The following is a 72,089-nucleotide window of genomic DNA, read 5'->3' on the forward strand; positions in this document are numbered from 1 at the left end:
GGACTACAACAGCAGCTGAAGAGAGGATTTGAGTGTTTATGATTTTAATGCAATTGTAAATTGTATATCCTCTGTTATCTAGAATATTTTTTATTTTACAAAATTTTAGTTTAATGTCCATTTATAAATGACAGAGTGTTAGAGTTATAAATTTATACACGTCTAAAAAAAAAATGGTGTCCTGATAAGGCCATGTGCAAAAGTGCAACAGTGCGTTTCTTAAAACATGCTATTATCTAATAAAAAAAAAATATTGTCACACTAACACACAACATGCCATCACTCTAACACACAACACACCATCACTTTAACACACAACACACCATCACACTAACACAAAACACGCCATCACACTAACACACAACACACCATCACTCTAACACACAACACACCATCACTCTAACACACATCACGCAAACATACAATACACCGTCACGCTAACACACAACACACCGTCACGCTAACACCCAACACACCGTCACGCTAACACCCAACACACCATCACTCTAACACACATCACTCTAACACACAACACGCCATCATACTAACACACAACACACCGTCACTCTAACAGACAACACGCCATCACGCTAACACACAACACATCATCACTCTAACACACAACACGCCGTCACGCTAACACACAATACGCCATTTCGTTAACACTTAACACGCCGTCACGCTAACACACAACACACCGTCACGCTAACACACAACACCCAACACGCTAACACACAACATTTCGTCACGCTAACACACAACACGCCGTTAATATATGCTAACATACAACACGCTATCACTCTAATGCAATCTGGTTGTTCCTTCGTGTCGTTGGTCATTTTAGAACAAAAATCATCTTAAATTACTTATACTTATGAACAGTTATTTGAAGTTAGGTCTAATTATTCAAAAAATAACTTTAGAGAGTACAAAGGATAAATTATCTTTAAACTCAATATTCTCAAATACCTGATACTGACATCGCGCATGGTGCATGCGTTACTTTGACATGCATAAGACAATCCCCCACAAAGTTTACACAGACATAGATTAGGTCTTACATATGTTGTCTTCAAATTCTTATCTCTAAATCAGTTAAAGAAAGGCTCAAATCCTATAGATTGGTCTATTTCTATAAAAAAAAAATCGACCCGTTTCTAATGTCAAGGATGGACCAATCCAGCTGAAATGCAAACTGAACTTGTATTCCTCTGAGAGGACACTTGTGACTAAATTTCAGGGCAATATCTGTATCTGTTATGAAAAAAGTCTGGAAAACTATTTTACCTACTGTTACCCCAAAAGTAGGTCAAGGACGGACCAATCCAGCTGAAATGCAAACTGAACTTGTATTCTTCTGAGAGGAAGCTTGTGACTATATTTCAGGGCAATATCTGTTATGAAAAAAGTCTGGAAAACTGTTTGATCTACTTTTAGTCCTAAAGTACGTCAAGGACGAACCAATTTAGCTGAAATGAAACTGAACTTGTATTCTTCTGAGAGGAAGCTTGTGACTATATTTCAGGGCAATATCTGTTATGAAAAAAAGTCTGGAAAACTGTTTGATCTACTTTTAATCCTAAAGTAGGTCAAGGACGAACCAATTAAGCTGAAATGAAAACTGAACTTGTACTTCTCCAAGAAGAAACCTGGAACTAAATTTCAAAGCAATATCTGTATCTAAAATGAAACAAAAGACCCATGGGCCACATCACTCATGTGGCCGTGCCATTATTCACCTGTTGTGATTTTTAAAAGATTTTTATTAATCAATCTTTATTCCTATGAAATAGTATAACCCCATATTGTGGCATCAACCTAGCGCCAGAGGATCAACACATATAACTGAAAATAAATTCACATAACACCGAGATGCATCAACACTAACATTATCTTGCTGTTCTGGATAAGACCAAGGTCATATATCATAGTATGATATGAAGACCTTACCTTAAGAAATGTACTTACAGAATATGAAAGCTCCACCTGAAATAGTTCAGGAGATAAAGTTCTCAAGATATTTAACAGGAAACATTTTCTTATAAGGAAGTCAAATTTGAAGGTCACAAGATCAAAGGTCATAGTATGAAATAAAAGGTCTCGCCATGAAAAATCAATATACAAAATATGAAAGATCTAACTTGAATAGTTCAAGTGATATTTAATAAGTAGGTCCAGCTCTAAGGTCAAAATTCACCAAATAATTAGGTCTTCCCATGAAGAACCTAGTATATACAAGAGATGAAATACCTACCTTAAATAATTCAGGAGAAATTGATTACGTCAGGGTTTTTGTTTTGAAGAAGTTCAAACTCTAAGCTAGGTCAAAAACACCATTATGTATAAAGCCTTGCCATAAAGAATCTATATACAAAATTACCACTTAAAGCAGTTCCAGATATATTGAATATGTTGTTTTCTTAAAAGTAGGTCAAACTCCAAGTTCAAGGTCCCAAGTTCAAACAGCATGATATGAAATAAAAGGTTTTGCCATAAGAAATATATATACAAGATATGAAAGATCTGCCTTAATTAGTTCGGGCCACATTGTATTGGTCATGTTTTTAATAAAAGTAGGTTAAATTTCCAGCTCAAGGTCAGAAGATCACACAACATTGCATCACATGAAAGGTATTTCCATAAAGAATGTATATACAAACAAGAGGCCCACATGCCTTATCGGTCACCTGATTACTAGTGAAAAAGTATCACTACTTTCATGGGCTATGAAATCTAGAAAAAAATTCCTGTTCTGAATATCTAAGCTAAATTCTAATGTTCAGCAACAGTATAAAACAAGATGTGTTCTAAAAACTTCACTGCCCTCAAAAGTGCATACACTGATGAAAGACTTTAAATAATAGGTGTATTAAAGTTAAAACATCAAAAGATATGACTAATTTGGACTCATCTTAAAGTCATAACCATGGGTTGTGAAATTCACCATTTTTGTACATCCTTTTCTGCTATTCCTAAGTATGCATTTAGATTTTATACAGTACGTATCAGCAAACTTACACATAAATACTATATACTAAGTTTGGCCCCAACCTGGGGTCAAAACGTCAAAACCCTTACTCTGGGGAAAATCAAATTTACAATTTTTGTAAAAGACTACCTGTTCTATCCATTTAGTTTCAATTTAGTATAAAAAGCACTAAAGAAAATGCTATTTAAGCGTTTTACACATGAACACTATATAACAAGTTTGGCCCCGCCCTGAGGTCAGAACCCCTACCCCGGGGATCATGAAATTTACAATCTTGGTAGAGGCCTTCCTGCTCTACATCATTATGCATCAAGTTTTCCTTACATGTGTGTGGTTCTGGAGAAGATTTTTGAAAATTGGTCAATTTTCGGTAGTTTTTGCCATGCCCCTGAGGCCCCAGGAGTTCAGGAATCCTGAAATTTACAATTTATGTTCCCTTTGTTCCAAATATGTTTCATACCAAATTTGAAAAGAATTAGATTGATAGTTATCAAGAAGAAGTTGAAAATGTCTATTGTTCACACATTTAACAACTGAACATTTTGGCTCCACCCTGATACCAAAACCCCTACCCCTGGGATCATCAAATTTACAATTTTGGTAAAGGACTATCTGTTCTTTCTAAATATCTATTTACTTTCAATTTAGTATCAATAGCATTAAAGAAGATGTAATTTAAGTGTTTTACACATAAACACTATATAACAAGTTTAGCCCCGCCCTGGGGTCAGAACCCCTACCCTGGGGATCATGAAATTTGCAATTTTGGTAGAAGCCTTCCTCCTCTACATCACTATGCATTTAGTTGTTTTGTTTTTTTTTGCATATGTGTGGTTCTTGAGAAGAAGTTGTTTGAAAATGTCAATTTTGGGCAGTTTTTGCCCCACCCCAAGGGCCCCAGGAGTGCTCGAGTCCTGAAATTTACAATTTATGCCCCCCTTGTCCCAATGATGCTTCATACCAAATTTGAAAAGAATTGGACTGGTATAGTTATTAAGAAGTTCTGAAGTTAAAAATGTTCAATTGTTAACGTATTGTCCTATATATCAGTATATAACACTGATTCCCTACTGTGACCCCAACCTAACCATGGCGACCACGAATTGCACAAACTTGGATCTACTCTAAGTCAGGAAGGTTTCATGTAAATTTAAACTTTTTTGGACCAGTGGTTCTTGAAAAGATTTTCCCCTGCATCCTGACGCATGTAAAACTTTAATTCCCTATTGTGTCCCGAAAATAAAATGAAAATTTCAGGAAAAAAACTCCGACAGTTTAAATCCGAATCAAATGAAACTTTGATATATTGTTGGGAACCAGGTAATGAAGACCCCTATTGATATTGGAGAAAAAAGGTCAAAGGTCAAGGTCAGAGTGACCAAAAATAGAATGAAAATTTCAGAAAAATTTGGTTTTCGGATGATAAATCCGATAGTTTAAATCCGAATCAAATGAAACTTTGATATATTGTTGGGTACCAGGTAAGAAAGACCCCTATTGATTTTGGAGAAAATAGGTCAAAGGTCAAGTTCACAGTGACCGAATTTAGAATGAAAATTTCAGAAATATTTGGTTTCCGGATGATAACTCAGAAAGTTTAAATATGAATCAAATGATACTTACAGATATTGTTATGTACAAGATAAGGAAGACCCCTATTGATTTTGGAGAAAATAGATCAAAGGTCAAGGTCACAGTGACCGAATATAGAATGAAATTTCAGAAATATTTGCTTTCAGGATGATAACTCAGAATTAAAGTTTAAATCCGAATCAAATAATACTTGGATATATTGTTGGATACCAGCAAAGCAAGGCCCCTATTGATTTTTGAGAACAATGGTCAAAGTCACAGTGACCGAATATAGATTGAAAACTTCAGACAAATATGGTTTCTGGACAGTAACTCGAAAAGTTTAAAACTGAAATTAGTTCTTCACAATTATAAATATGCCACATCATTCCTGACTTTACAATGTATCCCATGCAACTCGGCTCATGCACCCCTGGGTGCATATACTGATTTTTAACATCTTAAAAATCTGCACTATGTCAGGAAGAATTTGCGTAAGATTGAACTTTTCTGGCCAAAAGTCTTGAGAAGGTTTTTAAAGATTTCCGAATATACTTGCATCTGAAATTTTGATCTCCAGTTGTGGCCTCATCTTACTCCTGGGGACCATGCTTTGAATAAACTTGAATCTGCACTGTCAGGAAGCTTTCATGTAAATTTCAACTTTCCTAACCCAGTGGTTCTTTAGATGGAGATTTTTAAATGACCACGCCCTATTTTTGCATTTTCGTGATTATCTCCCCTTGGGGAAGGGCATTGCCCTTTGTTTGAATACACTTGAATCCCCTTCACATAAGAAAGCTTTTTGCCAAGTTTGGTTGAAATTGACCCAGTGGTTGTGGAGAAGGTGTAAAAAGTAAAATGTTTACAGATAAATGGACGGACACAGGTGATCAGAAAAGCTCACTTGAGCTTTCAGCTCAGGTGAGCTAAAACTGAAAGATGTATCACTTTGGCTGTGGTTTTGGTGAAGAAGTCGAAAATGCAGATTGACGGACATTGGACACACAGTGATCAGAAAAGCTGAAGTGTCGAGCCATTATTTTCTTCAAAACTAAAACAATACTGATATTTAAGTTTTGTTTTGATCTGTAATGGACTCATCTGGAAACCATTTCTTGCTATATATTAGCAGATGTTTCACCTCAAGAACAATATTATGCATCATCCTGAAGTCATGAAAACTCCATATTTGATTAATTGATTGATTGTTTGCCGTTTTCCTCTCAACAATTTTTCAGTTATCTGGTGGCACCCAGTTTTTATTGGTGGAAGAGAGAACCCAGATACAATGTACCTGGGAAGAGACCGCCGACCTTCCTAAAGTAAACTGGGAAACTTTCTCATTTACCAGCGCGAGCGGGATTCAAACCTGAGCCGACCAAAGGTAAGACGCCGTGTGATTTTGAGCGTGATGCTCTAACCACTCGGCCACGGAGGCCCATCTCTACACTTGAATTTTCACTAGTACTCAAACTCAAAGGGTACTTTTGATATAGCATCTGGACACCAATACGTTACAGACAAAATGACAGACCCAAATCAATACCCCAATATCCTACTTTCACAACAGTGCTAAACAAGAATTCACAAATTAAGGTACACGACTTATGTTTCCAACAGGTTTTACTTAGTCAAATTATATTTAAAATGGGTATTGATTCTAGTAATATTACATTTCAAAAGAGTACCGGTATTCACTTCATTATTATAATAATGACATCATTGATTATGTTGGGGGAAAATCAAAATTGAACAAAACAAAGAAAGACATTGGCTTTTAGCACACACCGACAAACACACACACAAAATAAACGCTGTTTTACAGTAGATCTACATTTCTGAAATAGACAGATGCAATCACACAGACCAGGCCCTGGGATCGTGTTACAAATTCAGATTTATCGAAATCTCAAACAGATCAGGCCCTGGGATCGTGTAACAAAACTCTCAATCACCTGAAAGACGTTCATTACTTTTGAACTGAAACTTTAATTTGCAGACACTAGAAATTTGATGAATCAATATTGAAAAACAATTTTATTTTGGAATTATTGACTCCTCAATCATTTCATCAAAAATTTTAGATTTTGACTAAAGCTTTAGATGTTTCATGATCCAGGTGCTTGTTAAGAACAAAATAAATAGGTTCAGTTTGTATATCTATCAACATGCAACGCTGGACATCCCCTCATTAACATGGTCTATCTCCAAAAATGTTCTCTAATGACTTTCTCTCTTGATCAATAAGAACTCAGATTTTTGTCAAGATAGCATAATTATCATTCCTTCATGTGTCATTGAAATGTTATTCCAAATACAACTCAAAACCTCTCAAAAATATTTTTATCTAGTGAGCAAACTTTAACCTTTTGCATTTGAAAACCAATTGGAACCCATGTCATTATGCAAGGCACCTGGAATTTGAGATTTTTTTTTCCAATCGCTCAACCATGTAGTATACATCTGAAATTTGGAATTTCCTTTCCTATCAAGTGAACCATGTACATTTGAATTTGAAAACCTATAGGAACATAAAACCATCAAACATAAGAACAAATGCATTATCAGCATGTTACTATATCTCAGTGAGAGACAGACATCCATATCAGATTTTTCTGTCACATCACTCATTATGATATCATAAACTATTCTGGATTGTATGTTAAAAAGTGAAACAAATATTTTGTATCGATGTCATCAAAAATCAATTTGTTGAAGCTTTTTCAAGGACAGTATTAGGATATTTAGATTACACATAAGTATGCTCATTTGCTGTCTAATTACTTGACATTTGATTTCAAAACAAAGATTCTCGTAAATTTTGATGTTTTCTCAGTTTTCAAAACAGTCCATGAAACTGCAAAAAATATGTTAAAAATAATCCTTCATTTGCTTTCGTGGGGAAGCAAACTTCCACCTCAAGAGCAAAATTCTATGTCTATGAAGAATTCTATTGATCCAAATGCACCTCTTCTACAAAGGGATAATAAAAGTTGTCCTTAATTTTCCTCTGCTACATTGATAGCTGTTATGATTTGGGTGATGTATAAAGATGTGGTGATCGTGATATACTTCTGCAGACTCTATGCTAAATCTTTCCTTACTTACATACATACACATTCAAAAGTAAAGGCGATTTAATAACAATGGCGATAACATAATAGTTCTAGCAAGGTTTCATACAAAGTAAATGTATATTTGCCATTCCACTATCTAGAGGTCAGCAAAACCTATAGAACTGAAACTCGCAATAAATCAATGCACAAGACTTACAAAAGTACTGGTTACGAAACAATGGGGACCAGTATTGCCATTAGTAGCCAGTGCAAATTGAGGTGGTACAACTGACAATTTACAATGAAATTCTTAGAAGTCTTCATACAATAATCATTATTAATCTTAGACAGAACAAGTGATTATAATTCTTAATACAATTGAAATCATGCAATGCAATTCTTGTATGGAACAATAAAAGTGTGCAATTATATTTTTATGTCTATACTGTATATGTAATTACACGTAAATTAAACCGTCAATAATTCATATCCTTGTTATTGAATTCCCACTACGCAAGCCCAGAGCCACAAACAACAAACCAGGTGAAGACATACAAAAACCTGGTTCATTTCTCCCAAAGTCTACAGATGATTTATGACCTAGTATAAAATGATTCTCCAAAAACGAAAGTTTGTAGTTAAAATTTGGTGTGAACTGTGTTCCTAGGGTATTTTAACTTCCTAACCTCAGAACATTAAGAATATGTCATCATGAAAATCATCTTTTGGTCATATTTTTGTTTATCATACATGTACTTTGAACACATGGCAACATTCAAACAGTGACATAACCAAACTGAACATCAGATAATGCAAGTACATGTACTTTTGAAAGGAATTCTTTGTATGGCTGGAGTGTGGCCAAGCTAAATTGTCTAAAAACAGTTACAAACATTGCAGATTTTACATTATTGCAATGATGTAATTTTAAACTAACAAGCTTGAGAAAATAGCTAAGAACAATTGTTTTATTGTGAGCAATTTCCTTTGCTACATGTATATGTATAGACACATTAAGCATTAGAATAACATAGAAACTTTCAAATGTAAGTCAAGCTTGTCTAGAAATTATTGAGACATCTGATTCCGTTTTACTTAAATCTGTATGTTAAAGGGACGGATTCATGATTTCTACCTAAATTTTGTTTTTCACTTTTAATGATGAAAATATACTGTCTAATCCGTTTTTATAAAAGGTTTCACAAAAAATCTAAGGTTATACATTACGACAGAAGCTCAGTGTAGAGAGTTTATCATGTGTTTTGTAAACAAAGATTGTTTATGAAGTTTTCAAAATAAATGGATATTGATCCAAGTTCTATATTTATAACATTTTAAGTATTTTTTAGGTAAAATGTGTCATTTAAAAGTTAAATTTTTGACTGCGGAAAATTAAGACGCTTTAACTTACAAAATTAACCTTATGCAGGTTTGTACCGGTAAATATGAAAATACTTGAGTCTTTGTTTACAAAATACACACGAGTTAAGGCTATAATATTGCTCTTATCCTTGCATTCAGAGGGTCCAAAGTTTGGTTGTCATACATTAAATGAGTTATATTTTTAATGTTTAACATCAAAGATTAAATATATTTTTATTAAAAAAGCGTGAACCAATCCCTTTAATGGAGACAATACTTTAAAATTATTAACATTTCTTTTTACTATAGTACATGTAACTATAAAGAACATGCATAATCATTGCTCTCTCTCTCTCTCTCTCTCTCTCTCTCTCTCTCTCATTCTCTCTCTCTCATTCTCTCTCTCTCTCTCTCTCTCTCTCTCTCTCAGGTGTAATATTTTACAAAATCATCATAAACATCTCAGTAGACCAGTCACACAATTGATACTGGTAGATTGATCTGGGCACAACACAGAACAATTTTGAACATAAAATTATAAATATAGCTGGAAATGTTTTTAATTAATCAAACGCACATCAATAATCAGATTAAGAAATGTAAAACACAACATATACTATAATAGAAATAAATATCATAACCCAAATACAGATGTGCCATTTAACTACATGTCATATCATTTGAAATTGCAGTCACATGATTTAACTTGATGCCATCTAGTCATGTGACTTGCATCTGTTCAGTGAAGAACTGGATACCGCCTAGTCGCATGCCTTGAAATGAAGAAGTCATATGACTATGATGTATTTAATCATGTGACTTAGGAACGTACCATCTGATAGAAGCCTATCTTGAGTTTATAAATCATGAATGAAGCTGTGTGATTCTACAATAATCTGATCAACTGATACATACAAACAAGACACGTGGCAAAACATTTCAATTCTATCATACAACTCTGGTGAAGAAGTCAACAATCAAACTAAACTGATGTAGCTAGAACTGAACATCATCTAAACACATTGTAATTGACAAACTATACATAAAGAGGATTATCAAAACTCCTCGTCGTCCGGCGACTCCTCCCCAGTAAACCAGATGTCCAGCAACACATTATCCAGCTCCGCCTCCAGCTCTAACAGGAACAGCTGATCCAGGCGATTGTCATACTCCTCCAGGAAATCCCAGAGATTGACCCGACCCATCACGTCAATATCACCATCCGCATTCTGCCGTCTTCTTCTGACTCGTGGCTTGGGTTCTGCTATTGTTCCATCAGGGAAAGCATGAAGATAGAAGCACTTGTCGTTAAAGGGGCAGTCTCCCGAACCATTTTTCAAGTATTTGCAAGTTTTATTACTAAGGGAAAAAGGGTAAAATTAATTTTTCAATTACATGCAAGGTGAAGATAACGAACAGTGATCAATCTCATAACTCCTACAAGCAATACAAAATAGATAGTTGGGCAAACACGGACCCCTGGACACACCAGAGGTGGGATCAGGTGCCTAGGAGGAGTAAGCATCCCCTGTTGACCGATCACACCCGCCGTGAGCCCCATATCCTGATCAGGTAAACGGAGTTATCCGCAGTCAAAATCAGTGTGCCAAGAACGGCTTTACAATCGGTATGAAACACGTCAGACAGCATTTGACCCAATGCGAGGTTGTATTGACGAACTAGATCGTTATAACGATCATAGAATTTGCGAAATGCTGACTTCAATCGAGACTGTTGAAATTCCTGTACCATCAACTTGTTTGTCAGTAGCTTACCTCGATTTAAAAACTGACAATACCTAGAACAAGCTCTTGCATATCGAATCAGTTGAGATATATAAACACCATATGCAGGTGAGAATGGAATATTGCTACATAAATGTGGGAAGTTGACGATGGAGAAGCTTAAATCATCCCGTTTGTCATACAGTTGAGTTGTCAGTTTGCAGTTAATGTCTTGTATTTCAATAAATTTGATAAAGTCCATCTCCATCTATGTGGGCTTACTGTAAAGCAACTTTTATTGAAAGGCGTTTGCAACAAGAAACCTTTGCGACTGATCCACAGACTAAATGAGAGATCCATAGTGGCTAATCTTCGCAAGAACGTGGCATTTACAAAATCTCGCAGATTTTTCGTTCACACAAAAATAAGTTCATTTACAGGATAATCAGAAGAATACCAAAGAAATTATCAGACTTAATACATATTAAGAATCTAGGCAAAATTAGAGATTTTACAAGCAACAAAATGTGCTGTTGAAGTTGGCCTCATGAGCAATTATATGAGCATTAAGATCATTGAAATATATGCAATTCTTCTGCATGGTCATATGTCATGCAAAAAAAAAAAAATCAACCACAGTAAATCCAATAAAGATTTATACAAGAGTGTTTTCAAAAATTTTCAAGGTATCGAAAATATTCTGATTATTTTATTGTACATATAGATAAAATCACCATTGTATCAATACAGTAAACACAGTTTATAAAGAATTCAAGCTTACAGTAAAACATGGTTACAGTGAACACATTTATAAAGAATTCACGCTTACAGTAAAACATGGTTACAGTAAACACATTTATAATGAATTCACGCTTACAGTAAAACACGGTTACAGTAAACACACTTATAATGAATTCACACTTATAGTGAAACACAGTTACAGTGAACACATTTATAATGAATTCACGCTTACAGTAAAACACAGTTACAGTAAACACATTTATAATGAATTCACACTTACAGTAAAACACAGTTACAGTAAACACATTTATAATGAATTCACACTTATAGTGAAACACAGTTACAGTGAACACATTTATAATGAATCCACACTTACAGTAAAACACGGTTACAGTAAACACATTTATAATGAATTCACACTTACAGTAAAACACGGTCACAGTCAACACATTTATAAAGAATTCAAGCTTACAGTAAAACATGGTTACAGTAAAAACACTTATAATGAATTCGTGCCTACAGTAAATCACGGTTACAGTAAATACACTTATAAAGAATTCACGCTTACAGTAAAACATGGTTACAGTCAACACACTTATAAAGAATTCACGCTTACAGTAAAACACGGTTACAGTAAACACACTTATAAAGAATTCACACTTACAGTAAAACACGGTTACAGTGAACACACTTATAAAGAATTCACACTTACAGTAAAACATGGTTACAGTAAACACACTTATAAAGAATTCACACTTACAATAAAACACGGTTACAGTGAACACACTTATAAAGAATTCACGCTTAGAGTAAATAATGGTAACAGTACATACACTCATTAAAAAATTCACGCTTACAATACAGTAAAACACCGTAAACACACTTATAGATAATATGATATTTTAAAAAAGAGTTTCTATGCGAGATTTGTTGATTTGATTTAAATTAAAACACTGAGGTTTAATATTCTATCAAAATACACCCAAATACCATTCAAAAATACAAGGAGGGGGAATGGGACGTGACGTCCTTTACACAAGCACCTGTGCGTTTAATTGATCAAGATATATTAAGACTCGCGGTGGTAAAAAGTAAAGTAATGTAAATTTTATTTAAAGTCGGCACTATATACATTCAACATGTCAAACACAAACTCTGTAGAGCTTTTTAACCGACTATCACATTCAAGTATATCAAGGACAAAGACACATAGCATGCATGTACACATATACACAGACATATCACAGATTAACAAAAGAATACAAAATAAAAGAAAACTTTCATGCAAGAATATACAAGAATATACAGATACGATGGTTTTGACTGATCGCCCGACAGGGGATGCTTATTCCTCTTATGCGACTGATCCAACCTATGAATGTACCCCCACCCCCATGCTTGAAGTTATGAACATTGACATGATGTATGAAATTACCTCTGCCCCCCCCCCCCCCCACCCCCCCCCCCGCCCCCCTCCCCCGATTAGATAAAAAGCGGGGGAAAATCTTAGTTACTTACAACTTATTTCGTGCTTATTAACTGATCTTAATTTATTTGTAGATGATGTCAGGTTTGCTAGTTAGACTCCAGAGTGATGATAGCGCAGAGGAAAGTTGTTAGGGTATGGTTAGAAGATAGGGTTACATCATATTAATGGTGGTGCAACAGGGATAAGTCATTATGATCACTGTTTAACTTAAAGAGATATTTATTTAAGTTAAAGTGACATTTTATTTTTTTTAAAGAGATATCTCTTTTGGTTATTCAAGAGATATCTCACTAGCGTAAAAAGATATCTCTCTCACTTACATAGATATCTCTACAAACAATAGAGATATATCTGTAGTGTAAAGAGATAGCTCTCTTATTTAAAGAGATATCTTATTTTACGAATAATTAGTAAAAGGGCTTGCCATACACAAGTTCTAGTTTGGGCGCTCGGCGTCTTACTTCGAGAACACTCGTATTGTCGGGTTCGTTATGCGTATATTTTATAAGCGAAAATCTTTATTCATTGGCCGCTAGCTACTATTGTCTGCTAGATTGACTTAGGGCAGTTAGACGCGCAGAAAAATCGAGACGACAATCCATTCAACATACAGAGAAGTGTAATGCTAAAGGTAACGTTATGATAAATCATAGGAATAACATCTCTTCATCAAAATGTCGGTCTTATCTAAACATCGGATTACTTAGGAGTAATAAAAAAGCTAAGTCAATTTAAAACGAAAGTTGAGGGGTGGGAATTCCAAGAAATTTGATAATTTGCTGACTAGGCGTATAGGCCAGATGCCGATTGTTTTTTTATTATGCCTAGGGGATAGAATTTTCCCTGAAATACGTGGGTAGGTGGTATACATCATAGTCAGATTATGACAGGCCAATGAAAAATCATTTTTTCTCTTTTCAATACACGTATTAACACTTCACGAAAGTTACGTCCCTTGTCCGCCATCTCCCGGATAAAAATCGTATTTCCATACGGACACAGACTACCAATTATTTTGCTATACATTCCTTTATAACATAAAAATTAATATAAAAAATTCCACCGCCTCAAATTACCTGAAATTTGGTACAGACTTAGAGCAATTGAAGTCCAAAAATATTTGTGAATCTCAGGAAAACCCACCGCACACAAGTCCTGTTATGACACCGCAAGTAACCCCTACCCTGTATATTTCCCTTTGAGAAGCAGGTAAACAATGACCCCTCCTACTACACACTTAAGAGCAGAATTTCCCATTATTATATATTTTTTTTAAATTTTCAGACCCTCTTCTTTCCATCTATATGCCCTATAATAACACAAATCCACCCCACATACATTCCCAAGAATTTTTAAGAAAAAACCTCTATTTATAAACAGGCACTACTTGCATGGTCAATGAAATAGGGGTACAATTAGTAGTCTGTAACCATACGTTAGCCTTTGTAATTTTATCATCTGTAGCTTTGACATTTGTTATTTTTCCATCAATTGCAGTCAACTACAATTGTGCCCTAGATTGGGGCAACCCATTAAGGCCAACGATAAAAATTGTTGAGTTTCCGCTAACGTTCCAGAAAAAAATAGGGTAGGTAGGTAGGAAATAGATTTTTTTTTTTTTTTAATTTTATTTTTTCAAAGTATGCAAAAACATTGTAAACTCTAACAAGTGTAGTATAGGAAGGAGGAGAAAATCTTTAGCTGGACTGGGAATCGAACCCGGGACCCCTGCATTACTAGGCAGGTGCTCTAACCACTGAGCTATCCAGACCGGTATCCAGTCCGTATAGCCCTAATTACTACATTCCTCCCTCCTTAAGATCAATTATAATTGTCTTTCAATATCAACCCAGGTTCTTTTCGCCCCTGACAGGGCCAACCTGCACCACCAGGGGTGGTCAACGGCACCAAATGTAGTATGGGAAGGAGAAAATCTTTGGCTGGATCCCTGCATTTCTAGTCAGGTGCTCTAACCACTGAGCTATCCAGGCCGATATCCATGGTCCGTATAGGCCTAATTACTGCACAAGTTAAATGTTCTATTGAATTTTATACTTTCAAAATAAAATTTTGCTTAAATTGCATTGCAAGGAAACTTTCAATCATAACATTTCACCCGTTATTGGCTGAGGATTATTTCCAGATGTTTTATAAGAAACTATATTTTTCAATGAAACATATCTAGCATAAAACACAAAAGTTAACTCCTCTATGCCACTATGCTCTACAAGTACCAGATATATTGTTTCTACATTTAGATTGGTTGTCATAGGAATACTTCTATTGGATATGTTTGACAGGAAAATAATGTGATGGTTTTGAAAAAATATATTGAATCATCACCGAAATATCAACATCATTAACATATTTTAAGTTTATTAATACATTTCTGAATGTATTTTCACAATCTAAATGGAACAAGGGTAGGAAGACAGTCTGGGCAGATCCCACTTATCCTAATGGGATCCAACTCTCTTCCAGCTAAAACTTTTTACCGGACATAAATTTTTATTTTAAAAACAATCTGCACATCTTTTTTTCCTCTCGGCTCTCACCAGCCATCAACAACTCGGATGCGCTCACTGCTTTATTTGCGGCCTTTTTCATAGTGTTTTCAGTTAGAACTGCAGCAGAAACCAAGGATGTGCATACAAATTTGACAGACTGGACATCCATGTCTGTCACTCTGCATCATGACCTCCATATAAAACTAGGGTCCCCGTGTATACACAGTAATACCCGCTGAAACGATAGCATACGACAGTGCATGGCTATAAATAGCCACCGTCTAAAAACAACATAGGAGTTGGCAATTTTAACAAAAGAAAGTCTTCTATGAAAACATGACACTTGGCAGAGTCTCTCGACCGTCTGTTAACTTCAATTGTTAAATCATCATTGCGTGAGCACGCATGGAGGTAGCCACTGGGTCAACCATCATCCATGCTGTTAGTTAGAAACATCATCAATGTTGTTTAAACGCTTGACACAATACCATGCAATTTTGTATATCATTAAAGCGTTTGAATGACTTCATCTCAATGTCTAACTAAAACGAAAACCAAGAACCGGGAATATATTATTTCCGGGTTAATGACGATTTTTTTTTTAAATATCGAAAAAAAAATTCTAGGGTCGGGGCTATAATTTAGGGTCGGTCGGGTTAGCGGAAACACAACACATTTTATCAGTGGCCTAACTTGTATGAAAACTTGGTAATTGGCTTAAATTCAAAGTAATAACATCTTACATTTGGTAAGGTAAAGAAGGAAAACTTGGTTTTTCACCGATTGTATCAATACTTGATAGAGAATCTATGACTCAAAGGTCCATGCAATGTCTACAGGTATACTGGTGACACAGGTTGTGAACAGGACTGCCGCCCCAACAATTTTACAAAAAATAAATTAAAAACAAAATGCAAAAGACGGTAATGTGTACTCATTAGAGCAGCGAGTATAATGACGATCTGTGGTCAATGGAGCGACAAGTGTGAAAGCTGTTGTTTACACATGACGTAAAATGGGATGTACATGTATGTCTGTATACCTGTACCCGGCAGGTGTAAATAATAAAAGGGGCTTCGTTGCTGTAAGAGTGGGTTTGTTACAAATTGTTCATTGACTTGTCTAATTAATTGTCCGATCGATGATTGGAAGCTATAATGATTCTAAGTTGTAAGTCATTAAAGAATTATCGAAAAATATTAGAATTTATGAGGATATAAATCAAAGGAAAATACTGAAAATTACTTAAAATTCAATGTTTAAATCAACTTGATGAAATTTTTTTTTTTACCTTTGTCACACATCTTCCTGCATTTCAATTTATTTTTAAATGGAGGGATTAACAAGTATTAATAAACATGTTTATCTTAATTTCCTAACCGTTGTTTCGGCAAGAATCCAGAATTGCGTTCTTTCAACCCCTCTTGGTTTAAACGTTCCATACGTATGGTTACATTATGACGTAGTATCAAAATATTACATTTTGTCTACTCTATGAAATATTTTTTATGCATTATATATATTGAAATCATCGATTCAGAAACATTAATTACACTAAACAGGATATGTGTGAGAATATTTTTTTCAAATCTTTATTCTCCTCTAATATTCAGGCAAAAGATATGAAACATCTTAAGCTTCATTCAAAATCTGAATATTGCGATGAAATGATTGATAAGTCAATAATTCCATATAAATGAAAATGTAATTCAAAATTGCTTCTTAAAATTTCTAGTGTCTGCAAATTAAGAGTTTCAGTTCAAAAGTGATGAAATCTGAGTTTGTTACATGATACTGGGTCTGGCTTATAAGTATTATGCAAGGTGAAGATAACGAACAGTGATCAATCTCATAACTCCTACAAGCAATACAAAATAGATAGTTGGGCAAACACGGACCCCTGGACACACCAGTATTATCTGGTGGTGTCTTTACGACATTGACAGAATAGGAAAAGGATATTAAGATTCAGACGGAAATCTTGATTTAAGTCAAAATATGTTAGTTAGACCCCCTTTTTTGATCCAGTTTGCCTCCAAATGACACATACTTGTCGCCGCCCCTGAATAGGTATATTCTATAGGACTGCGTGTATGTTCTTGTGCGTAACATATGGATATGCACAACTTGTGTATGCTTCACTTTTCCTTCCTAACTTGAAAACATACATATGAATTTCAAAGTACATGTATATAACCAGGTATACATGCACGTACAGGCCTTGTCCAAAGTTAGTATTAAAGTGTATAGGATTAATTCTTACTGAAATGTAAACAACTGGTCTTATTTATCTGCAATTTCTTGGGAAAGCTTGCACTCCATATCATTGTGTGTGTGTGGTAGTGAAATGTAGGAGTGGATCTTATAAAATGCATGTGTCCCAGAGATGGAGAGTACATTGTGAATCTTCAATTAGCTTATACTACTATCATATGATTATGTAAACAAGCAATATTTACATTTAGTTTGTTGTATCTAATGGTTATTAAGAATTGTCAACAGTCATTATTATAATCATGATAATAAGCTAACACTACTATCATTATCAAAACAAGCAATATTTACATTTAGTTTGTTGTGTCTAATAGTTATTAAGAATTGTCAACAGTCATTTTAAAATATTATAATAAGCTAACAATACTATCATTATCTAAACAAGCAATATTTACATTTACTTTGTTGTGTCTAATAGTTGTTTAGAATTGTCAGTAGTCATTATTATAATATAAGGCCGTACTTTTGAGTTTTCTATTTCTCTCCGAGCAGAAATACATTTGCTCATCATGTCCATATAAAGCTTGTATATATAACATGACTAAACAATGTCCGACTCTCAATATTTTTCCTTTAGGTAAATTTAATTACTTCACAATGGTAAAATTGCAATATTAATTAATGTTGATGATATTCAATGTGTGATAATGTTGATGATATTCAATGTGTGATAATTAATGTTGATGATATTCAATGTGTGATAATTAATGTTGATGATATTCAATGTGTGATAATTAATGTTGATGATATTCAATTCGTGATAATTGATGTTGATGATATTCAATGTGTGATAATTAATGTTGATGATATTCAATGCATGATAATTAATGTTGATGTTATCCAATGCATGATCAATTCATGATGATTAATTCTAATACCTGTGACGATCTTTAAATATCTTGAAATATAGGAATATTAACTTGGATTAACAAAGATGCTGTAATACATGATATAAATTTACAGAATTTTGAAACATCTTCTCAATTATCCAGATACATGTAATAGTACATATAATTATGTATATTTCACAGATATGTAAGATAACAATTCATTCAGTGAGCTGTGGATGTTAACATATGTTCTATCTGATTTTGCAACCTTTTCAGGTGGCTCAGTACACCCTGAAATAGTTTCTCAAATCAGTACGAATTGATTTAATCATAAAAGATATGATGATATATATGAAGAAAATATATGCCAAAATGGCAGAAAATATACAAATTTGGATAAAAACATGATTTTCAAAAAATTATTTCAACACACATGAACAAAAGACTGGCGGAATTGAACTCGAGATCTGCAACATAGAACATGATTTAAATTTGTAGAATTTTGAAACATCTCGTTATCCAGATACATGTTAGAGGACATATAATTTTATTACTATGTATATTTCACAGACATGTAAGATAACAATTCATTCAGTGAGCTGTGACTGTTCTATCAGATTTTGCAACCTTTTAAGTGAATTTCAACTGTTGCAAAGAATTGAAAATATCTGATCAAAGGATTTTTTTTTTTTTATTTTAACGATTATCTATAACACTCTAACAGGTATACTTATTTAATCGAAATGCTTGTGAGACAATTAATAAATTTCATATTTTTTAAATTGTAGAATATTTAAAGTAGCCATGGACCCCCGCCACAGTGCCCAAGATGTCGTCCGATGTGACCTTTGTGAGACAGCTATAGTACAGAGGTACTGTGATTTCTGCCACGTCAATCTATGTATTGCCTGTATAGGAAAACACGTTGCTGATGACTATCAAAAACACATACTGGTCCCATTCCAAAATCGAAAATCAACCTTGATTTATCCAAAGTGTAGTACACATCAAAACAAAGTCTGTGAATTACATTGTAAGGAATGTGACATGTCTGTCTGTTCCTTGTGCATTGATAACCAGTTGTCCTCAGATAAACACAAGGGTCATACATTTTCAATTCTTTCCGAAATCTACAACAAACGAAAAGCAGACATTACAAAAGATTCAGAGGAGATAGCAAACATTATTTCTCCAACATATGAAGAAATGGCCACTGATTTAGAAACTCAAATAACCAACTTGGATGGAGAATACGTGAAATTCACAACAGTAGTTACAAAACATGGAGAGGAATGGCACAAAGAAATTGACAATGTCATCAACAAAATGACAAATGAAATAGAAGAGATGAAAATCAAACACCTGGAAATTCTGAAGAAACATTTGGATGAAATTAATCAGATACAGTCCCTTATTGAGCAATCTCTGATTACTCTGAAGGAAATGGAGGAATCCAATGAAGTGTCTGTGACCATGGAATACAGATCCAAAAACAAAGAATTCAGAAAACTTCCTCCCGAAGTCCGAGTCTCACTGCCTACATTTAGTCCGATAGACAGTGAACAGCTTTACAAGTCACTGGGATCTTTGATACCATTATCATTTACGACAGATGAAAATGGCTACACACTGAAGAAAGCAAAAACCTCACCCAAAGAACTGATGGACGAACCAGAGCTTGTCACTACAATGAATACTGGGTATGAAAAACTTCACAGTGTTACCTGTCTGAGTGAAGAAGAATTCTGGACAAGTGGAAAAGTCAGTGATATGAAATGTTTTAATGTTCAAAATACAGTTATTAATACAATCAAAACAAAATCAGGGGAATGGCCAGGTGATATAGCAGTGACAAGTGATGGGGATCTAGTGTACTCTGACTGGAAGACAAATACTGTGAAGAATGGTCAGACAGATGAAGTGATCAGACTACAGGGCTGGAAACCCGGCAATCTCTGTGTCACCTCCTATGGTGATCTCCTGGTTACTATCCGCAGTGTTGATAGAACACAATCCAAAGTTGTCCGTTACTCAGGTTCCACAGAGAAACAAACAATGCAGTATGATGATGAGGGTAAGCCTCTATATTCAGGAAATTCTAAAATGAAATACATCAGTGAGAATAGAAACCTGGATATATGTGTGGCTGACTTAGGAGCCGGTGCAGTAGTGGTGGTCAATCAGGCTGGAAAACTTCGATTTAGATATACTGGTCATTCTTCTGCTACCAAAAACAAAGCATTCAAACCCTGTGGAATCACAACAGACAGTCAGAGTCAGATCCTGACAGCAGACTGCTATAACCACTGTATCCACATCCTGGACCAGAATGGACAGTTCCTCCGCTATATAGATAACTGTGATCTGAAGTATCCATTAGGTTTATGTGTGGACAAAAGTGACAACTTGTTTGTTGCTGAGTTGTATAGTGGAAATGTGAAGAAAATCAAATATCTACAGTAACATCCTTGCTATCTCAGTGTTGAAAATATCGCTTTCAGAATTGTAGTAAATATTCTTGGGAATCATACAAAAACCCATTGGACATGCTGGATACATATAAATTTTTGAATTCCAACTGAATGTTATGTATTTCTGATATTTTTCAGCAACCGGAATGCAGTAATACACATCTTTTTTAAAAATCTATAGAATCCATGTAATAATTTTTGTCATCATTTGAATAGCTGATTGTAGTGATTCTATATATGCAATATTGTCATTCATTATTGCATATTGCAAATTAATCCACATGTCCCATTCTTTTTATGGTTCTCAAGAAAATGGGCAATAGAAATTTATCATCCCCTTGTTGACTTTGAAAAATAGCACATTTCCCCCTCACGTTTTAGGTCACCTAGTTCTTTTTATACGCCCGTCGAAGACGGGACGTATTATGGTATGGCGTCGTCCGTCTGTCTGTGTGTCCGTCTGTCCGGACCTTGTGGGCAGGATACAGACTGAACCGTAAGCCCTAGGACTTTACAACTTGGTACATTTGATCACCATGATGAGAGGAAGATGCCTATTGTTTTTCAAGGTCAAAGGTCAAGGTCGTAGTATCACTTTTTAGGAAAACCTTGTGGGCAGGATACAAACCGAACCGTAAGCTTCAGGATATTATAACTTGGTATATTTGATCACCATGATGAGAGAAAGGTGTCTATTGTGTTCAAAGGTCAAGGTCGTAGTATCACTTATTAGGAAAACCTTGTGGGCAGGATACAAACTGAACCGTAAGCTCCAGGATATTATAACTTGGTATATTTGATCATCATGATGAGAGGAAGGTGCCTATTCTTTTTCAAGGTCAAAGGTCAAGGTCGTATCACTTATTAGGAAAACCTTGTGGGCAGGATACAAACCAAACCGTTAACATATTTATGAAGTAGCACATTCTAAGGCTATCCCTCTTGATATCCATTTCTACAAGCATAATGAATTAGCTCACAGAGGACAGTGCTAACTTCACTAAAATATGAATCCCACTAAAATATGTTTTCCTTGAGCAAAATCTACGGGCGTATTATGCCACGTTGGCGTTGCTCTTGTTACTACTAGCAGTAAAGGGTACCAGGTTTCCCCCTTGGACAACAAATAAATATTTCCCCTTTCCCAGGTAAAAATTTCCCTGAAGTTGTGCATGTTGTATAGAAACTACATAAAATTGTATGAGAATTTCATATATTTATTTTGAGTCATTTTCCATAATTCAAGATTACAATATACATGTGAATGATTTTAGATGATGATCAATTCATATATGTGCTTATTTTGAGATACTAAAATTTGGGGATGTCACCCACCTCCTACCCTGGAAATGACTATTTTCAAAAATTCTCATGAATATGAATTGGGTAGTAACATCTAAAAGCTGGATAAAACCTGTCTAACTCAGATGACCTATTGCAATTGGTTGTCATCAGTTACAAACAATGGAACATTTTTAACTTCTAGACTAAAAATCTAGTTCTTCTTGATATCTATCATTCCAATTGTTTTCAAATTTGGTATGAAGCATCTTTGGGACATATTAAATAATCGATTTTAGGACTCCTGCACCCCTGGGCAAAAACTGCCAAAATTGAATATTTTGGGGTCACATGAGTGAACTCAGGTTACCTATTGCAATTGGTCGTCATTTGTTGTGCGTTAACAATTGAACATTTTTAACTTCCTCATAACTACTATTTCAATTCTTTTCAAATTTAACATGAAGTATATTTGGAACAAGGGGGACATAAATTGTAAATTTCAGGACACTTGGCGGCGGGACAAAATTTGACCAATTCTCAAAAATCTCTACAACTGCCCATGTGTAAGAAAAACTAAATGCATAATGCTGTAGAGCAGGAAGGCCTCTACCATAATAGTAAATTTCATGATCCCCGGGGTAGGGGTTCTGACCCCAAGGTAGGGCCAAACTTAGTATATATAGTGTTTATGTGTAAAACACTTAAATAAAGCCAATTCAACTTAATTAGTAGATTATCATGCAGGGTCACCAAAAAGTATGTGGCGGGTGGGAGGATTTTATTTTTTATTTTCTGAGAAAAATATTATTGACAAACGAGTTTTTGTCAACAGAAGTGCTTCATTTAATGCCAGATGGATATCAATCTATACTTATTTCAGACGAATTCCAGGTTAAGGTTAATTTCTAACACAAAAAGATACCAATCTTCTTCAAGATTTACATGTACGCCCATAAGAATGCAAGAAACCATATTCTTCAGGTGGCTTTTCACGTTGCTATACCGAAAATGTAAACAAGAAGTGTTAATACCTGAGTTGGACATGAAAATTTTCTGGAAATCGCAAAATTAACAAAATTGGGGCGGGCGGGGATGATAATCTATCAATTAAGTTGAATTGGCCTAACATCTTTAATTCTTTTGATACTAAATTGAAACTAACTGAATATTTAGAAAGAGCAGGTAGTCCTTTACCAAAATTATTAATTTGATGTTCCCAGGGGTAGGGGTTTTGATATTAGGGTGGGGCCAAAATGGTCAGTTATTAAATGTGTGAACAATACAATATTTTAACTTCATGATAAAGAGTTCTACCATTCCAATTCTTTTCAAATTTGGTATGAAATATCTTTGAGACAAGTTGTAACTTTCAGGATTCCTGGGGACTTAATTGGGAGTGGGGCAAACTTTGATGAATTTTCAAAAATGTTCTTCTCTACAACTGCATATTTCTATGAAAAACTACATGCATATTGCATAAATAATAGTGATGTAGAGCTGGAAGGTCTCTACCAAAATTGTAAATTTCATGCTTCCTGTGGTAGAGGTTCTGATCCAGGGCAGGGCCAATCTTAATATAAAGTGTTTATGTGTAAAACATTTTTAAAAAAACATCTTTAATGCTATTGATACTAAATGGATATTTAGAAGGAGCAGGTAGCCCTTTACCAAAATTGTAAATTTCATGACCCCAAAGGAAGGGGTTTTGATATCTGGGTGGGGCCAAAATTGTCAGTTATTAAATATCAGTGATGATATATGTTAACACCTGGACATTTTTAACTTTGATACCCTATTGTGGGTTGAAGAAGGGTTACTACAGCACTCTTGGAGCCTACGGGACGGGAAAATTGCCAACAGTTTTCAAAACTCTTTACAACCACACATGTGTAAGAAAACCTAAATGCATAAAATATTAATGTAGATCAGGAGCTATGAGATTGCTCACTGTTTGTTATTTTCACCTTTCATCAGGAAGACCTCTACCAAGGTCAATACTGCTTACATAAAGCAGTGTTATATCAAGAGATATGAAATCTGCAAAATTACAACGTACAGCTGGACAAGTGTATCATTACTCTAGCTCCATTGTAATGAACAAATAATTTCATGCTACTTTTTAGCTCACCTGAGTCAAAGGCTCAAGTGAGCTTTTCTGATCAAAATTTGTCTGTTTACGTAAACTTTTTGTTATTTTCATCTTCACCAGAACCACTGGGCTAATTTCAACCAAATTTGGCGCACAGCATCCTTAGGTTAAGGGCTTTCAAGTTTATTCTATTGAAGGGCAATACCCTCTTCAAAGATGAGATGGTCGCAAAAATAGGGTGGGGTAATTTAAAAATCTCCTCGAGAACCACAGGGCCAGTGGAGCTGAAATTTACATGAACGTTTCGTGACATAGTGCAAATTGAAGTTGGTAAAATTCATGGCCCCGGATTAAAGATGGGGCCAGAATAGGGGATTATAGTTTTGAATGCAAATATCTAAGGGAAAATCTTTTAAAATCATGACCCCTAGGGGTAGGATGGGGCCACAATAATGGATCAAGGTATTACATACAAATTATAGTGAAAATTGTTAAAAATCTTCTGAAGAATCTTAATTTGGTCCAGAAAAGATTAGATTTACATAAAAGTTTCCTGACATAGTGCAGATTCAGGTTTGATAAAATCATGTCCCCCAGGGGTAGGATGGGGCCACAATAAGGAATCAAAGATTTACATTCAAATATATATAGAAAGTCTTCTCAAGAACCACTTGGGTAAAGAAATTTACGTGAATGCTTCCTGATATATAGTGCAGATTCAAGTTTGTAAAAATGATGACCCCAGGGGGTAAACTGGGGCCAAAATAGATATATACCTAACTTTTTCATGCAAATATATATATGGAAAATCTTTAGATATGGGGGGAAAGGTGAATCAGGTGAGCGATATGGCCCATTGGCCTCTCGTTCAATATTGAGTGCATCTAATCGATAAATCGGGGTTTATGGCAACGTTTCCCATTGATAAGCAAAATTTATTGATAAAGTAAATTTACTGTAAATGTTTCGCATTATGTTGCAAAAGTAACGCATTTACTCACAAAAGTTTCATGATACAACAAAGAATGTTTTCAGCTACGAAAATGGGCTCGATGAACTTTAAAAAAAACCCATCTTTCCAGCAGACCTACATGTAGACATTTTGATATAGAATAACAAGTATATAAGCTGATGAAGCAATCACAGGTATTAGCTGTTCCTTCTCTAAGCAGGGTCTTGTAAGCTTATATATAAAAGTGGGAGTGGTCGTGTGTTGCGATAAGCGTTGGTACGATAAAGAAACGCCAGTTGCTACGACCTTGAGCCCCATATTCCACCTACCACTGTTGGCGTGTCACGCTTGATTTGTTTACACCATTGTAGTGTATTTACACCTTGTAATCAAGTGGTGTAGTGTGCATGTGGTATATTCAATATGGACGTTGGACTACAACAGCAGCTGAGGAGAGGATCTGTGTGTTTTTTATTTTAATGCAATTATAAGTATACATCCTCCGTTACCTAGAATATTTTTTATTTTACAAAATTATAGTTTAATGTCCATTTATAAATAATTATACACGTCTACAAAAAAATGGTGTCCTGATAAGGCCATCTGCAAAAGTGCAACTGCGTTTCTTAAAACATGCCAATATCAAATTAAAAAACATTGTCACGCTAACACAACACGCTGTCATGCTAACACACAACACGCCTTCACGCTAACACACAACACGCCTTCACGCGAACACATAACATATGCCATCACGCCAACACACAACACGCCGTCACGTTAACACACAACACCCCGTCACGCTATCACACAACACGCCATCGCGCTAACACACAACACACCGTCACACTAACACACAACACGCCATCACGCTAACACACAACACTCGGTCATGCTGACACACAACATGCCGTCACACTAACGCAATCTGGTTGTTCGTTCTTGTCATTGGTCATTTTAGAACAAAAATAATCTTTAATTACTTATACTTATGAACAGTTATTTGAAGTTACGTCTAATTATTCAAAAAATAACTTCAAAGAGTACAAAGCATGAATTATTTTTAAATTCAATATTCTCAAATATCTGATACTGACATCGTGCGCGGTGCATGCGTAAATTTGACATGCATTAAAAATGCTCCCACAATGTTTACAAGTCTGGAAAATTGTTTGACCTATTTTTACCCCGAGAGTAGGTGAAGGAAGGAGCAATTCAGCTGAATTGCAAACTGAACTTGTATTCTTCTGAGAGGAAGCTTGTGACTAAATTTCAGGGCAATATCTGTCTCCGTTATGAAAAAGTCTGGAAAACTGTTTGACTAACTTTTAGTCCTAAAGTAGGTCAAGGACGGACCAATTTAGCTGAAATGAAAACTGAACTTGTACTTCTCCAAGAGGAAACCTGGAACTAAATTTCAAAGCAATATCTGTATTCAAAATGAAGCAAGAGGCCCATGGGCCAAATCACTCTCATGGCCATGTCATTATTCAGCTGTTGTGATTTTTATTTATAATCTTTATTCCTATGAAAAAGTTTAACCCCATATTGTGGCCCCAGCCTAGCCCCAGGTCAACACATAACTAAAAATGAATTCACGTAACACAGAGATGCATCAACACCAGTACGACTTAAATGACCTTGCTGTTCTGGATAAGATCAAGGTCATAGATCACAGCATGATATGAAGACCTTACCTTAAGAAAGATCTAACTTGAATAGTTCAAGAGATATTTAAGAAGTAGGTCCAGCTCTGAGGTCAAAGTCACAAGGTCAAACTTTACAAAATTATTAGGTCTTTCCATAAAAAACCTAGTACATACAAAATATATGAAATACCTACCTTCAATACCTCAGGAGACATTGATTAGGTCAGGGTTTTTGTTTTTAAGTAAGTCAAACTCCAAAGTCAAAAACACCATTGTCTACAAAGCCTTGCCATAAAGAATCTACATACAAAATTCCCACCTAAAACAGTTCCGGATATATTAAATACTCTAAATTCAAGGTCCCAAGGTCAAAGATCATGATATGAAATAAAAGGTTTTGCCATAATATATATACAAGATTTGAAAGATCTGCCTTAATTAGTTCAGGCCACATTGTATTGGTCACGTTTTTAATAAAAGTAGGTTAAACTTCCAGCTCAAGGTCAGAAGATCACACAACATTGCATCACATGAAAGGTATTTCCATAAAGAATGTATATACAATATATGAAGCCCTAGCTTAAATAGTTCAAGATATATTTTCAAACTTTTCCCCTATATATCACCATATAACACTGATTCCCTACTGTGGCCCCCAACCTACCCTGCGGACCATGAATTGCACAAACTTGGACCTACTCTATGTCATGAAGCTTTCATGTAAATTTGAACTTTTCTGGACCAGTGGTTCTTGAGAAGATTTTTCCCTGCATCCTGACGAATGTAAAACATTGAACCCCCCCCCCCCTATATTGGGTTGGGGGGGGGGCACCATTTTAAAAATCTTAAAAATATGCACAATGTCAGGAAGAATTTGCGCAAAATTGGACTTTTCTGGCCAAGTGGTTCTTGAGAAGATTTTTAAAGATTTCCAAATATACTTGCTTGTAAAATTTTGATCTCCAATTGTGGTCTCATCTTACCCTTGAGGGCCATGACTTGAACAAACTTGAATCTGCATTATATCAGGAAGCTTTCATGTAAATTTCAGTTCTTCTGGCACAGTGGTTCTTGAGAAGATTTTTAAATGACCCCACCCTATTTTTGTGACCCTTATAGCTTTCAGTTCAGGTGAGCGAAAACTGAAAAATGTTTCACTTTGGCTGTGATTTTCGAGAGGAAGTTGAAAATACAGATGGACGGACATTGGACACACAGTGATCAGAAAAGCTGAAGTGAGCTAAAAGGTACAAAATTTGCCATTATTTTGTTCAACAATAACACAATACTTATATTTGTTTTGTTTTGATCTGTAATGGACACATCTGGAAACCATTTCTTGCTATATATTAACAGATGCTTCACCTCAAGAACAATTTTATGCATCACTCATGAAAATTCTACATTTGATTGATTGATTGTTTTGCTGTTTTCTGCCACACTCAACAATTTTTCAGTTATCTGGTGGCGCCCAGTTCTTATTGGTGGAAGAGAGAACCCAGATACAATGTACCTGGGAAGAGACCACCGACCTTCCGAAAGTAAACTGGGAAACTTTCTCACTTAAAGGCGTGAGCGGGATTAAAACCCGCGCCGACCAGAGGTGAGAGGTCATGTGATTTTGAGCATGATGCTCTAACCACTCGGCCACGGAGGCCCATCTCTACATTTGAACTTTCACTACTAAAACTCAAAAGGTACTTTTGATATATCATCTGGACACCAATACGTTACAGACAAAATGACAGACATAAATCAATATCCCAATCTCCTACTTTCACAACAGTGCTAAACAAGAATTCACAAAAAATATTTGACTTATGTTTCCAACAGGTGTTTACTTAGTCAAATCATATTTAAAATGGGTGTTGATTCTAATAATATTATATTTCTAAGGAGTATCCAATTCATTATTATCATCATGACATCATTGATTATGTTGGGGGGAACAAAACAAAGAAAGACATTGGCTTTTAGCACACACTGACAAACACACATACAAAATAAATATTGTTTTACAGTAGATCTATATTTCTGAAAGAGAGAGATGTAATCACACAGCCCAGACCCTGGGATCGTGTAACAATCTCAGACTTATCAAAATCTCAATCACACAGACCAGGCCCTGGGATCGTGTAACAAACTCAGACTTAATCAAAATCTCAATCACACAGACCAGGCCCTGGGATCGTGTAACAAACTCAGACTTAATCAAAATCTCAATCACACAGACCAGGCCCTGGGATCGTGTTACAAACTCAGACTTAATCAAAATCTCAATCACACAGACCAGGTCCTGGGATCGTGTAACAAACTCAGACTTAATCAAAATCTCAATCACACAGACCAGACCCTGGGATCGTGTAACAAACTCAGACTTAATCAAAATCTCAATCACACAGACCAGACCCTGGGATCGTGTAACAAACTCAGACTTAATCAAAATCTCAATCACACAGACCAGGCCCTGGGATCGTGTAACAAAACTCTATCACCTGTAAGATGTTCATTACTTTTGAACTGAAACTTTAATTTGCAGACACTAGAAATTTAATGAATCAATATTGAAAAACAATTTTATTTTGGAATGATTGACTCCTCAGACTTTGACTAAAGCTTTAGATGTTTCATGATCCAGGTGCTTGTTATTTACAAGAACAAAATAAATAAGTTCAGTTTGTATATCTATTAACATGCAACGCTGGACATCCGCTCATTAACATGGTCTATCTCCAAAAATGTTCTCTAATGACTTTCTCTCTAGATCAATAAGAACTCCGATCTTTGTCAAGATAGTATAATTATCACTCCGTCATGTGTCATTGAAATGTTATTCCAAATACAACTCAAAACCTCTCAAAAATGTTTATGTAGTGAGCAGACTTTAACCTTTTGCATTTGAAAACTAATTGGAACCCATGTCATTATGAAAGGTATCTGGAATTTGAAATTTTCTTTCCAATCAAATGAGTTGGACCATGTAATATATATCTGAAATTTGCAATTTCCTTTCCTATCAAGTGAACCATGTACATTTGAATTTGAAAACCTATAGGAACATAAAACCATCAAACATAAAAACAAATGCAATATCGGCAGGTTACTAATTCTCCGTGAGAGATAAACATCCATATCAGATTTTTCTGTCACATCACTCTTTATATGATATCATAAACTATTCTGGACTGTATGTTAAAAAGTGAAACAAATATTTTGTATTGCTGTCATCAAAAATTAATTTGTTGAAGCTTTTTCAAGGACAGTATTAAGATATTTAGATTATAAACAAGTATGCTCTCTGGTTGACTATTACTTGACATTTGATTTCAAAACAAAGATTCTCGTAAATTTTGATGATTTCTGAGTTTCCCAAACAGTCCATAAAAGTGCAAAAATTATGTTCAAAATAATCCTTCCTTTGCTTCTGTGGGAAGCAAACTTCCACCTCAAGAACAAAATTCTATGTCTATGAAGAATTCTATTGATCCAAATACATCTCTGCTACAAAGGGTTAATAAAAGTTGTCCTTAATTTTCCTCAGCTACATTGATAGCAGTTATGATTTGGGTGATGTATAAATATGTGGTAATTGTGATATACTTCTGCAGACTCTATGCTAAATCTTTCCTTACTTACATACATACACATTCAAAAGTAAAGGCGATTTAATAACAATGGTGATAACACAGCAGTTCTAACAAGGTTTCATACAAAGTAAATGTATGTTTACCATTCCACTATCTAGAGGTCAGCAAAAGCTATAGAACGGAAACTCACAATAAATCAATGCATAAGACTTACAAAAGTACTGGTTACAAAACAATCAGGACCAGTATTGCCATTAGTAGCCAGCGCAAATTGAGGTGGTAAAACTGACAATTTACAATGAAATTCTTAGAAGTCTTCATACAATAATCATTATTAATCTTAGACAGAACGAGTGATTATAATTCTTAATACAATTGAAATCATGCAATGTAATTCTTGTATGGAACAATGAAAGTGTGCAATTATATTTTTTATGTCTACTGTACATGTAATTACACGTAAATTGAACCGTCAATAATTCATATCCTAGTTATTGAATTCCCACTACGCAAGTCCAGAGCCACAAACAACAAACCAGGTGAAGACATACAAAAACCTGGTTCATTTCTCCCAAAGTCTACAGATGATTTATGACCAAGTATAAAATGATTCTCCAAAAACGAAAGCTTGTAGTTTAAATTTGGTGTATACTGTGTGCCTGGGGTATTTTAACTTCCTAACCTCAGAACATTAAGACTATGGCATCATGAAAATCATCTTTTGGTTATATTTTTGTTTATTATACATGTACTTGGAACACATGGCAACATTCAAACAGTGATAAAACCAAACTGAACATCAGATAATGCAAGTACTTTTGAAGGAAATTCTTTGTATGGCTGGAGTGTGGCCAAGCTAAATTGTCTAAAAACAGTTACAAACATTGCAGATTTTACATTATTGCAATGATGTAATTTTAAACTAACAAGCTTGAGAAAATAGCTAAGAACAATTGTTTTATTGTGAGTAATTTCCTTTGCTTCATGTACATGTATAGACACATCAAGCATTAGAATAACGCAGAAACTTTAAAATGTTAGTCAAGCATTAGAATAACATAGAAACTTTAAAATTTAGTCAAGCTTGTCTAGAAATCATTGAGACATCTGGTTACTATTTACTTATCTCTGTATGTTAAAGGGACTGATTCATGATTTCTACCCAAGTTTTGTTTTTCACTTTTAATGATCAAAATCTACTGTCTAATCTGTTTTTATAAAAGGTTTCACAAAAAAACTAAGGTTATACATTACGACAGAAGCTCATTGTAGAGAGTTTATTATTTGTTTTGTAAACAAAGATTGTTTACGAAGTTTTCAAAATAAATGGATATTGATACAAGTTCTATATCTATCACATTTTAAGTATTCTTTAGGTAAAATGTGTAATTTAAAAGTTAAATTTGTGACTGCGCAAAACTAAGATGCTTTAAATTACAAAATTAACCTTATGCTGGTTTGTACCGGTAAATATAAAAATACTTGAGCCTTTGTTTACAAAACACACACAGTTAATGCTATAATATTGCTCTTATCCTTGCATTCAGAAGGTACAAACTTTGGTTGTCATACATTAAATGAGTTATATTTTTAATGTTTAACATCAAAGATTAAAGATATTTTTATTAAAAAGCGTGAACCAATCCCTTTAATGGAGACAATACTTTAAAATTATTAACATTTTTTTTTTACTATAGTACATGTATCTAAAAAGAACATGCATAATCATTGCTCTCTCTCTCTCTCTCTCTCTCTCTCTCTCTCTCTCTCTCTCTCTCTCTCTCTCTCAGGTCTAATATTTTACAAAATCAACATAAACATTTCGGTAGACCAGTCACACAATTAATACTGGTAGATTGATCTGGGCACAACACAGGACAATTTTGAACATAAAATTATAAATAAAGCTGGAAATGTTTTTAATTAATCAAACGCACATCAATAATCAGATTAAGAAATGTAAAACACAACATATACTATAATAGAAATAAATATCATAACCCAAATACAGATGTGCCATTTAACTACATGTCATATCATTTGAAATTGCAGTCACATGATTTAACTTGATGCCATCTAGTCATGTGACTTGCATCTGTTCAGTGAAGAACTGGATACCGCCTAGTCGCATGCCTTGAAATGAAGAAGTCATATGACTATGATGTATTTAATCATGTGACTTAGGAACGTATCATGTGATTTAGAAGCGTATCTTGAGTTCATAAATCATGAATGAAGCTTTGTGATTCTACAATAATCTGATCAACTGATACAAACAAACAAGACACGTGGCAAAACATTTCAATTCTATCATATAACTCTGGTGACATGAAGAAGTCAACAATCAAACTAAACTGATGTAGCTAGAACTGAACAGCATCTAAACACATTGTAACTGACAAACTATACATAAGGAGGATTATCAAAACTCCTCGTCGTCCGTCGACTCATCCCCAGTAAACCAGATGTCCAGCAACACAATATCCAGCTCCGCCTCCAGCTCTAACAGGAACAGCTGATCCAGGCGATTGTCATACTCCTCCAGGAAGTCCCAGAGATTGACCCGACCCATCACGTCAATATCACCATCTGCATTCTGCCGTCTTCTTCTGACTCGTGGCTTGGGTTCTGCCATTGTGCCGTCAGGAAAAGCATGAAGATAGAAGCACTTGTCGTTGAAGGGACAGTCTCCCGAACCATTCTTGAAGTATTTGCAAGTTTTATTACTAAGGGAAAAAAAAGTAAAATTAATTTTTCAATTACATGTATTTCAATAAATTTGATAAAGTCCATCTCCATCTATGTGGGCTTACTGTAAAGCAACTTTTATTGAAAGGTGTTTGCAACAAGAACCCTTTGCGACTGAGCCGCAGACTAAATGAGAGATTCATAGTGGCTAATCTTCACACGAACGTGGCATTTACAAAATCTCGCAGATTTTTCGATCACACAAATATAAGTTGATTTACAGGATAATCAGAAGAATACCAAAGAAATTATCAGACTTGGGGTAAGGCTTGCATTTAATTTAAATTATATCAAAATTACACACTCTGAATGATTTATGATTCCTTCATAAAAATGCTGGAATTGATTGTATTGTTTGATTGTATCTTGTTTAATGTCTCTCTCGAGAATTTTTCACTCACATTGAGATGTCACTAAGACCGGTGAAGGGCTTCAAACTTAGGCCTATGCTCGATGCTTATGGCCATTGAGCAGTGAGGGTTCTTTAACGTGCCACACCTACTGTGACACGGGACATCCGTTTTAAAAGTCATCTCTGAGGACCCGTGACATTCACACCTGATGCCGAGCATTTGGTGGTGGAATTGTCACTAACTGTTTTAACGACTTAGCTAGGCCTGTCATGGCCGGGATTCGAACCCCAACCTTCCTCATGTGAGGCGAATGTTCTACCTCTAGACCACAGCAACGGTCTTGTTGGTATTGAACTTGCTGTGAAAAGCGTTCAGTATCCACTCCTCACTAGAGGATCTATCCTGTTAACATTAATAGGTGGATATAATGACTGTACCGTAATGCATCTTTATAGCCAGAGATTAGCTTGTTCTTCTCCTCGTCTGATTCTACCCAGTACTTGCTGGGCGTTACAAAGTTGGAATTAACTCGGCACTCTGGACATGCTCTACAAAGAAAAATCATGATTAAAGACATTGTGTATGTTTCACTGTAAATGAATCTTAAATTGATTAAAATTCTAGCAGACTCAAGGTTGATAAATTAACTAAATCAATTACATATAATTGGGTATACTAGTGTTTGCACTATTTAAATGTCTTACTCATCAACCGCAGATTTCACTTAATACATATCAAAAATCTAGGTAAAATTAGAGATTTTACAAGCAAAACAAATATGCTGTTGAAGTTGGCCTGATAAGCAATTATATGAACATTACGATCATTGAAATATATGCAATTCTTCTGCATGGTCATATGTCATACCAAAAAAAAGCGAACAACAGTAAAATCAATAAAGATTTGTACAAGAGTTGTTTTAAAAAAATTTCAGGGCATCGAAAATCTTATGATTATTTCATTGTACATATAGAGAAAATCACCATTGTATCAATACAGTAAACACACTTATAAAGAATTCACACTTACAGTAAAACATGGTTATAGTGAACAGGCTTATAAAGAATTCACACTTACAGTAAAACATGATTACAGTCAACACATTTATAATGAATTCACACTTACAGTAAAACACGGTTACAGTAAACACACTTATAAAGAATTGACACTTACAGTAAAACACGGTTACAGTGAACACACTTATAATGAATTCATGCTTATAGTAAAACACGGTTACAGTGAACACACTTATAATGAATTCATGCCTACAGTAAAACATGGTTACAGTAAACACACTTATAAAGAATTGACACTTACAGTAAAACACAGTTACAGTGAACACACTTATAATGAATTCATGGCTACAGTAAAACATGGTTACAGTAAACACACTTATAATGAATTCATGCTTACATTAAAACACGGTTACAGTGAACACACTTATAATGAATTCATGCCTACAGTAAAACATGGTTACAGTGAACACACTTATAATGAATTCATGCCTACAATAAAACATGGTTACAGTTAGCACACTTATAAAGAATTCACACTTACAGTAAAACACGGTTACAGTAAACACATTTATAAAGAATTCACACTTACAGTAAAACATGGTTACAGTCAACACACTTATAAAGAATTCACGCTTACAGTAAAACATGGTTACAGTAAACACATTTATAAAGAATTCACGCTTACAGTAAAACACGGTTACAGTAAACACATTTATAAAGAATTCACGCTTACAGTAAAACATGGTTTCAATAAACACATTTATAAAGAATTCACACTTACAGTAAAACATGGTTACAGCCAACACACTTATAAAGAATTCACGCTTACAGTAAAACACGGTTACAATAAACACATTTATAAAGAATTCACGCTTACAGTAAAACATGGTTACAATAAACACATTTATAAAGAATTCACACTTACAGTAAAACATGGTTACAGTCAACACACTTATAAAGAATTCACGCTTACAGTAGAACATGGTTACAATAAACACATTTATAAAGAATTCACGCTTACAGTAAAACATGGTTACAGTAAACACACTTATAAAGAATTGACACTTACAGTAAAACACAGTTACAATGAACACACTTATAATGAATTCATGCCTACAGTAAAACATGGTTACAGTAAACACACTTATAATGAATTCACACTTACAGTAAAACATGGTTACAATAAACACACTTATGTGGAATTCATGCCTACAGTAAAACATGGTTACAGTAAACACACTTATAAAGAATTCACACTTACATTAAAACACGGTTACAGTGAACACACTTAAAAAGAATTCACACTTACAGTAAAACATGGTTACAGTGAACGCACTTATAAAGAATTCACGCTTAGAGTAAATAATAGTAACAGTACATACACTCATTAAAAAATTCACGCTTACAAAACAGTAAAACACCGTAAACACACTTATAGATAATATGACATTTTAAAAAAGAGTTTCTATGCGAGATTTGTTTATTCCGTTTAAATTAAAACACTGTGGTTTAATATTCTATTAAAATACACCCCAAATACCATTCAAAAATACAAGGAGGGGAAAAGGGGCGTGATGTCCTTTACACAAGCACCTGTGCGCTTAATTGATCAAGATATAAGACTCGCGGTGGTTTTGACCGATCGCCCGACAGGGGATACTCATTCCTCTTATACGACTGATCCAACCTATGAATGTACCCCCACCCCCCACCCCCATGCTTGAAGTTATGAACATTGATCGACATGATGTATGAAATTACCGCTGCCCCCCCCCCCCCCCTCCCCCGATTAGATAAAAAGCGGGGGGAAATCTTAGTTACTTACAACTTATTTCGTGCTTATTAACTGATCTTATTAACTGATCTTAATTTATTTGTAGATGATGTCGCATTTGCTAGTTAGACTCCAGAGGGATGATAGCGCAGAGGAAAGTTGTTAGGGTACATGGTTAGAAGATAGGCTTACATCATATTAATGGTGGTGCAACAGGGATAAGTCATTATGATCACTGTTTATCTTAAAGAGATATTTATTTAAGTTAAAGTGACATCTTTTTTTTTCTTTTTAAAAGAGATATCTCTTTTGGTTATTTAAGAGATATCTCACTAGAGTAAAAAGATATCTCTCTAACTTACAGGGATATCTCTACAAAGAATAGTTAGTAAAAGGACTTGCAATACACAAATCACTTAGTCCTAGTTTGGGCGCTGAGCGTCACTCGTTATTGTCGGGTTCGTTATACGTATATTCTTAAGCGATAAATATTTTTGAAAAATCTTTATTTAATGGCCGCTACCTACAAATGTCTGCTAGATCGACTGACTTAGGCGGCAGAAAAATCGAGACGGCAATCCATTCAACATACAGAGAAGTGTAATGCTACAGGTAACGTTATGATAAATCATAGGAATAACATCTCTTAAGTCTTATCTATGCATCGGATTACTTAGCAGTAATTAACAAACAAATTTTAAAACGAAAGTTGGGGGTATTGGAATTCCAAGAAATTTGATAATTTGCTGACTAGGCTAGATGCCGATTGTTTTTATTATGCCTAGGGGGTAGTATTTTCCGTGAAATACGTGGGTAGGTGGTATACATCATAGTCAGATTATGACAGGCCAATGAAAAATGATTTTTCTCTTTTCAAAACTTGATAGAGAATTTATAACTCAAAAGTCCATGCAATGTCTACAGGTATACTGGTGACACAGGTTGTGAACAGGACTGCCGCCCCAACAATTTTACAAAAAATGAAATAAAAACAAAATGCAAAAGACGGTAATATGTACTCATTGGAGCAGCGAGTATAATGACGATCTGTGGTCAATGGAGCGACAAGTGTGAAAGCTATTGTTTACACAGACGCAAAATGGGATGTACATGTCTGTCTGTATACCTGTACATATATGTCTGTATACCTGTACATGTATGTCTGTATACCTGTATACCTGTACCTGTATGTCTGTATACCTGTACCTGTATACCTGTACATGTATATCTGTACACCTGTACCTGTATGTCTGTATACCTGTACCTGTATGTCTGTATACCTGTACATGTATGTCTGTATACCTGTACATGTATGTCTGTATACCTGTACATATACGTCTCTATACCTGTACATGTATGTCTGTATACCTGTACATGTATATCTGTACACCTGTACCTGTATGTCTGTATACCTCTACCTGTATGTCTGTATACCTGTACCTGTATGTCTGTATACCTGTACATGTATGTCTGTATACCTGTGCATGCGTGTCTGTATACCTGTACATGCGTGTCTGTATACCTGTACACGTATGTCTGTATACCTGCACATGTATGTCTGTATACCTGTACATGTATATCTGTATACCTGTACATGTATGTCTGTATACCTGTACATGTGTGTCTGTATACCTGTACATGTATGTCTGTATACCTGTACATGTATGTCTGTATACCTGTACATGTATGTCTCTATACCTGTACATATGTGTCTGTATACCTGTACATGTATGTCTGTATACCTGTACATGTATGTCTGTATACCTGTACATGTATGTCTGTATACCTGTACATGTATGTCTGTATACCTGTACATGTATGTCTGTATACCTGTACCTGTATGTCTATATATCTATATATGTATGTCTGTATACCTGTACATGCATGTCTGTATACCTGTACCTGTATGTCTGTATACCTGTACATGTGTGTCTGTATACTTGTACATGTGTGTCTGTATACCTGTACATGTATGTCTGTATACTTGTACATGTGTGTCTGTATACCTGTACATGTTTGTCTGTATACCTGTACATGTGTGTCTGTATACCTGTACATGTATGTCTGTATACCTGTACCTGTATGTCTGTATACCTGTACCTGTATGTCTGTATACCTGTACATGTATGTCTGTATACCTGTACATGTATGTCTGTATACCTGTACATATATGTCTGTATACCTGTACCTTGCAGGTGTAAACAATAAAAGGGGCTATGTTGCTGTAAGAGGGGGTTTGCTACAAATTGTTCATTGACTGTCTAATTAATTGGTCGATCACTGTTTGGAAGCTATAATGATTCTAGGTTGTAAGTCATTAAAAAATTATCGAAAAATATTAGAATTTATGAACATATAAATCAAAGGAAAATACTGAAAATTATTTAAAATTCAACGTTTAAATCAACTTGATGATATTTTATTTCTTTTACCTTTGTCACACATCTTCCTGCATTTCAAATTTTAAAAAGTTGGACGGATTAACAAGTATTAATAAACATGTTTATCTTAATTTCCTAAGCGTTGTTTCGGCAAGAATCCAGGATTGCGTTTTTTCAACACCTCTTGGTATAAACGTTCCATACGTATGGTTACATTATGACAAAGTATCAAAGTATTAAATTTTGTCTACTCTAGGAAACAAATTTTATGTATTGAAATCATCGATTCAGATACATTAATTACACTAAACACGATATTTGTGAGAATATTTTTTAAATCTTTATTTTTTCTCCTCTAATATTCAGGCAAAAGATATGAAACATCTTAAGCTTCATTCAAAATCTGAATATTGCGATGAAATGATTGATAAGTCAATGATTCCAAAATGAAATTGTTATTCAATATTGCTTCAAAAAATTTCTAGTGTCTGCAAATTAAGAGTTTCAGTTCAAAAGTAAAGTCTGAGTTTGTTACATGATACTGGGGTCTGGCTTATCAGTATTACGTGTATCAGTTTGTGTCTTTACGACATTGACAGAATAGGAGAAGGATATTAAGATTCAGGTGGAAATCTGAGTTTAAGTCAAAATATGTTAGTTATAGACCCCCTTGTTGATCCAGTTTGCCTCCAAATGATAAATATTTGCCACCGCCCCTGAATATGTATACTATAGGACTGCATGTATGCACTTGTGTGTAACATATGAATATGTACAACTTGTGTATGCTTCACTTTTCCTTCCTAACTTGAAAACATACAGATGAATTTCAAAGTATATACCCAGGTATACATGCACATACAGGCCTTGTCCAAAATTAGTATTAAAGTGTACAGGGTTAATTCTGGCTGAAATGTAAACAACTGGTCTTATTTATCTGCAATTTCTTAGGAAAGCTTGTACTCCATATCATTGTGTGTGTCTGTTAGTGAAATGTGGTAGTGGATCTTGTAAAATGCATGTATCCCAGATCATTGTCTGTGTGTGGTAGTGAAATGTGGGAGCAGATCTTATAAAATGCATGTTGCTCAGATATATATCATTGTCAAAACAAGCAATATTTACATTTAGTTTGTTGTATCTAATAGTTATTAAGAATTGTCAACAGTCATTATTATAATAAGCTAACACTTACTGTCACGGTTTGACACTTAGGCACGTCCGACTGACAAAGTCTACTAAATGATAGGTCCAGTCAGGTAAAATGTCGATTTACCAGTCCGACTGGTCGTGTTGAAAAAATAATCAAGAAACTTTAAACCATAAAATATTTTATTCCTAACTAAGAAAATAACTGTAAAGAGTTTGCGAGCAATGTTGAACCGTGTGGTGACATTTAATCTCTAATTTTAGTGCTAATAAATGTCGCAATCGAAAGTGATGTTTTACATCTATTCGATGATGTGTGTAAAGTTATGTTCCGGATAAATAGATATAAATTGAATTCATTTTAAATAGTCTGGATCATCCCGACATTTGTGTATACGCCGGAAAGTTGGCATATGCATAAACATCGGGATGATCCAGACAACATTTTAAAAAAAAACCACCAGTTTATTTGAATTAAATATTAGAAAGTGTTTATCAAATTAATAAACAGCCATTTTTCAGTGTTGACATATTATGTGCGGGAATGTCTCTATATTCAAATACGACTTCTCTTCCTTGAGGAAAGATGTCCCAAGAAAAAAAGGAAAAGGATGGGAAGAAACAAAGCATGCCTTATGAAATAGAAATTTAAAAAAACGGTTGAGATCATTTTATTCTACATGGACTAAAGAATTTCCATGCCGGGTAAAATTTAAAGAAACAGAAAATGTGTTTGAAAATAAAATCAAACTGATGACTTAACAACGATGCTGATTGGGTGAAAAATTCGTTTGTCAATGATTTCTTAGTCAAAAAATTTCGTCCAAAGTTCATATGCACTTAACACGCGGGACTACTTTTTTCTGGAATGCGTCTTCCCCATTCTAATTTTAGCGGTATTTATAGAATGGGAATTTCCCATCAAGCGTTGTTACATAAACGAAATGTATTTGTTTGATGCTACCAAATATAAACACAACCAAATATATGAATAAAATACAAATTAATTTAAAGAAACAACACGCATTGATTTTTTCGTCTAATTTTTCGTTTGATACATGCATCAAATAAAGAATTGGGGCCTATAAGCTTCATTTCTTAAAGCATCAAATTGAATGACGAGACTGAAGATTTTTTTGAGACAATTGATAAGGTTTAGTTCAAACTTAACGTTTGTCATTTGAAGTAAGTATTATTTTAGATATGGAGAAACTATCAGTTTTTTCTGTACAGTTGGTCAGGGCAAGTGGATGTAAGTTCAGGTCTAGTAAAATCATTTGAAGTAGCCCAACTGGTCTAGTGTTCCAAAAAGTAAATGTAAAACCCTGCAGCCTACTATCATTATCAAAACAAGCAATAATTACATTTAGTTTGTTGTATCTGATAGTTATTAAGAATTGCCAACAGTTGTTATTATAATAAGGTCATATTTTTTCTATGTTTCTCAGAACCGAAATACGTTTGCTCATCATATTCATATCATTAAAGCTTATCTATAGAACATGACTAAACAATGTTTGGCTACCAATATTTTTAGTTTAGTTCAAATGAATTAGCTCATTGTGGTAAAATTGCAATATTGATTAATGTTGATGTTATCCAATGTATCATAATTGTAATACCTGAGACAATCTTAGAATATCTTGAAATATAAGAATATTAACTTGGATTAACAAAGATGCTGTAATACATGACATAAACAGGGTTCCAACTTCGACTGAATACCTTAGGGGCCAAGTGGGCCCCTGAATAAGAAATCCCGTTAGCCCACATGAAATTTTAGTAGCCCACACATATCATGAAATTGAATAACATGGTTTTATTTTACAAGAAAAAAGAAACATCAGGTCACATTGCAATTTATTTAAAAAATTAAAATATCAATATTTAAATTCTGTTTCCTTCTTCGTAATTCTTTCAAATACCTCTCTCATTTCCACTCTCATTGCGTCAACCTAGCAACTTTATGATCTTCGCGGCGTCTGACTTTAACACACGTTTCTTCAGACTTTTTATGTTATTTCAAAATTTCTCAGCTTGATGATGCTGTCAAGATTTATAACTTGGACAAGCTGTCACAACGATTGGACCGTTTGTACACACAGCACGTCATCCCCTTTTTGCCGTCATCGAGCCATATTCTCCCCTTCTTTCCACTTTGGTTAAAAGCAGACGCTTTCTTTTCATTTGAAGTAACCCTTGCGTTGTTCAACTTCTGGTTTAAATAAATTTTGGAAGGTTTGATACCCCAGGAATCATGAATGTCTCGCCAAGTGGCAAAACCTCCACTGGAAATTGAACTTCAATTATTATAGGACTCGGATCGGTCGGAAAGAAAAATATTGATCGGACAATTACGGTCGCCAAGTGGGCGACGAGAAAGAAAGTTTTGGGTGCCCACAAGCAAAGTTTAGTCGCCAATGCGAGTGGGCGAGCGATAATTTGGAACCCTGCATAAAGTTGCAGAATTTTGAAACACCCTCTCAATTATTCTGATACATGTAAGAGTACATATATTACTATGTATATTTCACAGACATGTAAGATAACATTTCATTCAGTGAGCTGTGGCTGTTCTATAAGATTTTACAACCTTGCTTGTAAGACAATTACTGAATTTCATATTCTTTAAATTGTAGAATATCTAGAGTAGCCATGGACCCCCGTCACAGTGCCCAGGATGTTGTCCGATGTGACCTTTGTGAGACAGCTATAGTACAGATGTACTGTGATTTCTGCCACGTCAACCTGTGCTTTGCCTGTATAGGAAAACACATTGCTGATGACTATGAAAAACACAAAGTGGTCCCATTCCAAAATCGAAAATCAACCTTGATTTATCCAAAGTGTAGTACACATCAAACCGAAAAATGTCAATTTCTTTGCAAGGAATGTGACATGTCTGTCTGTTCCTTTTGTACTACTATATCTACAGATAAACACAAGGGTCATACATTTTCAATTCTTTCTGAAATCTACAACGAAAGAAAAGCCGACATTACAAAAGATTCAGATGAGATAGAAAACGTTATTTCTCCAACATATGAAGAAATGGTCACTGATTTAGAAACTCAAATAACTAACTTGGATGGAGAATATGTGAAATTCACAACAGTAGTTACAAAACATGGAGAGGAATGGCACAAAGAAATTGACAATGTCATCAACAAAATGAAAAATGAAATAGAAGAGATGAAAATCAAACACCTGGAAATTCTGAAGAAACATTTGGATGAAATTAAGCAGATACAGTCCCTTATTGAGCAATCACTGATTACTCTGAAGGAAATGGAGGAATCCAATGAAATGTCTGTGACCATGGAATACAGATCCAAAAACAAAGAATTCAGAAAACTTCCTCCCAAAGTCCGAGTCTCACTGCCTACATTTAGTCCAAACACGATAGACAGAGAACAGCTTTACAAGTCACTGGGATCTTTGATACCATTAGCATTTACAAGAGATGAAAATGGCTACACACCGAAGAAAGCAGAGATCTCGCCCAAAGAACTGATGGATGAACCAGAGCTTGTCACTACAATAAATACTGGGTATAAATACCTCCGCAGTGTTACCTGTCTGAGTGAAGAAGAATTCTGGACAAGTGCAGTAGTCAGTGATATGAAATGCTTTAATGTTCAAGGTACAGTTATCAATACAATCAAAACAAAATCAGGGAACTGGCCACTTGATATATCAGTGACAAGTGATGGGGATCTAGTGTACTCTGATGTGACAACAAAGACTGTGAATAAATTGAAGAGTGGACAGACAGAGGAGATGATCAGACTACAGGGCTGGAAACCTAACAATCTCTGTGTCACCTCCTTTGGTGATCTCCTGGTTACCATGTTCAGTGGTGATGAAACACAATCCAAAGTTGTCCGTTACTCAGGTTCCACAGAGAAACAAACAATCCAGTATGATGATGAGGGGAAGCCTCTATATTCAGGAAATAATGAAATTAAATACATCATTGAGAACAGAAACCTGGATATCTGTGTGGCTGACTGGGAAGCTGGTGCATTAGTGGTGGTCAATCTGGCTGGAAAACCTCAATTTAGATACACTGGTCATTCTTCTACTACCAAAACCAAAGCATTCAAACCCTGGGGAATCACAACAGACAGTCAGAGTCAGATCCTGACAGCAGACCGTAATAACCACTGTATCCACATCCTGGACCAGAATGGAATGTTCCTCCGCTATATAGATAACTGTGATCTGAAGGATCCATTCGGTTTATGTGTGGATAAAAGTGACAACTTGTTTGTTGCTGAGTTTTATAGTGGACATGTGAAGAAAATCAAATATCTGCAGTAACATCCTTCATATCTGTGTTGAAAATGTCAGTTTCAGAATTGTAGTAAATATTCTTGAACACTCATGCAAAAACCCATTGGACATGCTGTATACATATAAATGTTTGAATTCCACCTGAATGTTATGTATTTCTGATATTTTTCAGCAACCAGGATGCAGTAATACACTTGTTTTAAATCTACAGTGAATACCTTATGTTTCTATTGAAGCCATGTATGTAATCATTTTTCTTCATGTGGTATGTGAGCTTGCTCATTTCTGCTTTCTTTCATTCCTTTTAAAAATATTTTGATAAAACATCCTCTTCCAATACACTATAAATTACATTCTAGGTGAAATAAGTCAAGCAGTAAACAAAATTTTGAAAATTACTATGGTAAATTATTTAATTTGATGCACCCTTCAAAATGATACGATTACAAAAATCCCACCATCCATTTACTAAATGTGAAATATGTTCCTTATACATTGAATACCTTATATCTATGGAAGACATGTAATAATTTTTGTCTTCATTTGTAGCAATTCCATATGCAATATTGTCATTCATTATTGCAGATCTATTGCAAATTAATTCCCATTCGTTTTTGGTTCTCAAGAAATTTGGCAATAAAAATATATCATCCTCTTGTTGACTTTGAAAAATAGCACATTTCCCCCTTTTTAGCTCAGGAGAGCTTTTCTGATCAAAGTTTAATATCGTTGGCGTCGTAAACTTTTCACATTTTCAACTTTTTTTCAAGAACCACTGAGCCAATTTCAACCAAACTTGCCACAAAGCATCCTTGGGTAAAGGGCTTTCAACTTTGTTCAAATGAAGGGCCATGTCCCTTTCAAAGGGGAGATAATCACAAAAATGCCAAAATAGGGTGGGGTCTGATTTAAAATCTTCTTCTCAAGAACGACTGGAACAGAAAAGCTGAAATTTACTTGAAAGCTTCCTGACATCTATTGAGGCCATGTATGTAATATTTTTTGTCATCATTTGAATAGTTGATTGTAGTGATTCCATATATGCAGTATTGTCATTCAGTTCTTGCAAATTAATCCACATGTGACATGTCCCATTCTATTTTGGTTCTCAAGAAAAAAGGCAATAAAAATTTATTATCCTCTTGTTGACTTTGAAAAATAGCTCATTTTCCCCTCACATTTTATGTCACCTAGTTCTTTTTACTACTAGCGGTAAAGGGTACCAGGTTTCCCCCTTTGACCACAAATAAATATTTCCCCTTCCCCAGGTAAAAATTTCCCTGAAGTTGTGCATGTTGTATAGAAACTACATAAAATTGTATGAGAATATTTTAAATATTTCTTCTGAGTCATTTTCCATAATTCAAGATTACAATATACATGAATGATTTTAGATGATAATCAATTCATATATGTGCTTATTTTGAGATACTAAAATTTGGGGATGTCGCCCACCTCCTACCCTGAAAATGACGATTTCAAAAAATTCTCATGAATGTGAATTGGGTAGTAACATCTAAAAGCTCGATAAAACCTGTCTAACTCAGATGACCTATTGTCATGATTGTGATTGGTTGTCATCAGTTACAATCAATGGAACATTTTTAACTTCTAGACTAAAAATCTAGTTCTTCTTGATATCTATCATTCCAATTGTTTTCAAATTTGGTATGAAGCATCTTTTGGACATATTAAATAATCAATTTTAGGACTCCTGCACCCCTGGGATGTTAGGCTGGGCAAAAACTGTCAAATTGAATTTGGGGGGGGGGGGGGGGTGTCACATGAGTGAACTCGGGTGACCTATTGCAATTGGTCGTCATTTGTTGTGCTTAACAATTGAACAGTTTTAACTTCTTCATAACTACTATTCCAATTTTCAAATTTAGTATGAAGTATCTTTGGAACAAGGGAGACATATAAATAAATGGTAAATTTCAGGACACTTGGGGCGGGACAAAAGTGGACCAATTCTCAAAAATCTACAACTGCCCATATGTAAGAAAAACTACATGCATAATGCTGTAGAGCAGGAAGGCCTCTACCATAACAGTAAATTACATGATCCCCGGGGTAGGGGTTCTGACCCGAAGGTAGGGCCAAACTTAGAATATATAGTGTTTATGTGTAAAACACTTAAATAACATCTTTAATTTTATTGATACTAAATTGAAACTAACTGAATATTTAGAAAGAGCAGGTATAGTCCTTTACCAAAATTATAAATTTGATGATGCCAGGGGTAGGGGTTTTGATTAGGGTGGGGCCAAAATGGTCAGTTATTAAATGTGTGAAGAATAGAATATTTTAACTTTTTGATAAAGAGTTCTACCATTCCAATTCTTTTCAAATTTGGTATGAAGTATCTTTGAGACAAGATGGACCTAAATTGTAACTTTCAGGATTCGTGGGGACTTAGGGGTGGGGCAAAATTTTATGAATTTTCAAAAATGTTCTTTACAACTGCATATCTTTATGAAAAACTAAATGCATAGTAATTAATGTGGAGCTGGAAGGTCTCTATCAAAATTGTAATTACCACAGGACTCTTGCACCCCTTGAGCCAATGGGACGGTAAAACTGTCAACAGTTTTTAAAAATCTTAACAACTACACATGTGTAAAAATAAATCTAAATGCATATAATATTAATGTAGATCAGGAGTTGTGAGTTTGATCACTGTTATCTTCACCTTTCATCAGGAAGACCTCTATCAAGGTCAATAAGATGATCTGCTTACATAAAGCTGTGTTATATCAAGAGATATGGAATCTGCAAAATTACAACGTACAGCTGGACAAGTCTAACATTATTCTAGCTCCATCGTAATGAACAAATTATTTCATGCTACTTTTTAGCTCACCTGAGTCAAAGGCTCAAATGAGCTTTTCTGATCAAAATTTGTCTGTTGACGTAAAAAAATTTCTTATTTTCGTCTTCTCCAGAACCACTGGGCTAATTTCAACCAAATTTGGTTCAAAGCATCCTTGGGTAAAGGGCTTTCAAGTTTATTCGATTGAAGGGCAATACCCTTTTCAAAGTTCAAAGAGGAGATGGTCACAAAAATAGGGTGGGGTCATTTAAAAATCTTCTCAAGAACCACTGGGTCAGAGGAGCTGAAATTTACATAAACGTTTCGTGATATAATGCAAATTGAAGTTAGTAAAAATCATGGCCCCGGAGGTAAGATGGTACCCCAATAGAGGATTATAGTTTTACATGCAAATATCTAGGGAAAATCTTTCCTTTTTTTTTTTTTAGATTTCTGAAGAAAAGTAGAAATTCACATGAAAGCGTACTGACATTGTACAGATTCAAGTTTGTTAAAATCATGGCCCCCAGGAGTAGGATGGGGCCACAATAGGGGATCAAAGTTTTACATACAAATATAAATGGAGAAAATCTTCTCAAGAACCACTGGACTTGGAAAGTACAAATTTACATGAAAGCTTTCTGACATAGTGCAGATTCAAGTTTGTTAAAATCATGACCCCCGGGGGTAGAATGGGGCCACAATAGGGGATCAAAGTTTTACAAATATATATGAAGAAAATCTCGAAGAACCACTGGACTAGGAAAGTACAAATTTACATGAAAGCTTCCTGACATGGTGCAGATTCAATTTAGTTAAATTCATGACCCTCGGGGTAGGATGGGGCCACAATAATGGATCAAGGTTTTATATACAAATTGTTAAAAATCTTCTGAAGAATCTTTGGTCCAGAAAAGATTAGATTTATATAAAAGTTTCCTGACATAGTGCAGATTCAGGTTTGTTAAAATCATGTCAACCAGGCGTAGGATGGGGCCACAATAAGGGATCAAAGATTTACATACAAATATATATAGAAAATCTTCTCAAGAACCACTGAGCTAAAGAAATTTACATGAATGCTTCCTGACATAGTGCAGATTCAAGTTTGTAAAAATCATGGCCCCAGGGGGTAAACTGGGGCCACAATAGATATATACCTAACTTTTTCATGCAAATATATATATGGAAAATCTTTAGATATGGGGGAAAAGGTGATCAAATCAGGTGAACGATATGGCCCATGGGCCTCTCGTTCAATATTGAGTGCATCTAATAGATAAATTGGGGTTTATGGCAACGTTTCCCGTTTATAAGCAAAATTTATTGATAAAGTAAATTTACGTTAAATGTTTCGCATTATGTTGCAAAAGTAACGCATTTACTCGCTAAAGTTTCATGATACAACAAAGAATGTTTTCAGCTATGAAAATGGGCTTGGTGGACTTTTAAAAAAAAACATCTTTCCAGCAGACCAAGACATTTTGATCTAGAATAACAAGTATACAAGCTGATGAAGCAATCACAGGTATTAGCTGTTCCTTCTCTAAGCAGGGTCTTATAAGCTGATATATAAAAGTGGGAGTGGTCGTTTGTTGTAGTAATGCTACTCCTCGGGCTAGACTTGTTACTTTCAAAGCCGATCTTGCATTTTAGGACAACGTAATAACGAGGTCTATTTTATATAGGTTTGTTAAGAAATGGTTTTGTGCTTTGAAATTCCAACGTAATATGCGGACTAACGTAATAAAGGGGGAACGTAATAACGGGGTTCCACTATATAAAAATGGGAGTGGTCGTTTGTTGCAGTAATGCTACTCCTCGGGCTAGACTTGTTACTTTCAAAGCCAATCTTGCTACTTTCTGCTACAACCTTGAGCGTCCTATTCTACCTAGAGTTGTTGACGTCTCACGCTTGAGTTGTTTACACTGTTGTAGTGTATTTACACCTTGTAATCAAGTGGTGTAGTGACACTAGTCATGTGGTATACTCAATATGGACGTTGGACTACAACAGCAGCTGAGGAGAGGATCTGTGTGTTTATGATTTTAATGCAATTATAAGTATATATCCTCAGTTATCTAGAAATTTTTTTCTTTATTTTTACAAATGTCCATTTATAAATACTTATACACGTCTAAAAAAAAATAATGGTGTCCTGATAAGGCCATGTGCAAAAGTGCAACAGTGCGTTTCTTAAAACATGCTAATGTCAAACTGAAAAAACAAGTCGTCACTCTAACACACAACATCCTAACACCTATCACGCTAACACACAACACGCCATTACGTTAACATGCTGTCACGCTAGCACCCAACACAACGTCACGCTAAGACACAACACGCCGTCACGTTGCCATCACGCTAACACCTAACACACCTTCACGCTAACACACAACATGCCGTCACGCTAACACCTAACACATTAACACACAACATGACGTCACGCTAGCATCCAACACCCCATCACGCTAAGACACGTCACGTTAACACACAACATGCTGTCACGCTAACACCTAACACACCATCACGCTAACACACAACATGCCGTCACGCTAACACATAACACGCCGTCACGCTAACACATAACACACCGTCACGCTAACACACATTTTACACGCCTTAAAATCCTGGGATTTTGTCTCGGGACTTCCTGGGATATCCTGCTGTATTTTCAGAGGGGCATCGAGCTAACATTTTAAAACACGCCGTCACTCTAACACACAACACACCATAACGATAACACACAACATGCCGTCACGCTAACACACAACACGCCGTTAATATATGCTAACATACAACACGCTATCACTCTAACGCAATCTGGTTGTTCATTCGTGTCGTTGGTCATTTTAAAACAAAAATGATCTTTAATTACTTATACTTATGAACAGTTATTTGAAGTTAGGTCTAATTATTAAAAAAATAACTTCAAAGAATACAATGGATAAATTATCTTTAAACTCAATATTCTCAAACACCTGATACTGACATCGCGCGCAGTGCATGCGTTACTTTGACATGCATAAGACAATCCCCCACAAAGTTAAAATTTACACAGAGATAGATTAGGTCTTACATATGTTGTCTTCAAATTCTTATTTCTAAATCAGTTAAAGAAAGGCTCAAATCCTAATATAGATTGGTCTATTTCTATAAAAAAAAAAAATGACCCGTTTCTAATGTCAAGGATGGACCAATCCAGCTGAAATGCAAACTGAACTTGTATTCCTCCGAGAGGACACTTGTGACTAAATTTCAGGGCAATATCTGTATCCGTTATGTAAAAAGTCTGCAAAACTATTTTACCTAATGTTACCCCAAAAGTAGGTCAAGGATGGACCAATCCAGCTGAAATGCAAACTGAACTTGTGTTCTTCTGAGAGGATGCTTGTGACTATATTTCAGGGCTGTATCTGTTATGAAAAAAGTCTGGAAAACTGTTTGACCTACTTTTAGTCCTAAAGTAGGTCAAGGACGAACCAATTTAGCTGAAATGAAAACTGAACTTGTACTTCTCCAAGAAGAAACCTGGAACTAAATTTCAAAGCAATATCTGTATCTAAAATGAAACAAAAGACCCATGGGCCACATCACTCATCTGGCCTTGCCATTATTCAGCTGTTGTGATTTTTAAAAGATTTTCATTAATCAATCTTTATTCCTATGAAATAGTATAATCCCATATTGTGGCCCCAACCTAGCCCCAGAGGATCAACACATATAACTGAAAATGAATTCACATAACACCGAGATGCATCAACAATAACATTATCTTGCTGTTCTGGATAAGACCAAGGTCATATATCATAGTATGATATGAAGACCTTACCTTAAGAAATCTACATACAGAATATGAAAGCTCCACCTGAAATAGTTCAGGAGATATAGTTCTCAAGATATTTAACAGGCAACATTTTCTTATAAGGAAGTCAAATTTCAAGGTCACAAGATCAAAGGTCATAGTATGAAATAAAAGGTCTCGCCATGAAAAATCAATATACAAAATATGAAAGATCTAACTTGAATAGTTCAAGAAATATTTAAGAAATAGGTCCAGCTCTAAGGTCAAAATTCACCAAATAATTAAGTCTTCCCATGAAGAACCTAGTATATACAAGAGATGAAATACCTACCTTAAATAATTCAGGAGAAATTGATTACGTCAGGGTTTATGTTTTGAAGAAGTTCAAACTCTAAGCTAGGTCAAAAACACCATTATGTATAAAGCCTTGCCATAAAGAATCAAAATACAAAATTACCACTTAAAGCAGTTCCAGATATATTGAATATGTCGTTTTCTTAAAAGTAGGTCAAACTCCAAGTTCAAGGTCCCAAGTTTAAACAGCATGATATGAAATAAAAGGTTTTGTCATAAGAAATATATATACAAGATATGAAAGATCTGCCTTAATTAGTTAGGGCCACATTGTATTGGTCATGTTTTTAATAAAAGTAGGTTAAATTTCCAGCTCAAGGTCAGAAGATCACACAACATTGCATCACATGAAAGGTATTTCCATAAAGAATGTATATACAAACAAGAGGCCCACAGGCCTTATCGGTCACCTGAATAATAGTGAAAAAGTATCACTACTTTCATGGGCTATGAAAACTAGAAAAAAATTCCTGTTCTGAATATCTAAGCTAAATTCTAATGTTCAGCAACAGTATAAAACAAGATGTGTTCTAAAAACTTCACTGCCCTCAAAAGTGCATACACTGATGAAAGACTTTAAATAATAGGTGTATTAAAGTTAAAACATCAAAAGATATGACTAATTTGGACTCATCTTAAAGTCATAACCATGGGTTGTGAAATTCACCATTTTTGTACATCCTTTTCTGCTATTCCTAAGTATGCATTTAGATTTTATACAGTACGTATCAGCAAACTTGCACATAAATACTATATACTAAGTTTGGCCCCAACCTGGGGTCAAAACGTCAAAACCCTTACTCTGGGGAAAATCAAATTTACAATTTTTGTAAAAGACTACCTGTTCTATCCATTTAGTTTCAATTTAGTATCAAAAGCACTAAAGGGAATGTTATTTAAGCGTTTTACACATGAACACTATATAACAAGTTTGGCCCCGCCCTGAGGTCAGAACCCCTACCCCGGGGATCATGAAATTTACAATCTTGGTAGAGGCATCACTATGCATCAAGTTTTCCTTACATGTGTGTGGTTCTTCAGGAGATTTTTGAAAATTGGTCAATTTTGGGCAGTTTTTGCCCTGCCACTGAGGCCCCAGGAGTTCAGGAATCCTGAAATTTACAATTTATGTTCCCTTTATTCCAAATATATTTCATACCAAATTTGAAAAGAATTAGAATGATAGTTATCAAGAAGAAGTTGAAAATGTCTATTGTTCACACATTTAACAACTGAACATTTTGGCTCCACCCTGATACCAAAACCCCTACCCCTGGGATCATCAAATTTACAATTTTGGTAAAGGACTACCTGTTCTTTCTAAATATCTATTTACTTTCAATATAGTATCAATAGCATTAAAGAAGATGTAATTTAAGTGTTTTACACATAAACACTATATAACAAGTTTAGCCCCGCCCTGGGGTCAAAACCCCTACCCCAAGGATCATGAAATTTACAATTTTGGTAGAAGCCTTCCTGCTCTACATCACTATGCATTTAGTTTTTCTTGCATATGTGTGGTTCTTGAGAAGAAGTTGTTTGAAAATGGTCAATTTTGGGCAGTGTTTGCCCCACCCCAAGGGCCCCAGGAGTGCTCGAGTCCTGAAATTTACAATTTATGCCCCCCTTGTCCCAATGATGCTTCATACCAAATTTGAAAAGAATTGGACTGGTATAGTTATTAAGAAGAAGTTAAAAATGTTCAATTGTTAACACATTTTCCTATATATCAACATATAACACTGATTCCCTACTGTGACGACCACGAATTGCACAAACTTGGATCTACTCTAAGTCAGGAAGGTTTCATGTAAATTTAAACTTTTTTGGACCAGTGGTTCTTGAAAAGATTTTCCCCTGCATCCTGACGCATGTAAAACTTTAATTCCCTATTGTGTCCCGATCTTACCCCAGGGGGCCATCATTTTTAGCCGAGTTGCAACGAAGTTGAACTCGGCTATTGGTTTGGTGATGCGGGCGGGTTGGCGGGCTGGCGGTTGGGCGTCAACAATTGGTTTCCGGATGATAACTCGAAAAGTTTACAATGTAATCAAATGAAACTTTGAAATATTGTTGGGTACCAGGTAAGGAAGACCCCTATTGATTTTGGAGAAAAAAGGTCAAAGGTCAAGGTCACAGTGACCGAAAATAGAATGAAAATTTCAGAAAAATTTGGTTTCCGGATGATAACTCCGATAGTTTAAATCTGAATCAAATGAAACTTTGATATATTGTTGGGTACCAGGTAAGGAAGACCTGTATTGATTTTGGAGAAAATAGGTCAAAGGTCAAGTTCACAGTGACCGAAATTAGAATGAAAATTTCAGAAATATTTGGTTTCCGGATGATAACTCAGAAAGTTCAAATATGAATCAAATGTTACTTACAGATATTGTTATGTACCAGGTAAGGAAGATCCCTATTGATTTTGGAGAAAATAGATCAAAGGTCAAGGTCACAGTGACCGAATATAGATTGAAATTTCAGAAATATTTGGTTTCAGGATGATAACTCAGAAAGTTTAAATCCGAATCAAATGATACTTGGATATATTGTTGGATACCAGCAAAGCAAGGCCCCTATTGATTTTTGAGAACAAAGGTCAAAGTCACAGTGACCGAATATAGATTGAAAGCTTCTAACAAATATGGTTTCTGGACAGTAACTCGAAAAGTTTAAAACTGAAATTAGTTCTTCACAATTATAAATATTCCACATCATTCCTGACTTTACAATGTATCCCATGCAACTCGGCTCATGCACCCCTGGGTGCATATACTGATTTTTAACATCTTAAAAAATCTGCACTATGTCAGGAAGAATTTACGTAAGATTGAACTTTTCTGGCCAAAAGTCTTGAGAAATTTTTTAAAGATTTCCCAATATACTTGCATCTGAAATTTTGATCTCCAGTTGTGGCCTCATCTTACTCCTCGGGACCATGATTTGAATAAACTTGAATCTGCACTATGTCAGGAAGCTTTCATGTAAATTTCAACTTTCCTAACCCAGTGGTTCTTTAGATGGAGATTTTTAAATGACCAGGTCCTATTTTTGCATTTTCGTGATTATCTCCCCTTGGGGAAGGGCATTGTTTGAATACACTTGAATCCCCTTCACATAAGAAAGCTTTTTGCCAAGTTTGGTTGAAATTGGCCGTGGTTGTGGAGAAGGTGTAAAAAGTAAAATGTTTACAGATAAACGGACGGACACAGGTGATCAGAAGAGCTCACTTGAGCTTTCAGCTCAGGTGAGCTAAAACTGAAAGATGTATCACTTTGGCTGTGGTTTTGGAGAAGAAGTCGAAAATGCAGATGGACGGACATTGGACACACAGTGATCAGAAAAGCTGAAGTGTCGAGCTTCAAAGTACAAAATTTGCCATTATTTTGTTCAACACTAAAACAATACTGATATTTAAATTTTTTATTTTGATCTGTAATGGACTCATCTGGAAACCATTTCTTGCGATATATTAGCAGATGTTTCACCTCAAGAACAATATTATGCATCATCCTGAAGCCATGAAAACTCCATATTTGATTGATTGATTGTTTGCTGTTTTCCTCTAAACAATTTTTCAGTTATCTGGTGGCACCCAGTTTTTATGGGTGGAAGAGAGAACCCAGATACAATGTACCTGGGAGGAGACCGCCGACCTTCCTAAAGTAAACTGGGAAACATTTTCATTTACCAGCGCGAGCGGGATTCAAACCCGCGCCGATCAAATGTAAAAGGTCGTGCGATTTTGAGCGTGATGCTCTAACCACTCGGCCCATCTCTACACTTGAATTTTCACTACTAAAACTCAAAGGGTACTTTTGATATATCATCTGGACACCAATACGTTACAGACAAAATGACAGACCCAAATCAATACCCCAATCTCCTACTTTCACAACAGTGCTAAACAAGAATTCACAAATTAAGGTACACGACTTATGTCTCCAACAGGTTTTACTTAGTCAAATTATATTTAAAATGGGTGTTGATTCTAGTAATATTACATTTCAAAAGAGTATCCACTTAGTTATTATCATAATGACATCATTGATTATGTTGGGGGGGGGATCAAAATTGAACAAAACAAAGAAAGACATTGGCTTTTAGTACACACCGACAAACACACACAAAATAAAAGCTGTTTTACAGTAGATCTACATTTCTGAAAGAGACAGATGCAATCACAGAGAGCAGGCCCTGGGATCGTGTTACAAACTCAGACTTATCGAAATCTCAAACAGACCAGGTCCTGGGATCGTGTTACAAACTCAGACTTATCGAAATCTCAAACAGATCAGGCCCTGGGATCGTGTTACAAACTCAGACTTATCGAAATCTCAAACAGACCAGGTCCTGGGATCGTGTTACAAACTCAGACTTATCGAAATCTCAAACAGACCAGGTCCTGGGATCGTGTTACAAACTCAGACTTATCGAAATCTCAAACAGACCAGGTCCTGGGATCGTGTTACAAACTCAGACTTATCGAAATCTCAAACAGACCAGGCCCTGGGATCGTGTTACAAACTCAGACTTATCGAAATTTCAAACAGACCAGGTCCTGGGATCGTGTTACAAACTCAGACTTATCGAAATCTCAAACAGACCAGGTCCTGGGATCGTGTTACAAACTCAGACTTATCGAAATCTCAAACAGACCAGGCCCTGGGATCGTGTTACAAACTCAGACTTATCGAAATCTCAAACAGACCAGGTCCTGGGATCGTGTTACAAACTCAGACTTATCGAAATCTCAAACAGACCAGGTCCTGGGATCGTGTTACAAACTCAGACTTATCGAAATCTCAAACAGATCAGGCCCTGGGATCGTGTTACAAACTCAGACTTATCGAAATCTCAAACAGACCAGGCCCTGGGATCGTGTTACAAACTCAGACTTATCGAAATTTCAAACAGACCAGGTCCTGGGATCGTGTTACAAACTCAGACTTATCGAAATCTCAAACAGATCAGGCCCTGGGATCGTGTTACAAACTCAGACTTATCGAAATCTCAAACAGACCAGGCCCTGGGATCGTGTTACAAACTCAGACTTATCGAAATCTCAAACAGACCAGGTCCTGGGATCGTGTAACAAAACTCTCAATCACCTGTAAGATGTTCGTTACTTTTGAACTGAAACTTTAATTTGCAGACACTAGAAATTAGATGAATCAATATTGAAAAACAATTTTATTTTGGAATGATTGACTCTTCAATCATTTCATAAAAAATTTCAGATTTTGACTGGAGCTTTAGATGTATCATGATCCAGGTGCTTGTTATTTACAAGAACAAAATAAATAAGTTCAGTTTGTATATCTATCAACATGGTCCATCTCCAAAAATGTTCTCCAATGACTTTCTCTCTAGATCAATAAGAACTCAGATCTTTGTCAAGATAGCATAATTATCACTCCTTCATGTGTCATTGAAATTTTATTCCAAATACAACTCAAAACCTCTCAAAAATGTTTATCTAGTGAGCAGACTTTAACCTTTTACATTTGAAAACCAATTGGAACCCATGTCATTATGCAAGGTATCTGGAATTTGAAATTTTCTTTCCAATTAAATGAGCTGGACCATGTAATATACATCTGAAATTTGGAATTTCCTTTCCTATCAAGTGAACCATGTACATTTGAATTTGAAACCCGATAGCAACATAAAACCATCAAACATAAGAACAAATGCATTATCAGCATGTTACTATTTCTCAGCGAGTCGGACATCCATATCAGATTTTTCTGTCACATCACTCATTATATGATATCATAAACTAGTCTGGAATGTATGTTAAAAAGTGAAACAAATATTTTGTATTGCTGTCATCAAAAATTAATTTGTTGAAGCTTTTTCAAGGACAGTATTAAGATATTTAGACTACAAACAAGTATGCTCTCTGGTTGACTATTACTTTACATTTGATTTCAAAACAAAGATTCCCGTAACTTTTGATGATTTCTGAGTTTCCCAAACAGTCCACAAAAGTACAAAAAATATGTTCAAAATAACCCTTCCTTTGCTTCTGTGGGGAAACAAACTTCCATATCTATGAAGAATCTAAGCTACAACGGATAATAAAAGCTTAATTTTCCTCAGCTACATTGATAGCAGTTATGATTTGGGTGATGTATAAATATTTGGTAATTGTGATATACTTCTGCAGACTCTATGCTAAATCTTTCCTTACTTACATACATATACATTAAAAAGTAAAGGCGATTTAATAACAATGGTGATAACATAGTAGTTCTAGCAAGGTTTCATACAAAGTAAATGTATATTTACCATCACACTATGTAGAGGTCAGCAAAACCTATAGAACTGAAACTCGCAATATATCAATGGATAAGACTTACAAAAGTACTAGACACGAAAAAATGAGGACCAGTATTGCCATTAGTAGCCAGTGCAAATTGAGGTGGTACAACTGACAATTTACAATGAAATTCCAAGAAGTCTTCATACAATAATCATTATTAATCTTAGACAGAACAAGTGGTTGTAATTCTTAATACAATTGAAATCATGCAATGTAATTCTTGTATGGAACAACGAAAGTGTGCAATTATATTTTTAAGTCTACTGTATATGTAATTACACGTAAATTGAACCGTCAATAATTCATACCCTAGTTATTGAGTTCCCACTTCGCAAGCCCAGAGCCACAAACAAGAAACCAGGTGAAGACATACAAAAACCTGGTTCATTTCTCCCAAAGTCTACAGATGATTTATGACCAAGTATAAAATGATTCTCCAAAAACGAAATTAAGCTTGTAGTTTATATTTAGTGTAAACTGTGTTCCTGGGGTATTTTAACTTCCTAACCTCAGAACATTAAGAATATGGCATCATGAAAATCATCGTTTTGTCATATTTTTGTTTATTATACATGTACTTTGAACATATGGCAACATTCAAACAGTGATAAAACCAAACTGAACATCAGATAATGCAAGTACTTTTGAAAGAAATCCTTTGTATGGCTGGAGTGTGGCCAAGCTAAATTGTCTAAAAACAGTTACAAACATTGCAGATTTTACATGATTGCAATGCTGTAATTTTAAACTAACAAGCTTGAGAAAATAGCTAAGAACAATTGTTTTATTGCGAGTAATTTCCTTTGCTTCATGTACAGACACATCAAGCATTAGAATAACACAGAAACTTTAAAATGTTAGTCAAGCATTAGAATAACATAGAAACTTTAAAATGTTAGTCAACCTTGTCTAGAAATCATTGAGACATCTGATTACTATTTACTTATCTCTGTATGTTAAAGGGACTGATTCACGATTTCTACCTAAGTTTTGTTTTTCACTTTTAATGATCAAAATATTCTGTCTAATCTGTTTTTATAAAAGGTTTCACAAAAAATTTAAGGTTATACATTAGGACAGAAGCTCATTGTAGAGAGTTTATTATTTGTTTTGTAAACAAAGATTGTTTATGAAGTTTTCAAAATAAATGGATATTGATCCAAGTTCTATATTTATCACATTTTAAGTATTCTTTAGGTAAAATGTGTCATTTAAAATTTTAATTTGTGACTGTGCAAAATTAAGATGCTTTAAATTACAAAATTAACCTTATGCTGGTTTGTACCGGTAAATATGAAAATACTTGAGTCTTTGTTTACAAAACACACACGAGTTAAGGCTATAATATTGCTCTTATCCTTGCATTCAGAAGGTCCAAACTTTGGTTGTCATACATTAAATGAGTTATTTTTAATGTTTAACATCAAAGATTAAAGATATTTTTATTAAAAAACGTGAACCAATCCCTTTAATGGAGACAATACTTTAAAATTATTAACATTTTATTTTTACTATAGTACATGTATCTATAAAGAACATGCATAATCATTGCTCTCTCTCTCTCTCTCTCTCTCTCTCTCTCTCAGGTGTAATATTTTACAAAATCAACATAAACATCTCGGTAGACCAGTCACACAATTAATACTGGTAGATTGATCTGGGCACAACACAGGACAATTTTGAACATAAAATTATAAATATAGCTGGAAATGTTTTTAATTAATCAAACGCACATCAATAATCAGATTAAGAAATGTAAAACACAACATATACTATAATAGAAATAAATATCATAACCCAAATACAGATGTGCCATTTAACTACATGTCATATCATTTGAAATTGTAGTCACATGATTTAACTTGATGCCATCTAGTCATGTGACTTGCATCTGTTCAGCGAAGAACTGGATACCGCCTAGTCGCATGCCTTGAAATGAAGAAGTCATATGACTATGATGTATTTAATCATGTGACTTAGGAACGTATCATGTGATTTAGAAGCGTATCTTGAGTTCATAAATCATGAATGAAGCTTTGTGATTCTACAATAATCTGATCAACTGATACAAACAAACAAGACACGTGGCAAAACATTTCAATTCTATCATATAACTCTGGTGACATGAAGAAGTCAACAATCAAACTAAACTGATGTAGCTAGAACTGAACATCATCTTAACACATTGTAACTGACAAACTATACATAAGGAGGATTATCAAAACTCCTCGTCGTCCGTCGACTCCTCCCCAGTAAACCAGATGTCCAGCAACACATTATCCAGCTCCGCCTCCAGCTCTAACAGGAACAGCTGATCCAGGCGATTGTCATACTCCTCCAGGAAGTCCCAGAGATTGACCCGACCCATCACGTCAATATCACCATCTGCATTCTGCCGTCTTCGCCTGACTCGTGGCTTAGGTTCTGCTATTGTTCCGTCAGGAAAAGCATGAAGATAGAAGCACTTGTCGTTGAAGGGACAGTCTCCTGAACCATTCTTGAAGTATTTGCAAGTTTTATTACTAAGGGGAAAAAAAGTAAAATTAATTTTTCAATTACATGTATTTCAATAAATTTGATAAAGTCCATCTCCATCTATGTGGGCTTACTGTAAAGCAACTTCTATTGAAAGGCGTTTGCAACAAGAAACCTTTGCTACTGAGCCACAGACTAAATGAGAGATTCATTGTGGCTAATCTTGTAAATGGCATTTACAAAATCTCGCAGATTTTTCGATCACACAAATATAAGTTGATTTACAGGATAATCAGATGAATACCAAAGAAATTATCAGACCTGGGGTAAGGCTTGCATTTAATTTAAATTATATCAAAATTACACACTCTGAATGATTTATGATTCCTTGATAAAAATGCTGGAATTGATTGTATCTTGTTTAACGTCTCTCTCGAGAATTTTTCACTCACATGGAGATGTCACTAAGACCGGTGAAGGGCTACAAACTTAGGCCTATGCTCGATGCTTACGGCCATTGAGTAGTGAGGGTTCTTTAACGTGCCACACCTACTGTGACACGGGACATCCGTTTTTAAAGTCATCTCTGAGGACCCGTGACATTCACACCTGATGCCGAACATTTGGTGGTGGAATTGTCACTACCTGTTTTAACGACTTAGCTAGGCCTGTCATGGCCGGGATTCGAACCCCAACCTTCCGCATGTGAGGCGAATGCTCTACCTCTAGACTACAGCAACGGTCTTGCTGGTATTGAACTTGCTGTGAAATGTGTTCAGCATCCACTCCTCACTAGAGGACCTATGCTGTTAACATTCATAGGTGGATATAATGACTGTACCGTAATGCATCTTTATAGCCAGAGATTAGCTTGTTCTTCTCCTCGTCCGATTCTACCCAGTACTTGCTGGGCGTTACAAAGTTGGAATTAACTCGGCACTCTGGACATGCTCTACAAAGAAAAATCATGATTAAAGGCATTGTGTATGTTACAATGTAAATGAATCTTAAATTGATTAAAATTCTGCCAGACTCAAGGTTGATAAGTTAACTAAATCAATTACATATAATTGGGTATACTAGTGTATGCATTATTTAAATGGCTTCATCATTTCACTTAATACATATCAGGAATCTCGTCAAAATTAGGGATTTTACAAGCAAAAAAAAGTGCTGTTGAAGTTGACTTTATAAGCAATTATATGAACATAAGAACATTGAAATATATGGAATTCTTCAGCATCGTCACATGTTATGCAAAAAAACATTAAAACCAATAAAGATACGAGTTTTTTTCAAAAAAATTTCAGGGTATTTAAAATATTCTGATTACTTCATTGTACATATAGAGAAAATCAATATTGTATCAATACAGTAAACACACTTACAAAGAATTCACACTTACAGTAAATCACGGTTACAGTCAACACACTTATAAAGAATTCACACTTACAGTAAAACAAGGTTACAGTAAACACATTTATAAAGAATTCACGCTTACAGTAAATCCTGGTTAGAGTCAACACACTTAATTATAAAGAATTCACGCTTACAGTAAATCACGGTTACAGTCAACACTCTTATAAAGAAGTCACACTTACAGTAAAACACGCTTACAGTCAACACACATATAAAGAATTCACACTTACAGTAAAACATGGTTACAGTAAACAAACTTATAAAGAATTCACGCCTACAGTAAAACATGGTTACAGTAAATTAACTTATAAAGAATTCACGCTTACAGTAAAACATGGTTACAGTAAACACACTTACACTTACAGCGAAGTGATTTTCACTCCCTGTATTTTTAAAACATATAATGAACTTAATGGATTTAACAAAGTGTGTTTATAATAGATTAAGATTGCTCTCCCTTGCTATAAGTTCATTTTACTGTATCATGTTTGGTAAGCTCACATTGTCATACTCAAAAGGAAGTCCAATCGTATGGTGACCATTCTCATAACAAATTGAATTTAGTTACTATGGGACAGGAAAAAGTTCACGACAGTTACGTTATTTGTGGTTTGGAAGTGAGCGACCTAAATGGTGACAATACCATTGAGCTACCACCTGTTTTCACACAATCTACATTACCAGTGTCCAAGAAGGATGTGATTTCCCTGGAAGATGTGAAAAGGTGGCCACACTTACATGGTGTTGAATTGAATGTGATCGATTGTGACATTGGACTTCTGATCGGAGTAAATGTGCCAAAAGCATTGGAGCCTTGGGAAATTATTCCTAGTGCTAGTAATGGACCCTTTGCAGTGAAAACGTTACTAGGTTGGGTTATCAACGGACCACTTGAAGTGATTACGAATAATGACAACTACAGTACATCGGTGTCTGTCAATCGCATTGATGTAAGGAAACTGGAAGAACAGATCCGTGACCAATTCAACTATGATTTCAGTGAGAGAACAATTGATGACGTTTATGAACCATCCAAAAATGACAGAAAATTCTTAGAACGTGTATCTAATTCAATTCGTTATGAGAATGGTCACCATACGATTGGACTTCCTTTTAAGTATGACAATGTGAGCTTACCAAACAACAGGAAGCAAGCCGTCCAAAGATTGTCGTTTATTGCCAAACGATTCAACCGTGACAAAAACTTTCACAAAGAGTATTGTTATTTCATGGACAAGATCATAAGTGAAGGATACGCCGTCAAGGTACCAGCTGAAGAACTCGGTCTAGATGACGGAAGAGTGTGGTATTTACCACACCATGGAGTTTATCACCCAAAGAAAAGGAAGTTGAGAGTGGTGTTCGATTGTGCAGCTAGATATCAAGGCACTTCATTAAATGACCAACTTCTACCAGGACCAAATCTGACTAATACACTTGTTGGTACACTATTGAGATTCAGGCAAGAAGAGATCGCAGTGATGGGAGATATTGACAGCATGTTCCATCAAGTACATTTACCTCGTCAAGATGCCAGTTTTCACAGATTTTTGTGGTGGATGGATGGAGATACCAGTAAGCAAACCAATGAGTATCAGATGGTCGTGCATTTGTTTGGTGCATCTTCATCACCCAGTTGTGCCAACTATGCTCTAAGGAAAACTGCCAAAGATTCTGAAGGACTTTTCGATACCGAGGTTATCGATACCGTGATAAGGAACTTTTATGTAGATGACTGTCTCAAGTCAGTTAAAACTGTTGACGATGCTGTCAGTTTAGTAAAGGATTTGCAAAAATTGCTAATGAAAGGAGGATTTCACATAGCAAAGTGGATTAGCAACAATAGAGACGTCATGATGTCCATTCCAGTTTCAGAAAGAGCAAAAGAAGTGAAGGATTTAGACTTAGATCATGATACCCTTCCAATGGAGAGAGCTCTAGGAGTACAGTGGTGCGTGGAATCGGATGCATTTTGCTTAAAAAATTGAAGTAAAGGAACAACCGCTTACTAGGAGAGGAATATTATCGATGATAAGCAGTGTATTTGATCCTTTGGGATTCTTGGCACCATTCGTATTGAGGGCAAAGAAAATACTCCAAAATTTCTCCAAACTTCAACTTGGATGGGATGATGAAATTCCTGAGAACCTTGCAATACAGTGGAACAATTGGTTCAGTGATTTGCAAAAATTATCTAATTTCACGATAGAAAGGTGTGTAAAACCCGTTGGATTCGGAACGTTGTGTTCTGTTCAGTTACATCATTTCGCAGATGCAAGTGAAATTGGATATGGGACTGTTTCATACCTGCGTTTAGAAAACACAAACAAAGAAATCCATTGCTCTTTTATTATGGGCAAGTCTCGTGTGACTCCATTAAAGCAAACTACCATTCCAAGGCTAGAAATGACAGCAGCAACAGTTGCTGTGCGCACAGACAAAATGTTGAAAGCAGAATTAGACATTCCTATAGACGAAAGTATGTTCTGGACAGATAGCACGACCGTGTTGTGTTATATAGGAAATGAGACGTCTAGATTTCAAACATTCGTAGCAAATAGACTCGCTGTGATTCATGAGGGATCAAGACCATGTGAATGGCACTACATTAATACCAGACTCAACCCTGCAGATGATGCATCAAGAGGACTCTCTGCAGATGAGATCATACAGCATGACTACTGGATCAAGGCTCCTGACTTTTTATGGGCTCCAGCTGAACAATGGCCAAAAACACCGCCAGGAATACTAGAAGGAACGACGGATGTTGATCCAGAAGTTAAGGCATGTGTCAGAGCTGCAGTAGCCAATATACAAAAACCAAGTGATGTCATGGAGAGTGTTAACAAACTCCTCAATTATCATTCGTCTTGGTACACCCTAAGGAAGAGTGTTGCATGGATTCTGAAGATACGCAAAGAACTGTTACATCGTATCCAACAAAGGAGTTACAAGAGTGGTGATGATGAATCATCTGACGTCAAAGTCCCTTCTACACATTACAACATGGGACATATTTCATTTCAAGACTTGACAGAAGCGGAAACTGCTATTTTGTCTTATGTTCAACATCAAACATTTGCTGATGAACTACATACACTTGCGGATAAACATTCATATGTGAAACGAAGCAGTTGTATACGAAAACTTGACCCGGTTTTGGATAAAAACGATGGACTTTTGCATGTTGGTGGACGACTCCACAGAGCCAGTATGCCAGCAGAAAGTAAACATCCGCTAATACTGCCAAGTAATCATCATGTTTCATCTTTGATTCTTAGACAGATTCATCACGACCTGAAACACAGTGGCAGAAATCATACGCTAGCAGCTCTAAGAGAGAGGTATTGGCTTATTCATGCACCTTCAGCCATTCGGAAACTTATATCTAAGTGCACTGTATGTCGTCGTCTAGGCTCAAAGGTAGGAGAACAGAAGATGGCTGGTTTACCAGAAGATCGTTTGATTCCCAATGAACCTCCATTTACAAGAGTTGGTGTAGATTACTTTGGACCATTCGAAGTAAAGCAAAAGCGAAGTCATGTCAAGCGCTATGGAGTTATATTTACATGTTTAGCTTGTCGTGCTGTGCACATTGAAGTTGCAGCATCATTGACCACTGATTCGTACATTAATGCAATGCGTCGTTTTATTGCACGCCGAGGTCAAGTCATCAAAATATGATCAGATAATGGGACCAACTTTGTGGGAGCTGAGCGTGAGCTTGTAAGAGCTATCAATGACTGGAACCTATCTCAGATACAGGATTCTATGCTTCAAAGAAATATTGACTGGCAGTTTAATCCACCCGCTGGATCTCATCATGGTGGTGTGTGGGAACGAGTCATCAGATCTATTAGAAAAGTGATGAATAGTGTCCTGAGAGAGCAAGTTTTGGATGACGAAGGGCTTCATACTCTCATGTGTGAGATTGAATCAATTCTAAATGGACGCCCCATCACGAAATGTTCAGATCAGCCAGGAGACTTGGAAGCTTTGACGCCAAACCACCTACTTCTGATGAAAACTAAACCAATCTTACCCCAAGGCATCTTTGTGAAGACTGATGACTACTGTAGAAGGCGCTGGAAACAAATTCAGTATATGGCAAACCTCTTCTGGAATCGTTGGATGCGGGAATATCTACCTTTACTTCAAGAGCGACAGAAATGGTGTGATGTGAAGAGAAACATGAAAGTTGGTGACATTGTTCTGATAGTGGATTCCAGTGCTCCTAGAAATTCCTGGCCTATGGGAGTCGTTACAGAAACTATTCCAGATGGTGCAGGTTTTGTGCGTCAAGTGAAAGTTAAAACCCAAACAAACACTTTAATTCGTCCAATAGACAAATTGTGCCTCATTCTTGAAATGGATTAAAAAACGAACATTATGGACAGAATTCGTTGCATATATGCATTTGCTTGGGTGTATGTTCAATATCCGTGCATGTATCATGACATAGGTACATGTTATTACTTATTCCGTTCGTTACGAAGTCACTGTATATATTTTTTCATTATTGTGCACTAGTTGTAATTGTGTCACATTGCCCTCCACAATTAGAGGGCTGGGTTGTAGCAGCCAATTTCTACATTTAAATTTTTGCGCCAATTTGTACACGTTATCCGCGTGCTACGTCATAGTTTTTAGGGCACATATATTTTTTGTGTATGCACGAGCTTGCTGCGAAGAATGTGAGTATTATGTTCCTGTTTCACTGGACATTGTACTGAACTGCCGTTTCCTAGAGAAACTACTTATTCGGTAAGACAATGATGAACATTAGCACATTCCATAGATTTATTTGAAAACGTGTATTATTTGAATTGATAGTGTATAAAGCATGTTCTCTGAGTAAACACATGTGTATGTAGTTCATGTCCCGAATATTTATGCAAACTGTGAAATCCATCTCTTACATACCTGACAATCTTTCTTTCAAACTGTTTAGCACCTCTCCACTTCCGGATGCAGGAAAGACAGAAGGTATGGTTACAGTCAGACATGATTCCAAATCTCTGTTCTGAGGACGGCTGCTTCTCCATCACGATTTCCATACATATTCCACACGCTTTGTCTTTACTGCGGGCGATGGCAAACGAATGCTCCATGTTTTCCTCAAGTTCTGCTACACACATCTGTAAATATACAGTTTGTATGTACATAGGAAATAGCACTCTATGTTTTTATGTATAAGTTGATATATGCTTTGCTGCATGTAGAAACTTCCATATCAAATTAATAATACTGTTCATGCATGAAATTTTCATCATCTTCAAAATAATACACATTGCCTATTATTTTGCCAACGTGTCACATGATTGCCAACTAATAACTCTGAAAATGATTTCAGCAACAACAAAAACAAAAAAAATTCAGTAAAATTTAATTGCCTTTCTTACAGTTATATGTACTTCATTCGTGTTTTTTTGATACATTTTATCAAGATTCTTCCTGCACAGTTCCCATGCTAAATCACAATAACAAAGACATCTCCCAAACACCATGTTATCTGATGTCAGCCTTTGACCTTCATTTTTCACTTTTTTAAAGTCAAGGTCATCCTTTAGTCATTGAGAATCTTCTTTTAAAATTTCTATACTAAAGCAGACTTCAAGAAATAAAGTAAATTTATTAAAGTTACAATGTTCTGAAATGTATTCTTTTTTAAATAGAAAGATAGCAAGCACGAGTCTAACTCTATTGACCGTCTTCAGATATATTCTAATTTGATTTAGTTCATAAATAAAAAGATTTCGCTTCGTTGTCAATGGGCTTGATTTGAGGTCAAGGTCATAATGGAGGTCATGAAGGTACCCGACACATCGTCTCATGGTGATACACTCATGTGTCAAATATGGTATGCATATGTCAAAGAACAAAGAAGTTATGGCCCGGACACGAATCCATTGTAAAAAACCTTTAATTTTGACCTTGACGTTAAGGGTCAAGGTCATATAGAGGTCATGAAGGTACTCGATACATCGTCTCAAGGGTGATCCACCTGTGTGCCAAATATGGTATGCCTATGTCAAAGAACAAAGAAGTTATGGCCCAGACACGAATCTGCACAGACAGACAGACAGACAGAGAGATTCCTATATATCCCCCTGAACTACGTTAGGGGGGGGGTATAATTAAAATTTTTCGTGTTATCCTCCTGAAACCAAAATATTTTGGAATTTTAAATTTATTTTCGGTCACTGTCACCTTGACCTTTGACCTATTTTCTCCAAAATCAATAGCGGTCTTCCTTACCTGGTACATAACAATATCTTTAAGTATCATTTGATTCGGATTTAAACTTTCTGAGTTATCATCCGGAAACCAAATTTTTCTGAAATTTTCATTTTATTTTCGGTCACTGTGACCTTGACCTTTGACCATTTTTCTCCAAAATCAATAGGGGTCTTCCTTACCTGGTACCCAACAATATATCAAAGTTTCATTTGATTAGATTGTAAACTTTTCAAGATATCATCCGGAAACCAATTGTTGATGCCCAACCACCCGCCCGCATCACCAAACCAATAGCCAAGTTCAACTTCGTTGCAACTCGGCTAACAAACATTTTCAAGTCCATCACTGGTAATAGTTCTAAAGTACATGTGTAGTTTGTATTATAGATTTAGTTGTATGAGGATGTACACATACTAAAATAGAAAGAAATCACTAAAGACTTCAGTAAATGTAAATACAATGATAACTAATCATAGGACAACTTATATATGCATATACAAAAATGGAAAGACTATATTTATAAGGATAACAAAAACCATCCCTCACCATATGGGTATTAGTAAAGACATTCAAACGTTTGGTGAATCCTTAAATTGTTTCATGTTCGTGAAATTTATGTAAATTATGTTACGTGAAGATATTGAATAGCTGAGTTTGTTTTCAATGGACAAATATCCATATCAGATTCTAAACATATTGCAAAATTTAAACAAGAGGCCCATGGACCACATCACTCACCTGAGTCACCTTGGCCCATATTTAAAGATTGTCCCTGTATATTCGCATGTAAAACTTTGATCAACTAGCACTGTCACGGTTCCAAACATCAACGGGTTGGGTTGGGTCTAAATTTTTTACTTCGAGTTCGGGTATTTCTGTTCGGGTCTATATAACTATTTTAAAAATCTAAATTGACAAATATACAGTTAAAATCAAAAACCTTTATTGTATTTTATCACAACAATTACTCGGGGATGTGGACTGAGATTTAGACTCGACATTCTACTAGAAACAGCACTGTCACTTCTACTCGTTTCCATCCATGCTTTCAATGTCATTGACGCTGTTGATTCTGTGGCCTATTTTCAATGCGTCTGTCATATCTTACATGTACTGTCATTATTTACAGTTTTGTCCACAATGCCATCATTTAACAATTGATCAAAATACCGCCACCTTTGTGGATTTTGACGACATTTCATTTAAACGGATTTCTAATAATGATTCTATTTTAAAAACCAAACCCAAACCGAAATACAGAAAAATGGAACCGAACCCGACTCGAACAACACGACCCGCGGTTTTCGGTTATTTTGGGTACCCGTTGCAGCCCTAACCCCAACCTTCTACCAGGGGCCATGATTTTTAAAAACTTGAATCTGCACTATGTCAGGAAGCTTTCATGTAAATGTAAACTTCTTTGACTCAATGGTTCTTGAGAAGAAGATCTTTAAAAAATTTTCTCTATATATTTGTATGTAAAACTTTGATCCCCTATTGTGGCCCCATCCTATCTCCATAAGTCACGATTTTAACAAACTTGAATCTGCACTATATATCAGGAAGCTTTCATGTAAATTTCTGCTCTTCTGGCTCAGTGGTACTTAAGAAGATTTTTTAAATGACCTCACCCTATTTTTGAATTTATGTATTTGCCTTTGAAGAGGGCATGGCCTTTCATTTGATCAAACTTGTAAGTCCTTCATCCAAGGATGCTTTTGGCCAAGTTTGGTTGAAATTGACCCAGTGGTTCTGGAGAAGAAGTGGAAAATGTGAAAAGTTTACAAACGGACAGACACACGATGGACAACAGGCGATCAGGAAAGCTCACTTGAGCTTTCAGCTCAGGTGAGCTAAAAATGATCTGTTTCTTTCCATAATAATCCTCTATAAAACACCTACCTTCATGTGCTCCTCTCTCTGACTCTTGTCGGATGGGTGGAGAACAGCCATTCCACACATCTCACAGACATCACCATGGATATATTCACACTCTGATTCATACGGACACACTCCTTTGGCCAAATATGGACATAGTAACTGCCCATCAGAGACAGGCTCCGCTTTAGAACTTGGAGGCACATCTTCATCTTTGGTAGCTTTGGCATAAGAAGCAGGTACTATAGAAAGAAAAGTATGCATGGGTTATCAAAAATATTTATATCAAGGACAGGTAAGTACTAACCTGAGTGACTGGTAGTGGGGTACTTACCCATGCTACCAGTGATAAATACTTTTGTTATTTGTATTGTAGGTGGTAAGGCAGGCACATACAGGATATCATCATGTTCATGAACTTACTTGAAGAGCATACATATGGTTTTCAAACATGACAATGAACTTACTTGAGGGACATACACATGGTTTTCCTGTGAGAGTCAAACATGACAATGAACTTACTCGAGGAACATACATATGGTTTTCCGGGAACAAATTCTGTTGCCTTGACCCACAGTTCTGGTGGTTTTGGAGTTGAAGGTTGCTCTGGTGTTTTTGTCTGGCCGCCTTTCTTCAATGATGTCATTTTTAGTTCTGATTTCTCAGTTCTTTTTTGTAACGGATTCAGCGTTCTTTGAGCTGGTGTTGGATTCAGCACTCTTTGAGCTGGTGTTGGATTCAGTATTCTTTGAGCTGGTGTTGATTTCACCGCTGGTTGTTTTGGTCTAGTGTGGTCATATCTGATGATACGAAAATAAACAAATACTTTTTGAAAAACCATGATCATGATGATATCCTGATCTTTGGACCACATGCTGTTTCAAAAGAAGTGTCATGTCTAATAATGCATAATAATCCATATACAAAATCTAATTAGGTTGATTATTAATCTCCTGGTTGGGATACCTAGCAAAGAGTCATTGCTAAATAGGCCCAACCAAGCCATCAAGCCATGTTTCATGAAGAAAAATGGTCCTCTGACAGGCATGGTCCATGTGGTGCTATTAGATTAGCAAAAGCTTCAGAACTACATCACATGAAGAAATTCTTGCTGTAGCCTTCAATTCCACATTTTCATAGATCAATGGCATTTATCCATTAACAATATTCACTTTTATTCATATGTTAATTCAATATATCCAAGTGAACTTGAAATAATAGAAGGCATCAAAAGAGTCTTCCACATCTGCTTCATATTTGGATATTTTAATGAACATATATGTTATCTGCAAACGAAAGATTCCAATTTATGACAAATAGGATGGCTTCAGCTACGCTATTCACTTGAATCCAGAATTCTTTAAAATGAAAGGTATCATTGGCAATATATTTTTCCAAAAGCTTGTTTGCTGCTTCGGCTCTGTGCCGTATTCATGGGAAGCTTAACTTTAATAGCACCTTTCAAGCACATCTGCAAGTGGGGGCAGTGGCTTATTTCCAGTCACAGAAATCTCTACATTTGTATGGTGGCGTTTCATATGCATCGCCATGCTAGATATGTTGCCCATTTTGTACAAAACATCAGTAACACAATGCCTGTATGTTGTGACATTTTACCTATTACCTTCATCAATATCTAAGATTCCTAAATGATCCCAAAACCGAAATTTGTGTGATAAAGGAGGCTAGTTTAACTGCGTTGTCACACTCTACTTCGTCCGGCAGCCAGTTTGAAATTATTAATCGAGAACTAAAACGGACAATTCAGATAATAACAGACCAATTGAATCGAACTAAGATTCTGTGAATCGAATCATGGTAAAATTTGCCACAGTATACATCTACTTAAATGTGAGCAAATAATTCACAACTGATTTTTTATTTAGGTCTTGATATCAAGGATCAGGTCCTTTCCAAATGGGAAAAAGTGGCATTTACTGGAAATTGGGAAAAAACATTTCACACAAAGAAGTAGGGAAAAAACCCAAACCAGTGCATTTTAAAGGAATAATACTTTCAACTTAGTCAAAGCCTATACAACATTTGAATAAGTAGAGGCTAAAAAAAAAAAGTTTACTTTTCAATTTTGCAGCAAAAATTGTAATCTGTGGGCCATTGAAGGAGATTTATTAACAATAAGGCCACCCTGCTTTGATATTTTTCATTGTTTGGGAATTTTAAAGCAATAATTGGGGAAATATCTGGCTTTAGCATTGAGAATGGGGCTTTATTTCTGCCCCCTACAAACCCTTAAAAAAGCCTAAAACACAGTATAAAATTTTTTCTTGTATGAGAAATCTGCCAATATATTTAAAAGTACGGTATATAGATACTTAAATCCTGACTGGCTAAATGAAGAAGACATTCAAGCAATGTAGAAATAACAATACGCCAGTTTCGAGATACGTCCGAGTTATTTCCCTTCGAAGAACTCTTGCACATAGTAAGACGTGAAACCACTTGTTTATATTGCGG

General features: G+C 35.5%; 2 protein-coding genes across 2 annotated transcripts in view; one reads left to right on the forward strand and one right to left on the reverse strand.

Moving 5' to 3' along the window:
- The first annotated feature begins 13,450 nt into the window (after window positions 1-13,450).
- Window positions 13,451-44,951, forward strand: LOC125656913 (uncharacterized). Its single transcript, XM_056143674.1, has 3 exons — window positions 13,451-13,567; window positions 19,336-20,967; window positions 42,649-44,951. Exons 2-3 carry the CDS (start codon window positions 19,352-19,354, stop codon window positions 44,321-44,323), a joined length of 3,291 nt encoding a protein of 1,096 aa, XP_055999649.1. The 5' UTR covers window positions 13,451-13,567; window positions 19,336-19,351; the 3' UTR covers window positions 44,324-44,951.
- A 14,233-nt stretch (window positions 44,952-59,184) lies between these two features.
- Window positions 59,185-72,089, reverse strand: part of LOC125656915 (probable E3 ubiquitin-protein ligase makorin-1) — a 15,016-nt gene continuing 2,111 nt past the window's right edge. The window contains exons 4-8 of the mRNA XM_056143670.1: window positions 70,137-70,414; window positions 69,639-69,856; window positions 66,420-66,634; window positions 60,919-61,029; window positions 59,185-60,124 (exon numbers count right to left, since the gene is read on the reverse strand). Of these exons, the coding sequence (XP_055999645.1) occupies window positions 59,821-60,124; window positions 60,919-61,029; window positions 66,420-66,634; window positions 69,639-69,856; window positions 70,137-70,414 (1,126 nt within the window). The 3' untranslated portion in view covers window positions 59,185-59,820. The remainder of the gene's footprint in view (window positions 60,125-60,918; window positions 61,030-66,419; window positions 66,635-69,638; window positions 69,857-70,136; window positions 70,415-72,089) is intronic.

The sequence above is a fragment of the Ostrea edulis genome, chromosome 7 (genome assembly GCF_947568905.1).
Source record: "Ostrea edulis chromosome 7, xbOstEdul1.1, whole genome shotgun sequence".
NCBI lineage: Eukaryota > Metazoa > Mollusca > Bivalvia > Ostreida > Ostreidae > Ostrea > Ostrea edulis.

Excerpts from the sequence above, each read along its gene's own strand:
- LOC125656913 (XM_056143674.1), top strand. The coding sequence starts at position 19,352 with ATGGACCCCCGCCACAGTGCCCAAGATGTCGTCCGATGTGACCTTTGT. Across the intron at positions 20,968-42,648 it reads GACAACTTGTTTGTTGCTGA|AGTAGCCATGGACCCCCGTC; the intron begins GTTGTATAGTGG and ends TAGAATATCTAG.